The 70,487-nt window shown below is 54.4% G+C and overlaps 1 protein-coding gene and 1 long non-coding RNA gene across 2 annotated transcripts; one reads left to right on the top strand and one right to left on the bottom strand.

Moving 5' to 3' along the window:
- Positions 1-36,029: 36,029 nt before the first annotated feature.
- LOC111154180 (transmembrane protein 18) lies at positions 36,030-42,234 on the bottom strand. The gene is made up of 5 exons (XM_022513622.1): positions 42,112-42,234; positions 40,844-40,964; positions 39,221-39,275; positions 36,359-36,452; positions 36,030-36,280 (listed from the first exon to the last, which is right to left on the bottom strand). The coding sequence occupies exons 1-5, from the start codon at positions 42,166-42,168 to the stop codon at positions 36,191-36,193; spliced, it is 417 nt and encodes a 138-aa protein (XP_022369330.1). The 5' UTR covers positions 42,169-42,234; the 3' UTR covers positions 36,030-36,190.
- Positions 42,235-42,436: 202 nt separating this feature from the next.
- On the top strand, positions 42,437-44,499 carry LOC111154105. Its single transcript, XR_002641064.1, has 2 exons — positions 42,437-42,832; positions 43,722-44,499. It is a non-coding gene; the product is annotated as an uncharacterized LOC111154105 (long non-coding RNA).
- The last annotated feature ends 25,988 nt before the right edge of the window (positions 44,500-70,487 follow it).

The raw sequence follows: 70,487 nt of genomic DNA, 5'->3' as shown, positions 1-70,487 counted from the left end.
GTTTCTAGAAGCATTACAAGCTTCCTGGGCCCTCACTGGAGACAGCAGCGAACAGTGGTCAATAACGTTTGTAGGGCCAGGTGAGACGGGCCTTCCCGTCATCCGAGGGCCGTGGCCTTGGGGGAGCGCGCCGGGACTGGGTGGGAGGGCGGTGAGGACGGCCGCTTTGGGGGGCCAACCTCCTCCCGCGTGGCAGGCCTCATTCCGTGCGCCGGGCCATGGGAGGCCCTGGAGCCCACAGCGGGAAGGCTGGGGCCCCGGAGCACACAGTCCATTTCCCGGTGTTCCCACCGCTAGTGCTCGTGCTTCCGGGAGAACAGTCGCTGCGTTTTACTGCGGAACATCAGGGACTCACGTGAACACACACAGCTCCGCGGGCTCCTGGGAGTGTGGTCCCAGCTCTCATTTCACTTCATCTGTGAGGCAAGCCCGTCCTCCAGGCTTCCCGGAGGATGAGCCCCGACGCGGGGCTCGACCCCAGAACCTCGGGATCCCACCTGAGCGGAAGGCAGACGCTCATCTGAGACGGCCGTTGGGGCCCCCGTGGGTTGCTGGGTCTTCCCGAGCCGAGGGCCGTGTGTTGGCTTCACATGATGAAGCAGGACCACGTTTGCGATGCGGTGGCTTGTGGCAGCCACGCGAGCAGCAGCCACGCCGGACTCGTGAGCTGCCCTTTGGTGCCCTCGACGTGGCCGCACACTGAGCTGGGAGGGGCCCGGGGCCTGCGTGCCTTGAGACGGACACAAAAGCAAGACCTCTGTTCTCTCACACCAGCGTTTATCCGAGCCACGAGCGGCAATGACAAGGTCCCTTCCCGGCCTGACCCCGGGGCAGCTCCATCTCCAGGCTCCAGACAGACACGAATGGGGAGAAGTTGGAGGAGAAGCACACGAGGGTCCTCTAACCAAGTTACAGATTCAGTTACAGGAATGAGTCAACGGCTAAATGACAAAGAAGCACCATAGGGACGCTTGGGGACACATGGGGACACACAGGCATAGCTCTGATAACATGACACTTTGGCAAATCCCGGCTGAGCCTGAGTCAGCATTAGAGGTCACACTGTGTCCGGTTCCAGCAGCAAATGTTCAGACGTGGGAAGTACGTGCTTAGACGTGACACACGTATGTGCGATGTGCCCTTGTCACGTGCCGGCATCAGCATCTGTGCGGCACGGGCGTCACAGCCCCTTTACACAGGAGGACCGAGCTAGAGATCTCGTAGAACTGCTTAGATCCATGCCACCCTGAATCCTTTTTTTTTTTTTTTTTTTTTTTTAAGATTTTATTTATTTATTTGTCAGAGAGAGAGAGGGAGAGAGCGAGCACAGGCAGACAGAATGGCAGGCAGAGGCAGAGGGAGAAGCAGGTTCCCTGATGAGCAAGGAGCCCGATGTGGGACTCGATCCCAGGACGCTGGGATCTTGACCTGAGCCGAAGGCAGCTGCTTAACCAACTGAGCCACCCAGGCGTCCCCCATGCCACCCTGAATCCTACACGTGTTCCCACTGGGCCACTTCCAAGATGCGCCGGCCCCGGGGAAGGCACCTCCTTCCACAGAGGGAGGGATGACCAGCTGCTGGAGGGCGACACGCCTCCCGCCAGCCACTCCCGTGGCCTCTCGCTGGAGGCCTTGCTGGCCGGGGTTCCGGCAACGCGTTTCTCTTCCCGGTAAAAACCCTCCGTGTCCTGGGACACGAATGGGGGACTCCTTCTCACTCTTCATGGCCCCGGCACGGGGAGTGGGCCATTGCCGAGGAGGGCCACACTGCGGACTGGCAGGGGCCGTGCCCTCACCAGGATGCACTGGGCGTGTGGTGCTGGGAGGACGGTTGTGTCGGTGCCTCTGAGCACTGGCAGAGAAGAGAACTGCTGTGGGTGCACGAACAGCTTCCAGCAGTATATTTATTTTTTTATTTTTAAGCTTTTATTTATTTATTCATGAGAGACAGAGAGACGGAGGGAGAGGGAGGAGCAGGGACTGCGACGCGGGGCTTGATCCCAGGACCCCGGGGTCTCCACCTGAGCCGCAGGCAGACGCTCATCCAACCAAGCCCGCCAAGTGCCCTCCAGGAGCTCTGGAGAGGAACCTGTGGACAGCAGGGATCCTCGGTGACCAGCACAAGGCAAAGGTCCCCAACAACACGCTTATGGGATGGACCTGACGCTATTGTCCCCACAGTGTTGGTGGGGAGCGGCCCACGTTCCCAAACGAAGAGGGCACAGCCCGGGGCATGTGGTCCGTGCTGTCTACGATGCGCCAAGGCCCGGTCACACCCCCATTGCTTGGGAGGGTGAGTCCGTGCTGAGGGAGGGGGTCCCAGGTCTGACCTCTCAGACAGACACGGGTGCATCTAGTGTTGTCTCCAGCACAGCGGCCGCGGCAGGAGAGTCGCGACTGCGATGGGCTGTGGCCGGTCCCCGGTCCGATGGTCTTCCTCTTGGACGAGGACAACAGATTCACCACACGCCCAAAATAATTGGTTTTCTTTGTTTACTTTTTCTCATTTCATTTGGTGTCTTTACATATTATCATCACAAATCCTAAAGAACACAGGAAATAGAATTGTATTTGTACAAAAGCACAGAGAACGCTGGAAATTAAGTTTTCCCAGCACACTGGAGTAGTAGTTAAATTTCCTCACTTGCCAGCTAAACGCTGCAGGTCTCTTGGCAATTTGCAAGAGTAATGGGGCTGTCAGAGGACCGGCCTCGGGGCCGCGGTCATGGGATCACAGCGGGAAGTCCCGCAGCGAGCCCATGTGCGCCCCGGGGACCAGGAGGCCCTCGGTCACGTCCACATTCCACTCTCGCCTCCCACCTTCCCGGACTCTCCTTCCAGAAACCTCCTCCTTCCATGCGATGCTGCCTGCAGCTGACCCTCAGACGGATAGTGCGGGATACTGTGCGCTCCCCGCCCTCTTCCTTCCCTCACCGGCTGGTGGCACCGCGTGGCAGTGGACTTGAGTCCTCCACTGTACCCTGTGTCTGCGCTGCAGTTGGGCCGTGGGAAGCGCTGCTGACGCCCTTTGTACCCAGGCTCCCGTCAACAAAAGCGAAATTTCGCTCCCGCGGCTCTCGGTGCAGACGGCTCCGTCTGTTCTCCACAGGGTCATGGGGGGAAGCCGGGGGTTTCCTCTTCCCCCGACCCCACAGAGACGAGAGTGTGTGGCCGCACGCGTTTCCTCACGGGCTCCTGCAAGCGCGGGGCGGGTCCGAGGGCGGCGGCTCTCGGGATGATTCTGTCGCTGCCAGTCCGCCCCTGGCACAGCGTGCGGGGACGGCTCCGTCGCCTTCTGAGCGGCAGGCACGGGTGAAGGGAAGTAGGCGCTCGTCTCCGGCGCGACAAGCACCGACTTCTTGCTGCCCCTGACCAATTTCTGTTGGTGTCGCTGGAGCAAGGGGCTTGGGAGGAGGTCGGTGGAACCTCACAGAAGGACCAGAAGGTCTGCACGGCCCAACCCAAACCCGGCTTCTGTCGGGGAGGAAACAGTCCAACGGAACGTCTCCCATTTTAAGCAATTTCCTTCCAGGAAAGCACGTCACCCCTGCGAGCTCCAGAAATCAGACGTGGTGGCGTTTCATGACCTGCGAGTGGTCCCCGCTGGCCGGGGGCGGGCTCCGTCCTTCCCACTCCGCCCAGAGCCGCGGGCGTTGTCCCACTCAGAAGCCGTTCTTTTCCCGATCTTGCTGTGAGAAAGAATATGATTTTTTTTGGCTTTCAGCCTGAAATAAGGGAGAGAGAACGGTCCTGGCAGGCAGTCGTCCTGTCCCTGCTGCCTGTCGACACGTTGTCAGATCAGGAACCTTCTGACCCCCGCCGGAAGCTCGGGCGGCTGGCGGCGGCTGGGGAAGCAAAGAGGGGCCGTGGGATCAGGCACACCTTCCCAGCGGGGTTGCTGTCGGGGAGGCCTCACGGTTCAAAACTCTCCCATTTGGGCTAATTCTGCTCTCCTGACTCCCTGGAAAGGGCCGGTACCGCGCTCATAGACCCAGCACTAAGGACTGGGAAATGAGGCGGACGTTTTTGTTTTTTCTAGACAAGCTCGGAGTGTGCAAACGCTGGGCCACGACTGGACAGTGAGCCGAGGTACCAGGGGTCTTACTCTCCAGTCGCGAGTTCCCGTCTTGTGACAGCGGGCGCTTCCCGTGGAGGCACACGTGGACGGTGACCTGCGGCAGCTCCAGGCAACAGGAGTTGTGCCGGGACCGCGCGGCTCCCCACGTGAGGCCCACCTTGAGCTCTGAATCTGAAAGACCGATGTGGCGGGCGTCTGTCTGTTGGTCAGTCTGTCTCCCTTATTTCCCACGGTCTGGGTGGGTCTGCTGCCGTGAGGCCGGCGTCGCTCTGGTGACATGGTCAGGGCCACCCACACACTTTTCCCCGAGGAGCCGTCTAGCGGGAAGGGCCAGCAGCGTCGCGGATCCGACCCGGAGCAGGCATGGCAGCGCGGGAGGCAAGAGAGGAGTGCGTCAGAGGGACTGACGACTCTCGAGCGTCCGGCATCTGCTCTGTTAGTACCAGCGCCTTCCTCACGGGACATTAGCAGGTAAACACAGGGTGCCTGGGGCGGTGGGGGGAGGGGTTCCGTCATCAAGCCTCTGCCTTCGGCTCAGGTCATGATCTCAGGGTCCTGGGATCGAGCCCTACATCGGGCTCCCTGCTCAGTGGGAAGCCTGCGTCTCCCTCTCCCACTCCCCGCCCCGTGTTCCCTCTCTCGCTGTGTCTCTCTCTGTCAAATAAATAATTTTTTAAAAAAATAAAAAATGAATAAAAAGTCGGTACAGGAAAAGCTTCTTACAGCCCTTCGTCCGTGAGCCCAGTGCAGTGACGTCCGCGAGCCCGGACCGCTCTGGTGGGCACACTGGCAAGATGCTCCGTGTCCACCGGAAACCCTCAAGGGAGCCCTGTGCCATCACCGCCGCAAAGCCCAGAGCAATGAGTTCTAGTAACTCCGAAATCACACTGGGTGACTGACCCCCACACTGTGTTGGATATGAGCTGAGAGGATTTCACGATTGATCATGTTACTATTAACCTTACGTTGCTTTTGGCAATCCTGACCAATACAAGGGTTTACCCAAAAAATCATGAACAAACGGAAAATTAATGACTTTATTATATAAAGATGTTCTGCAAGTTAATAAGAAAAAGACACAAGAAAAATGCAGAGTATGATCCGGTCATTCTTAGGGGAAGAGCCGGGTTACCGGGATCACGGTCAGCATGCGGCAGCGGCTAAGCCCGGGTCTGCAGCCGACGGCCAGAGGAAGAACGTTCTGGCACAGCACGGGGGCGGTGCTGTCTGTGAGTCTGAGGCCGCGACTCTGGGACTCGCGTTTAGGATGACCTCGGCCTGTGACCCTGATGCATGGACAGGACGGGGACTGGCTGACGGACACTTGTCATAGCTGAACACTATAACTTGGGAAATATCAAGAAAATGGTTAACTTTATTTAAAAAATCCAATTAGCCAAAATTCATTTAAATTTCAAAAAATCTGGCTATGTAAATAGTAGAGAAAATTTTTAAAACAATGAGCCTTCTCCGTCGCAGATCTGAACTTGGAACGTCATGTCCGTGAGTCCTTTTGAGAGCCTGAGAACTCGCGTCGAGTCAGTCCCAGTCTGTTCTGCGGTGGGCGACTACCAGCTTCATCGTGATAACGGACAAGAGCTTGTCGAAGAGTCTTCACGGGGGACTCCATGGCTGGTCCCGCCCTCCCACGTGCACACGGGAATCCCAACCCATGAGGCATTGTCTAAGATGCGTTTCTCCAATAAGGAGCCTTCATGTTAGGAAACGGACTGTCCTTCAGTCAAGTGAGGGGATGTGTTTGAGTCCAAATAAAATAAAAATAATTCCTGATGAAAGGCTGTCTTAAACCACCTGTAAAAATAGTATTAATGGGGGGGGGGGCGCCTGGGTGGCTCAGTGGGTTAAAGCCTCTGCCTTCGGCTCAGGTCATGATCCCAGGGTTCTGGGATGGAGCCCCACATCAGGCTCTCTGCTCAGCGAGGAGCCTGCTTCTCCCTCCTCTCTCTGCCTGCCTCTCTGCCTGCTTGTGATCTCTGTCTGTCAGATAAATAAATAAAATCTTTTAAAAAAATCGTATTGATGGGTAGTAACCCCACTGATAAATACGAACAAGACAGTGATTCCAACAAGCACGCTTACCTTTAAAGGATGATTCTGGAAGTTCTGATCAGTCGAGTCAACATGAAATAGGTCTTTTCTTATATAACTTCTTTCAGATGATTTCTATGCGGTAGATGGTAGATAACTGCGGCAAGTAACTGAACGATTGAGGAGATGAAAGTGTGTCTTTTTAACTCCAACTGCTCAGGGTCCAACCAGTGACACAGGGACAATTTGTGCATCGAGTGTGACAACGGGGAGGAGGGAGCACGGCTGGGGCTCTGATCTGTCTGGAGAAGAAGTCTGAGTCCCTGAAGTCGGAGAACCTGGGGCTGTACGTTGAGGTCCCACCAGGCTGCCCCCGCTCAGGAGGTCATAGACGCCTGAACCACCACGGCTCACCTCCCGGGCTATGAGGGCCGACCCGAGGCTGCATGGGGGGTGGGGACCAGGGAACCGGGAAGGGGCCTCACCACGGCCGGGGCAGGTCAGGGCCACTGTCCGACAGTGGGACGCCTTCTCGCCCGGGGCTGTTCCCAAGAGTCGTGCCGCTGGACCAAGTCAGCAGGAATCTGGCAATAGATGAGGCAGAGGGTTTGGAAATCGCAGTGCGGTGATGGGCTATGTCGTACCTTTGAAATGCTAAGATACAAATATATTCTTAAAATGTAATTTATGTGCAAATTAAAAAAATTCTAATCCCCCAAAGTTAAAAAACCATTTAATTTCAAAGCTGCTGGAATTTGCATATTGTGAATATTTTTACTTGTCAGAAAAATCTATATCCTATCGTCCCCTTTTTTAATTACTGCGAAACAGAGTGTGGTAAGAGTGAGGGCCACCTGCAGCAGGACCTTCCCGACGAGACTCGCAGGAAATAGTGAACGACAAAGTGGCAAATGAGGGGTGTCTTTCAGTGAAACATTTACCAAGTATGTTGTGCCTTAAATAAAGGTGAAGATTTTAAAAATTTAGCAATGATCAATGCCTTACTTTGTAGCGAGCCTGACATCCCGTGAGCTTGGCCGTGTGGCGCGTCCCCTCTCCTCTCGCTGCGAGTTCCGCTTGTGTGTGCTTAGTGATCACGGCTCGACGCACGGTTCCCCTTCGCAATGAACGTCCCTAAAAAATGCTCACCTCCCACTCGTGCTTTTAAATCACGTCCACGAACGGTCTATGCTCGCGGCGTTGCTGCACACTGACAGCACAGCCCCTCACGCCGGCGGTACTGGGCTCACCTCACGAGAAGCGGGTGGTTTTCAACATTCTCCTCCTCCAGTAAAGAAAAAAAAAGCCTTAATAGTCAGGAAAGTAATAATAGTAACAATGACCAGAAAAGAAATGCAACCACTGAAAACGTCCTTTCACTGAAGTTTGTATGTCTGACGAGGACACTAAATTCATTTTTAATTAAGAAATAATATGGGGGTAAGAGGAACAACGTGACGGAAGACCTGACTCCCATGGACAACGCGGTCACGTCTACACCGTGACGCAGCACCTGACCGTGTGTAGACGAGGGCTGCTGGCTTCCCACGGGATGGAAACGTGCGCTGCAGTCATTTCCGTCTGGACTTTTTTTTTTATGAAGCGGCAGATGCGTGTGTCTGTAGGGAGCATCTCGAGCACGACGGCGATTCTGGCCGAGTCTCGCAAGCACCCAGTTCACGCGTCCCAGAGACGGCAGTGCCGACCGCGTCAGCCCTTCTCGGGGACCCACTCAGGATGCTCTCGGGCGTCTCCCGCGTCAGGTGCTTCTGCTGGTTCTCCCGCAGCAGAAGACGCGCCCACCTTTCCCGATGCAGCTGCACAACTGCCTCAGTCGTCGTCTCCTCATCAGCCAGAGACGGCGGCCGGGTGCGCTGCCTGGACCGGGCTGGGGGGACAGCCCGTCCTCTGGAGGGTCTGCCGGACGCACGGACACAGCGTGGGCTTCCCCGGGACCCCCGTGCACTCACTCAGAACCGAACTCGGGCGTTTCCTCTGTCGGCCGTCATTGCCGTGTCAGATCCACCGTGAAAATGCGGTCACCTCGCAGCGCAGGGCTGGGGACAGAAACCGGCCGCAGAAGGACGGGGCCCCGAGCAGCGACCTGGTCTGGCCGGCGCTCCGCACCGGCCTCGCCGGGGGCAAGGACTCCACGCGCTCCTGGACGTTCTCTGACGCACCTTCCTCCTGTGTTCGAGGGCGATGAAGGCAGAAGTCCTACAAATGTGGGATTTGCAGCTACCCCGTAGGGTCATTAAACCAAAGCAGTCGTGTGGAACTGAGGCCAATGAAGTTGTTTTACTGGGCACAGCGCATTCTCACTTAAATTACCGAGAACGGCTTTAGGAAAGCAGTCGCTTAGAGTGACTTTATTACCGTTTGTGTGTTTTTTTTTTTAAGATTTTCTTTTTAACGGGTGCCTGAGGGGCTCAGTCTTTTGGCGTCAGGTCATGATCTTGGGGTCCTAGAATGGAGCCCCGCATCAGGCTCCCTGCTCAGCAGGAAGCCTGCTTCTCCCTCTCCAGCTCCCCCTGTCTGTGTTCCTTCTCTCACAGTCCCTCTCTGTCATAAGTAAATAAAACCCTTTACAAAAAAAAAAAAATTGGGGGGCGCCTGGGTGGCTCCGTGGGTTGAGCCGCTGCCTTCGGCTCAGGTCATGATCTCAGGGTCCTGGGATCGAGCCCCGCATCGGGCTCTCTGCTCAGTGGGGAGCCTGGTTCCTCTCTCTGTGCCTGCCTCTCTGCCTGCTTGTGATCTCTCTGTCAAATAAATAAATAAAATCTTAAAAAAAAAAATTTCTTTTTCAATCATCTCTACTCCCAACGTGCGGCTGTGATCGAGAGCCACATGCTCCACCGACAGAGCCGGCCAAATTCCCGACAGAATGCCCCGTGGCCCTCCGTCCTCCCCAGCTCACTGCCCACCACACGAGATGCAAGGGCGCACCCCAGACGACCGTGAACCCCACCGCCAGCCCACCAGCGGCGACCACGGCTGCAGGCGGACGCTTGCCTTTCTCCTGCCTGCGACTGTCCGTGTGGCACCAAATGCACAAAGTCGCCCTGGGACTGATGGCACGGTCCGCGGAGCCGCTGGCGGTCGGGCGTTTTGGTTCAGGGATGCCTGCGAGATGGTCCCAAGTGAACGCAGGGTCGTCAGGGCTCATTCTGTTGCAAACACGTCATCCCGCAAAAACGTATCTCCCTGCAGCACTCCTGAACCTACACTGTGCGCGAAGAGAAACCAGCAGTCGCGGCGCACACCACGCCCGGTTACAACTCCGCACCGTGTTTCCACTGATAATCAAACTGCGTTTATATCAACCCATGTGCGATGCTTTCGCTAAAAATAAGTAACTAGCTCTGATTCTTAGCAATGTAATTCTTTATGGTATCATAATTTTCAAATAAAATGCACTGAAGTTGCTTCACATAGGCAATAGTAACTGTCAGACTCAGAAGCGGGAAGCAAAAGTCTGAGAGAGATGCCATGTATCGGAATAGCACTCCACTGAAATTAAGGCCTAGAGAAACACTAGTTAGAGAAGAAACACAAATAAAGCAGTTCAGATTGGTGAAACTCGGAAACAGAGGAAGGGACGTAATTGCTTAGACGAGAACCGCAGGCAAGAAACGGCTTGAATACGAGAGCGGGAGAGCTGGTCCAGGTCTATGGTGCACACCGCTTGCGGGAAGGGTTTCCACATCTTTTGTTTGCTCAGTGGAAGAGCAGAGAACACCTGTGTTGTGGGAGAAGACCAGAAGGGAGGGCCACACGTTGGAATGCAGAGTCGGAGACACTCGGATATCCAGTCTCCCTCCATGAAGAATTTGTACGAGCAAGTCTGCTGAGCCGGGGGGTCCAGACTCACTAAAACTGATTTAGAAAAACTCCTGGTATTTTCTCCAGTTATGCAGCCTGTATTTTAAGGAGCTAGACTTTCTCACTCTTCATTTTGTAACTTGGAATGTGTGTGTGAGAGAGTGGGGTGGCAGAGAGAGAGGGGGACAAAGAACAAGAAACTTGCTTTATTTAGGAGGAAAATGCTTGAAACCAACAGTTTTATTAGGAACAGAATTTGAAATTACAATAATTTGATATCTTGACATCTTGAAGAATTCAGTTCAGATAACTTAGTCTCTCTGAGAAACATTATTCCCTGGAAATAACGTATTATGACTCTCTGCAAAGGCTGTAACGTGATGTGGTTTTTCCGTTCTCCTGACGTGTCCAGTGCTTGTCTTTTACAAATACTGTCGGCGTCGGTCTCCTGGGGGTGTGAGACGGACTCCTCCGGGCGCAGGTGCGGGAGGAGAAGGGAAGAAGGGCGAGCACGTGTCTCGCACTGAGCTGACGGCTTCCAGACGGCCGCTGCAGGTAACTGAACCACTGACCTTCCGCACCCGGGCTCGAGACCTCCTGTGACTTGGACGTGTACGGTGGGGCTTCTGAGTTTTTCGTCAGCTGATGAGTGTAAAATGGCGTCTCACCGGACTTTTGTCTGCACCACCCTGGTTACTGCCGTGGTTTCCTGTATTTGTCAAAATACTTGTTGGTCATGGGGTATTTCTCTTCTGTGAACAGACGTTTTGTACGTTTCGCCCATTATATGGGTTTTCAGCGTTTTTGTATTCTTTTATCAACTTTCTCCATTCTAGAGAAGCTAATTCTTTATAGAGCATTTGAATTACCTACAACTTTCTCATGTATACACATGGTAGAAAAAGTTTCCCTGCAATTTCCTCCCCAAATTGTCTGTTTGCATAAATTTTTAAATAACATTTTCAAGGTCCATCTAAAAACCTGTTGGGATTTTTACCAGAACTATAGAGAACTTAGATTCATCAGGGCGCAGATGACATCTTATTGTCATGATCATGATGATGATGATGATGGTGTTCAGTCAGCCAACGGGCGGTACATCATTAGTTTCTGACGTAGTGTTCAGTGACTCATTAGTGTGCAACACCCAGCGCTCGTCAGCACACGAGATGATGTCTTTCTGATAATGAATGTTCCCATCCATGAACATGGTATGTGGGTTAGCTGATTGCTCCTTAATTTTGTTCGATAAAAAGTGATAATTTTCCTCATTATATTCTCTTGGTTTTGCTGACTAAACAATCATCTTCAAATAGTGGTAGAATTTATTTTTTTAGTCTTTATAGCTTTTTTTATCTTTTTGGTTTGCAGAATATATTACCACTTAATGTATGATGTGGAGTAGAAGTGCTGTTAGTGGCTGTCTAGGGCTGTCTTTTGAGTATGATGCTTACTCTATTTTCTGGCAAATAATCTTCATTAGTTTTATAAGATGTTTAGTTCTTTTGGTTTCCCAAGAGGTTTTTTTTTTTTAATCATAAATGGGTGTTTAATTACTCCAGTGATGTTTCTTTTTTCTGTATCTAGTAGGAAGATCATATGGTTGTTCTGTTTAGCTTGATGGCAATTTTCACTACACTAATATATTTGTAATACTAAAATCATCTACTCCTTCCTGGGATCACCCTAAATGTGTCCTGATATGTTGTTTTGTTTTGTTGTGTGTGTGTGTGTGTGTGTGTGTGTGTTGTGTCTATGTTTTGGTACAGATGATTTGAGTAACAATATTAACAATCTTAATCTTACAAATATAAAAATTCACACCTAAGACTTGGGTGTATTTTCCTTAAGCTCATACAGATCATTCAAGAACTGAACTTGCATCAGGACATAAAACAAGATAAGATCACGACAAAAAGTCAGTGTAAGACATAGAACTTTCCTGACCAGGGCGCCTGGGTGGCTCACTCAGTGAAGCGTCTGCTTTCTGCTCAGGTCACAATCTCAGAGTCCTGGGATCGAGTCCTGAGTCAGGCTCCCTGTTCAGAAGGGAGTCTGCTTCTCCATCATCCTCTGTCCCTGTCCTCCCCCTTCTTGTGCTCTCTCTCTCTCTCAAATAAATAAATAAAATCTTTTTTAAAAAAGACATTAAAAAAAGAACTTTCTTGACCATAGCAACATTGTTAGAAATAAAAGTAACATGTGATTTTAACACATAATGCCTTATGTTTATAAAGTCAATAAAATCCACATATCACTCACAAATGAAAGAAATACCAAAGAAAATTAGGAAATATGTACAGATGAATAACAAAAATACTATATATTAAACTTTGTGAGGCAGGTAAAGTAGTACATAGAAGACAATTTATGACCATAGGTGCTCATAGTAGAGATAATTTTTTAAAGGCTGAAAAATAATAATTTAAGAATATAACTAAATGCTTATGCCACTAGACTAATTAAAGGAACGGTTTAATCTGCTTGCAAAAATACTAACAGGCTCACAGGTTTTGTATGAATTCCATCAATACATCAATGTAGGGATAATCCCAGACCTACACAAACCACTTAGGGAGTAAATACGAAGAAAAGCTTTTTAAAATTGTTTGATGAGCCCCCTACAAGAGAATTTGAGTATCTATGTCCTTCTCGTATTCAGCTGAACAAGCATGTGGGTCTGACCTCACGTGCTTCCTCTGTGTGCACATGCCCCGATGAGAGACACGCCTGCTGGTGCAACCGTGTTCTCTCACGGTTCATGTGACCCCAGTCGTGCTATCTTATCTCCTCCTTTCCTGCCTGCCTTTGAATTGATTGACTCATTCCATATCTTTTCCATTTTTGTAATTACAAAGTTACTTATCAACTTCCTTTTTTTTTCTCTTCTAGTAACAATTCCTGAAATGTTGACGTGTGTCCTAACGCACTGAAGGCGGTCAGTCCTGAAGTTTTGATGGGAAACTGGTGAGCCCGTTTTAGTAAGTTATATTTTTCTAAGAACTTATTAACTCATTGCAACAATTTGTGCAAAATGATATTATTTTATCATATGATTATATTAATTTATTTTATTTTATAATTGTGTTTATTAAGTAACAATTTGTTAATGATATTAAATTAATTATTTATTGTTATAATTTAATGGTTATAACAATTATTTTATTGTTCATTCTGCAGTTTATATAGTTAAACATCCTTTTTATTCTTGATATTGGCAATCCTGAATTGGCTTTTGTAGACCAGGCTCTGTAGGGATTTGTCAATACTAATAGAGTTGTTACAGATCTGTTCTTTGTCTTAGGCTCTCTGTTGCGTGTGGTTCCTCTTTCACTAATGACCCCTCTTATCTTGTTCTAACTTCTTGAGTCGATGACTTGATGTTCAGCCTCCCTTCTTTTCCAATGCACCCGTGTAGCCCAGCAGCTGACCCCCATATGCCGCTGGTGGCCCCACGTTTGACAGGTGACGCTATCAGCACTGTCCACTGCAGCTCCGGGGCCCGCGCTGACCCACCATCCCTTCCGGATGCAGCGCTCCTTTGAAAGGCAGGTTGCCATGTGCCGTCGCTGCCTCCCCCCAACCCTCCTCCACACCACTTGGATGCACTGCACTTCCTGGGGGCCTGGGGCTACCCTCCGCCCTCCTCTCCAGCTTCCCCTAAAGCCACACAGCCTGTGGCTACAGCTCAGCCCTTGGATGCCCCGCTGGGAGCATCTCCTGCGTGGTCCTTCGCACTCTCGCTTCCCTGCTGTCACTGCCCCTGCCCCGTCTCAAGGAACCTTCTCTCTTCTCAGCCTCTGCCTCAAGGCTGGTCTGGTTCCCACGGGGTTGTCACCATCAGAAGGTTCCTGTTCCGCGATATGTGTCTTTGTCTAATTCCTTCGTTGAGCAGGTCTGCTCAGGGAGGAGGAAACCTTCTTTCACTCATTTCTATTTCCAGCACACACCACTTGACCGGTGTCCAACCCGTGTTTGTTGACTGACCAAATGCACGATTGCGAAGGCGAGAAAGTACAGGTGCAGAGAACATCCCAGAGCCGACTTCCCGGGATGGGGGACTGAGGGTCCTTGACCACGCCCTGATGCAGCCATGGAGCCCTTCCGAGCCCTCTTTTCCTGCCCTGTGACCAGGGAATAGCCGAATGTGACCTTGAGAGGGCGTTTGCCAACCACAGTGCACATGTAGAAGATCACCAGGATAGTCTCACCGGAACCAGAAGTGTGCTCACGCGGCCCCTGGGGTCTTCGGAGCCCCGTGCAGGGCATTTCGGGGGCCTGTCTCTGAGCTGCAGGGACTTCCAGACTCGTGTGCCCTGAGACAGCAGTGGAGGCGTGGACCCAGGAGCTGTGGGTTTGGGCCTGGGAGCCCTGGGGCACCGTGGGGGGGAGGCCACCCGCCCGTCTGGAGGGACTGGGAGGGGACCGTTTGGCTTGGTACGCGGGGCGCCTCTGTGCTCTGACTTGGGTGTGTATTTTTCTATTTCTCCATTTTCTGCGGCAAAGGCCAAAGAGTTCCCACGAGAGTCTTTCTCAGCCGAGATGCCCCGAGGCCTCCCTCGCTGCCTGACTCCAGCCCTGGGTCCTCGCTTGGCTAACCGTGGTCACTTACTTTCGACCCTCAGTGAACTGGAATTCCCCTGGGAGAGGGTGGGCGGCGAGAGGCAGGGGAGCTGGGTGGGAGGGGAGGGGGGAGGGATCCTGAGGGGAACCCAGGAGTCAAGCCCTGTGACCCCCACAGACCCTCTATCGGAGCTTCATCGCCACAGATAATGTTATGATCTCAGTATTTTCCTGCTAACATGATCTCCCTCACTAATATTTCACACTGAAAACCTCAAAATACCTGAATTCTTTTCACTTATTTCAATTCTTCTCTGTTGTGTGTGATTACTCAGGAGCACATGTTCCAGGGTTTGCGGCTTTCGGGTCGTTTCCACGAGCGTTGTTACAGCTGCTGAGTTATACGGAGCCACTGGCCTCCGTCTGGGTCGGAGTCACGGGAATGAGACTGTTTTCTGGCAAACAAGGCTGTGAGGTTTGCATCAGCGTAATTAAGGGGTAATGACAGCCTCTAGCCCAAGGGCCCGTGTTCACATCTGGGGCGGCCCCCAGCTCGCCCCTCCACGCTCCTCCGCGCTCCTCCGCACTGTCCCTTCTGGAATATACGAGGGGGAGCGATAATGCAGTTGGCCCTTCAGCGAACAAGGACCAAACGCCCATCGTGCACCTCATTCTTCATAACAACGGCCAAGTGCTGGGCTTCCCCTCTTGCCTGTAAAGTCCCATAACACACGACAGCTTCAGGCTGAGTGTGTCTGTGTTACTAAGGCTTTGGCCCTGCCGGATCTTAAACATCTGTCACGGACACGGCAAGTGCGAATTGTCAGTACACTGAGATTTAAAAAATCACTTTACAGACATATATTATTTTACAATGACTAAAATTCCTTTTCTACCATGAATTCGTCGTCATTATTTAATGAGCAGAAGGAGCTCTACCATCCAACTCTTCAAGGCATGACCAGCTCACTATCTGAAGTGAGGGTTTCAGCTCAGGTGAGTATGTTAAGACACTCGGAAACCAGCCTCACACCCGCCGACCGCGGCCTCCACACGCTGCGTCACTTCTCTGACATGTTTAACAACAGAACCGAAGAGAAATCACACTTTCTCAACAGCCAGCACAGGTTCTCGAAACTTCCAAATGTGTGGGCCGTTTTCTAGTCACCGTCACAGCCGAGGTTGAAGGCACTCCCTGGTTTACAGACGAGGAGTCTGAGAAACCCAGAAATGCCGTCCAAATAAAGGTCACTAACTTGGCAACCGCTGGCATGTCCGGTCCTGGAGCATGTTGAGATCCTGCTGCCCCAGGACCGCGGGGACGTCTGGGCGCCCCCCTTTCTGCTAGCTCCTGATCTAGAAGCTGAGGAGCCGGGGGATGGCCCTTCCTGTTGAGTGAGGACGAGGAGATACTGGGGGACTTCGGGGGAAGGAGGAGGGCGGTGACACAGGCAGACCATCTTAAGCCCCACAAGACTGCGTGTCCCCTGGCATGTGTGACCCTGGAGGCCCTGGTGGGTCTGGAACCTGGGCTTTTCCGGGCCCCAGGTGAGGCAGGTGCAGCCTCAAGACCCAGGACCCATTATCCTCTCCGGAGACTCGGCCGTTCTGTGGCGTCTCCTCTCTGAGGAGCTGGCACTGGGTCCGTCCTGTGGTGCCTGTGACTTTGGCCTTGTGTGTGTGGGGGAGGGGGCGCTCTGTAAGACCAGAAGTAAACCCAGCAGCTCTGACTGACCACTAGGTATTTTGTTCCTGTGTGGGAACGTGGGCCCAAAGCCTGGGAGGTCTCCCGTCCCCGAGGGAAGGTATGTCCTCTGGGAAGTTGCACAGCAGGGAGCGAAGGGGGCCTGCACTTGGCCGTCAATGGGCAGGTCCAACCCACACCCAGTCTCTTTCCATGAGAGACCCTGTTGGCCACCTCACCCAGAGGCTTCTGACAGCAGGTGGGGAAGAGCTGCGCCTTGAGACACGTCCACTCTAAGCGCAGGTAAGAGCAGGCTGTTTCACACGGAGGAAGCTCTAGGACCAAAATTTAAAGATGAGAAAGACTGTGCAAGCGTTGTTTGGGATTGTGGCACCAACCAGAGTGGGAAGGTTGGGAAGTGGAGAATTTGGGGAAGGAAGGAAGAAATGGGCAGAGGAAGTGCATGGTCAGACATGGAGGCAGCAGCCCCACGGAGTGACAGGGAAGGGCATAGCCAGGGCACTGAGGACGGGGGTGGGGAGAAGCTTTCCCAGCACAAGTGTAACTTCGGGTCAGGCAGAACATCCAGAAAGAAAATGGAGGGAATCAGGAAAGGGTCAAGCACGGATCATGAAGAAACAGGGACATGCGGTTTGCACCATGGGCACAGACAAGGCAGGGACAGCCTGCGGTCACGGTCCCCTCTGGGGAGAAGTCACAATGCCAGCCTTGCCAGTTTTACCTGCAGAGAAACTACTTCCCAAGTGACATGGCCCGGGACCTAGAGCCCTGGTTCCCAGGTCCCCTCCCACCTGGGGTTCCCACCGGTGTCCTCCACACCCCTTCTTCCCGTCCGGGACTTCCCCAGCTCATCAGGACCAGCGGCAACTGGGGTCCCTACACCAGCAGCAGACACAAGCCGAGGAGGACTCTGAAGTCACCCGATGGGGGAGACACGCTGAACGGACCCCACCACCAATTTCAAATACAGGAATCTGAGGGCAACCTTTGACACTTACAGAAAAAGTCGTTTAAGGTAAATAGAAAGACGTCCGTGAGTCTACAATGCACTGGACAGGGGCCATTTGAAAAGTGACTGTTCACTTCAAGGGCCAGCTTTTAGGGACTTTCCAGATCTTTCAGCTGAAGTAGTGACCGTGTCCACATGTTTCCAGAGCGTGACCCCTGTGCTCCTGTCAGGGTCAACATGCCCGGAGCACTTGCGGGACTCTTGCTCTTGCTGTAGACAATGGCGGGAGATGCCGCTGGGCCGCGGCGCGGGTCTGAGCCCGCTGCCCACAGACCGGCTTGAGGGCTTTGGTTAAAAGGAAAACCTCTGGTGCCACCTGCTGCGTTCACGGGGCAGCTCGTTGCGGCTCTTGCTTCAGAGACAGACGAAGGCTCAGAAACTGTCATTGACCGTGAAATGGAGCGCAGCTCACGTGTGTGCCTGTAGCTCCCAGTCCGTGCACATACGCGGCTGTTTCTCCCCCTCCCCTGGAGGGCAAACAGGAAACTCAGTATTGCAGAGCCCAGGGGGCGATCAGGCCTTCGTAAGCAGGGAGACTTCATCCAGAAGTGTTCTCGGGGCGGGAGAAGGGCCCAGCTGAGGGACAGGGACCCGGACATGAGGGGAGGGGACCCAGCCATGGGGCAGAAGAGCTGACTAAGAGCATTTCCGTCCGGGGCGCAGGAGGGCTCTTCCTTCCTGCGGAGGAGTCAGCAGGTGTAAACAGGCAAGAAAGAGCCGGTGGTGGTTGAGCCTCGCGGCTGCAGGTCCCCCTGCCCTCGCACCCAGCCTGGCAGAGGCCATCCCCGATTTGGGCATCGTTTCTAGTCGCACTGCAGAAGTGAGGCTGTGGGCCATGAGTGTGTCCAGGGCCTGCGAGGGCTGCACACAGCGGGGCCCCGAGGCCCCAGCACCGTCAGCTCTCCAAGGAGGGGCCGCCTCCACCAGCCGCAGCGACCGCAGAGGGACCGCACTGCCAGGCCACTAACAGCACGAGCCCTTCCATACCAGACAGCTCGGTCGCGACCGAGGACGTGCGAAGTCCACCCCGAGGAGAGAGCTCTGTGCACACGGAGACAATTTGGGTCCAAACACAGAAACCGCAGGCCCCTGCTGCCGTGACTCTGGTTTACAAATTCTCCACATGGAGTGTCCACACGGGCCGGGATTGCCCTGTTCCGTCGGCCTGCGGGGGACGGTCCGCTCCGCCCCGGCCTTCCCTCTGTGCCCCTCACTCACTACGGACATTCCCCTCGGAGAGCACGAAGCCCCCGGTCCGTGACTCGGTCCCCAGGCAGACCAGGTGTTACTGGCCCCGCCCATGCGCTAGCAGGTGTCCCCGCGAGCCGGGGGGGACCCAGGCTCCGGAAACTGCTGCGCTCCATCACAAAGCGCCCCTTCTCCTGCCGTGTGGACAGAAGAGCTCTGCACACCCCCAGCCCCCGTGCAGAACAGGCAATTTCACGTTCGTGTCACCAGAACTGACTCCAAACCTGCCCATTTGCCTTCATCTGGATTAAATTTATTCCAGCCCTGCCCAGCCAGGTCTCACATGGACTCTGACTCTGTGGTTGATGCTGGGAAACAGACTGTGTTAAGGGGCTTAAGGTCCTGGGGGCCCCGGGAGGCAGCCTGGGAGCTTGGGGGTCCCAGCCACAGGCCCTGCGGAGCGGCCTCGGAGCCGCCCCCGGCGGGGAGCAGCTTGGACGGAGGCACAGCTGGGGCACCCTACAGTTCTGCCTGCCGCCTTCCCGGGTCCCGCAAGGCTGGAGTTTACTTTTACATGAGTTTGTACAAAAGTGCGTGTAAATATGTCATTTCCAAACCCGATCCTGCGAAAGAGGCAGAGATGCGCGTCCGTACCCGCCGTGACTGGATCCGGTGGACCGGTCAGGTTTCATTTCCAGAGGCTCAGGTTTCCAAGTCCTGGTTCCCTTGTCACCGGCAATCAAAACCTACTTGGCATGCCTGTTATTTTAGGCAAGTTACCAAAAATGTGTGGATAGGAATCCATGTTGCTTCAAAGGGGAAATGGGCAAACAGCTCAGTGTGCTCCCCTCCCCACCAACATCTTTTCTTGGAACTTCGCACGAATTGGCTGTCTCTTCTCCCCCAAGAACACAGTCCCGGGTCTCTTCCTCGTTTGACCCTCCAGTGACCGCATGGTCCCGGTCCCCTGGCCAGCTTGCGGAAGACAGGGACGGCACCCACGTGCTCCCTTCCTGGGCCAGCATCTAATCCCAAAACCGTGGAGGGAACCACTAAATAAATGTTAAATATGTGAATAGACATTTAAAATAAGATGAATTTAACTTGTATTTCTGACAGCAAATTCCCGGGGGCCGGTGGGTGGGGCCTCCCCCAGACCACGCGCAGTGTCGGCACCAGCTGGGGAGCACACTGGAGCCCGGCTCTGCACAGCCTCCCCGAGAGCCTCAGGCCCCAGCGGCTCCGGCAGCGACAGGGGCCAGCCCAGCGTCTAGGTTGCCACATGAGCTCCCCACCCACCAGCCCTGACCCTGGGGCCTGTGGATCCCCCGACTCCCAGCTCGGTGGGGATATGGCCCACACACCCACGGAAGTCAGCGAGACACTTTGCTTACTTCAGTAACGGAGTGAGAAAACCACAGCCCCAGGTGGCATCCGTCCCTCGGGTAAAGGCTCCGAGTCGGTGAACAGGGCTTTCATACCCGACCTGACTCACTTCCACCTCCCCCGAAAATGTGAGTCCGACCTGGTCGGAGAGCCACTTTCTGACCAGCACCAGGGAGGCCTCTGTCCCCTGGGTCTTCTCCAGACCCCGAAGGAAGACGGAGCCCCGTGCCCTTCCCCCAGGGGAAGGTGACCTTGCCAGAAACAATCCTTTCTTCACTTTTGCCATAACGCCTTGTCCCACCCTCCTTCCCATTGAAACCTTCCATTTGGTACAAGTCCTCCGAGCTCTCCTCTACCTTCTAGACGGGGTGCTGCCCGATTCACGAAGTCCCGCTTACCCCAGCAGGCATGGAAGAGACGTCCCGCGGGCAGGTAGGGGAAAGGCAGGGAGCTCCCAGCCCTCGGGTGCCCTGTGCTCACCAGCCCAGACGCTCTCCACACCGGTCCCTGGTTGCGGTTTCACACAGGCTCTCTTCGTCGGCGAGATTGATGAAATTATTGGGTCTCGATTTAACCTCCAACCCCTTCCCCTGCCCTGAGGTCAGGAGGGTGGGACTGAATAGGTTCTAACCCTCAAATCTCAAGACTGGTCTCCCGGGCACCCATCCCCACCCCCAGATGAGTTTCCAGTCACGTCACTAACAAAGACACATTTAACTCTCTTATCACTTAGGAAATTGCAATAGTTTTAGGAATTTTGTGTCAGAAACTAGATAAAGACCAAATATGTATTTTTTATGATGTAAATCATAATATCACAATATTAAACCAAGTTCTTTGCAGTTATAAACCTAATTATAATTGAAAATTTTGGACCACTACATATATATATTTTTCAATACATGATGTTTTTAAAATATATTTACATATTTATAATATATTAACATATGCATAAATGTTACAAATAGGATTTTGCCGAGAGAAAAAGAACACAAGTATTTATACATATTGTGCACCTTTCACTGTAAGTATTTGAGACAAGCGTGCACACTCACGCAGTGCGTTCCAGAGCCGAGCTGGTGGGGAGCGCCAGCGCCCGGGCTCTCTCCCTGAGGGCACACGCCCCTGCACCGGGTGGGCTCTGTGCTGATTCTGGCCAACGGACGAACGGTCAGCAGAAATGACCACGTTCAGGCCCGTCTCTCCCTTTTGCCCAGCGGCAGCTCGGGCTCTCTCCCCACCTGCTGGCTGAATGTGGAAGCCCTAGAAGACAGGGAGCCACTAGGAGCCAGGAGCCCAAGGACAGGTTCTCCTGTCACTGGTGCTCCCACTGGGGTCAGGCCCCCGAAGGAGGGGTGTTTGTAAGAGCAGCTACTGGGACCCACTGGGCTGATCCCGTCAGACACCCACTGCGATGGAGGGAGTGGGATGAATCTGCAGTTAACCCCGTAATTAAGAACAGCTGGGGAGGGTCGAGAGCCGCTCTCTGCCCTGGGGAAGTTCCCTGGCCATGGCAGGAGGCTTCTCACCGTGAATGTGGACGAGGTCATTGATCCCGACTGGGTCAGATCCCGATAAAATTGCACATTCTACTCAGAAATTCAAAACACGAGGATGCTTCTACTCCTGCAACAGATCCGAGCACCCTCCTGCCTGTGAGGTGTGGGCGATGACTCTGTCCGAAGTGTCCGGCAAGTGTGGCGTTCTGACTGCTCCTTTGTCAGCCACCTTCCCGGGCCGCCAGCCACATAAAGAGTTAAGTTTGAAAGAAGTGAAACTCTCCAGTTCGCCCAACAATTTACCAAATCCAAACACCAGATAGAAACACCAGAACACAGCTCAGATGTAAGTTTTTGGGAGTGTTTTTCTCTATATGAAAAATGCAGCGGGGCACCTGGGTGGTTCAGTGGGTTAAGCCTCTGCCTTCAGCTCAGGTCATGATCTCAGGGTCCTGGGATCGAGTACCGCATCGGGCTCTCTGCTCAGCAGAGATCCTGCTTCCTCTTCTCTCTCTCTCTGCCTGCCTCTCTGCCTACTTGTGATCTCTGTCAAATAAATAGATAAAAATCTTTTTTAAAAAATGCAGTTAAGTAGACTAAGAAACCCTACGTTTCTTCCTACAGATTTGCTAACTAGAACTGTGGTTTTCTTTTCAAATACAGATTTGGCAAAAAGAATTTTTTCAAAAGGCCCTCTGAGCTGACCAGGGGGCCAGGGTGCTCAGCAGATAGGGGGTCAGCGATGAGCTAATAGATGTTCTTACTCAAAGCGCCAGTCCACCCGAGTCCCAGGGGAAGACTCCAGAAACCACAGGTGATGCTCGTTTTGCTGATCAGGTGGGTCCAGGCCTGGGTAATTCACATTTCCTGGCAACAGTCGCCTACATCAATGAGGTAATATTTTCAAAATGACTCTGAAATGCATCTTTAATGGATTAAGTACAACACACCTGCAGATGATCAGAGTAACACGTCCCTTCAGGTACAATCTCGGGCTTTCAGAAACCACGGGGTTGTTACGGCAAATCACCGCCAAGGTCGCTCTTTTTTCCCCAAATACAGGCTTTGTGCCAAGCACATCTGTCTTGGCAGAAAGAAAATCTTTCTTTCCCAACCTCTGTGCCGCTCGGCTACAATACCCTTTAGAGTTTATAGTTCAGGGCAAACCTCTTCACCGTTTTCCCGGAGGCTTCACGCTTCCACAGATGCATCCAGAGAACAGACTGGAAGAGCCACGCGGATTCTCCAGTAAATATTTACGGGACATCACTCCAGGTGCTGCGGGGAGGACACAGAAATAACGGCAAGCCATTAAAACGACGGTATTTTTTGTAGAATTTTATTTTTTGTGTGATCTGATTCCTCCCTTCATGGAATTTATTGTCTGATTAGATGGATGATAAAACAGCATTTAAAGAGACACTTAAAACCACAATAAGACATATCAATGCTCGTTAAGTCAGGTCAATATGCCAGACTCAGGGTAAGACAGATGCTGTCTTCCCTTTTCTCTGATTTTTCCAGCAACGCTGTGGAGGGATCAGCCTCCCATTTTTCCATGAAAACTCAGGGCCAGAGAGGTTGAGTATTTTACCAAAGTTCAAAAAAGCCGACAGAGCCAAGATATAGAGTTAGATTAAGAATGAATGAAATTTCATTCCAATTCAAGAACAGGAATTAAAAAAAGAAAAAAAACCAAAAGCACAGAGCAGCTGGACAGCAGGGGTCCTGAAAGCCAGGTTGGCCTGAAGGAGGACGGGCGATGCGAGAGATCAGGGTTAGGGGGTCAGGGAGGGCCCAGGCCTCCGAGAGCCCACGGGGATCTCCCGGGACAGCCAGTGGACTTGGGGGCAGGCGGGGGGATTTGGGCTGGCTTGGCCCGGCCTCCGGATAGGCCCCAGGACCCGTTCCCAAGGGAATGGCGGGTGCACCCAGTCTCCCTGCCTCTGGGCGTTCCCGAGTCTGCATCTTTACCGAAGCCGAGGAGACCACAGAGCCCTGTCCCCAGAGCAGCTGGACAGCGCGGCCCCTCACAGAGACCCCAGCGCCGCTGTGCTGATCACATGGACAGCGCCAGTGACCACTGCAGGAATGCCGCCCGAGGGCCCGAGGGCTGACTGAGGTCCCAGCCCTGTGTTGAGCTGGTCGGGCGTTTCCTCCTTAATCTGCCGCACCCGCAGACGGCAAGGTCACGTTCATCACTGTGTGCCTGAGGGTAGGAGGAAACACGGGGCTCCTCTGTCACCACCGAGGAGATTGTCCATGGAGAACAATGACCCGGATGCCAGGGCTGTAGGCAGGCTTGGCTGGACCTCTGACCCACGGCCGTGTGAAGGAGCATCTGGGCTTGGGACTGGTGACACAGCCCTGGGCGTGGACTCCGAGGACATACAGACTTCCGGGGACCGGTCTCAGGACACAGTTCCCTGCACCGAGTCCCTTTCCTGTTACGGGGTCCCTTCTGCCCCGAGCCTCCACTCAGGTTTATGTGGCACCAAATCCTGGGAGACTTAAGTATTCAAAATATTCCGTTTATTGGGGAGAAGCAATGCAATCCATACCAGCTGTACTCAGAAATCTGGGAAGGGATTTTCTGGAATGGATTCTAAAATGTTTGCAACCTGGCGGGGGGTGGGGTGGGCGTTGTCAGACATGCCAACGAAGCAGGGGTCGCTTACAGAGCTGTGACTATCCAGATTCACACCACGCGCCGGAACCCTCAGGCTGCTTCACGTGCAGCCGCTCGTACAGGGACTTGACACATCGAACTTCAGGCTCTGTTTTCTCTTCCAGGAGTCACGGAACAGAAACGGCTCTTCCGAGGCCGGGATGGAGCCCCCACCCTTGGCTGCCTTGGGAACGGGCGAGAGAGGAAACGGCGATGCTGGCCAGTACAGGCCCTCCCCAGTGGATGGAAGGCTTCCCTCTGTGACGGGGGCGGGAGTTAGCCTCTGGGACCATGGCTCCCTCGGCTACGATCCGGTCGGCGGGGCCAGCTCTCCTGCAGCCGCGCGAGACCCCCTCTCCCCCTGCTCTCTTCAGTCCCGCTCCCCGTGAAGAACCAGGAGTTCGGGGTTCACAGGAATAGCAAACAGTCTGCCCACCCCACCCTGTCCCAGGAGGCACCACACCACTGTCGGGAGGCGCCCAAGGTCTCCGTGCCGCTGGGTTCGCACGCAAGCAGACTGAGAAGCGCAGGACACGCCATGGGCGTCGAGGGGACCCCCGGACCTCCTCCAGGCCTGATGTCCTGGGTTTCTCCAGGTGGCTGTTTGGTGGGATTTCCTTCCGACATGCGGTTTGTTAAAGGGATTTCTCTCAGAATGACACAGAACAGGTGAAGGGAGGAGATGCTGGCCAAAGATGCACCGGAGTGTCCTCAGGACAAAGGAGGCATCCACACACACCAGGGGACCGTGGAGGCGGCAGGCCTCTGCGTTAGGGCTGTGACGCTCATGCTCAGAGCAGTCCCAAAGGGGATTGAGGTGCTTCCCCGGGGGGACCCATGCGGCCTCCGTGCCAAGTGTCCCAGGGCCGCTCCTGCTCGGGATCCACAGCAGCGGCGCCCTGCGGGCCAGGCAGGGAGGGGGCTGACGCCCCTGGTGAGAGCCTCTGGGAGAGCGAGCTGACCCCTGCCGCTGCCCCCAGGGAGCCTTCCAGTACGCCCCACAGTCCCCTTAACATCGGTCTGGCCACACCCTCTACTTAGGGCAATCAGAGACTCTCAAAGATACTATTTTTTGTGATTTCCTTGAGTTCCGCCGGTTTCTACATGAGAAGAAAGTCTGTAACAGGGAGCTCACCAGCACCGGACAACGCTTTGTGTGTCCAAGCCCAATATCCAAGCAAAGCTGCTGGGCAGCTAGGGGGGTGGGCTGGGAGCACTCAGACCCTCGTGAGCCTAGCGGAGCTGCCCGCAGCCTGGCTCCTGGCCTCAGGGACCCCGCAATGGCTCACACGTTCTCTTCCATCTCGTGGCTAGAGGTTCTCCTGCTCTCAAGTGAAGTCCTGCCCCAGAGCCTCACCTCCTCCCCAGCCAGCATCTACCTTGTCATGGGCGGGGCTGGGGGGCAATGTCGTCCGGGGAGTAAGTGCTCAGTCAGGAGACACATGACCGTGAGCAAGGACGTGGACGTGTCTGAGCTTCCTGGGGGCGGGCAGGTGGCACGCACACCAGTTCCGGCATCCCTGTGGAGCTGCCTGAAGCGGGTTCAAGCCCCTGGCCGTGTTGACCTCCTTCTCCAACTTCACTGCACACCTACTGGGACTTCCTGCTCCCAGGTCCAAGACCATACCATTGTTTTCCTTTATCACTCGATTTGAGGTAAGAGGAATGTGGACACATCACACATAGGATGTTTTCCTTATTTAGGAATTATGGGAAAGGAAACAGTCACTCTCCAAAGGGCTCAGGGTTTGCCTGGAATTGTGCAAACCATGGCTTGCATGACTTGCTGTAAGTCTTTAAAGTTTCCTTATTTTCCTTCAAAGTTGGCTTTTGTAGAAATACACAGAAATGCTAGATGGCAGTACACGTAAAACATTGACGCCAAAATGGTTTTGAGGTAATTGCTGTTTAACTGTGTGCACAGCAAGTCAAATGCAGAATTCCTGTGGGTCCACTGGTGGCCGGATCCCAGCAGGACCGCAAGACTCACACGCGTCCACGTCTCAGTGGCCCCTTCCTGGGTGCCACCATCCCACACAGGGGTAGGTTACCTTAGATGCACAGGATCTCACAGATTTCCTGAAGGCTAAGAGAAGGTCACCAGGCCAGCCCTACTTCAGTATGACCATGTCTTTACAAGAAGGGGGCACGCGGACACTGAATCTCCGTGGGAATTCTCCAAGACCCACTGCCCTGCCCCAGGCAGGACATGGGTCCCCTCTCCCAGGCTGGGTGGTGGCTCGAAGGTTTTGTTAAAATCTACGTGCCTGAACACCTTCCTGGCCAGCATGGTAAATACTTAATATGTATTTGTCCTTAATTCAGTCCCCTGGGCTTGTATCAAAATATCCTTAGCACAGGAACGATACAGTAACAATACAGTAGTAATGCTGAAAACAGTAGCTCTGTGTTCTCTATATATGCATTTAGTCTTCTGTGCGTGCCCTCCCCAGCCTGTATTTGCCTAAACCATCCCAAAGGCCCCGAGGGGAGGTGGCGGTAGGGGACGAGTGTTTGGTGAGTGCGACAAGCCCATGCCACCAGGAGAAGCGTCTGGAACTTACAGACGGTCTTTTGAGGACTGGGAACAGGCTAGCCACCTACGTAATGAATAAAGACCACAAGTTATTCCTAAAAACAGAGATGTTCTCGACAAAGAGTCTTAAACAAGGGGGGAAAAAGAAGCTAAGCCTTATGTGCTACGATGGAAAAGGATTATTTTCTCTTGAAACTGCCTTTTGGGTCGTTACCTACACTGCAGTTCGTGTGGAAACCCCACATTTCTGCCTGTCATCGTTTCTCAGTGTAGTTCTTGTGACAACAACAACCAAATCAAATTCTCTTTTTTAAAGTTGAGTCTTGGGACAATTCCAATATATATAACATCTCCGGTCATTCATCGCCTCGCCTGTCACTGCTGTGACACGGTGGGCGTCTGGCGTCTGGAAGACACCAAGGCTTGGACCGGCTGCCCCAGAGCACCTGATTCACACACAACCGCCCGTCTCTCTCATCCGGTGGGACCGAAGATAAGCCCTTGTGTCCTGGGGTCTTTCCTGTCTGACCCCACGTGGTCACGACTCAGCCATTTGTCACGGAGGACACCCCGAACTCACACTCTGTCCTCCGTTGTCTCCTCTGCACTCCCTGTGCCGCTTCAGACCCACCAGATCAAATTCGATTTCTTACCCTCCTTCTGGTTTATTTCACGTGAGAAGATCTTCTGAGGGTCTAGAGAAAAACACTGGCATCCCCAGAAAGCAAACCGTTCTTCGAAATGCAAACGTAACACGACCTTAGGAAGAAGAGCGCCCATTTGCTATAACACGTGGAGAAGAAACGCGTGGGACCCAGTAGTGAAGACAGGGCCACCCTGAGACCGGCCGCGCACGGCCCCGTCCCCTCCTGCCCTCCCTCTCTTGTTTGTTTGACGCCAACACCCGGCAGCCAAGTCGGGCTCTCCTGAAGGGAAGTCTGGTGTCCAGAGTCTCCTTCCTCACCCCGGTCCGCACGGACCCCGTCATCAGTGGGCAAGGAGGCAGGCGGCTGAGCGGCCGACGTCTTCAACGCGACCCCACACGGTCTGTGGGAGCGACATCTGGTGAGTCGGACTCACTACCGTGAGAAACATCTTCAAGCAATGAGAAGACAAGCCAGTGGCTTCTCCTACAGACGTTTTTAATAACAAGGGGCTTTATCCAAAGTACACAAGAGGCTTAAAACAAGTCTAAGAAAACAAACAACCCAATTTAAAAATGGGCAAAAGCTCTGAACACAAGCCTCGCCAGAGAAGCTACAAGGCTGGCAAAGAAGCCATGAAGAGATGCATGCATCCCATGCCCTCGGGGACACGCGGATTAAAACCACAGGCGATGCCACGCTTGGCCATGAGGAGGGCCGAGGTCTGGGACCCTGACGCCAGGCGCCGGCGAGGACATGGGCCACAGGGACGCTTTCTCCTCGCCCGTGCGGAGGCGGAAGCCCGCGGGGCGGTTTCCGACAGAACCAAACGTCCTCTCACTGGTGACCCAGCCGTCACACCCCTTGACGTCCAGCGAAGGGGCCGAGATCTCACGTCCCCACTCAAGCCTGCACACGGGTGTTTTGGCAACTTTGTTCACGGCTGCCCAAAGCTGGGCGCAGGCACGACGTCCCTGGCAGGGGACGGATACACACACCGTGGTCCTTCCAGACCGCGACCGTCGTCCCGCACTAAGGCAAATGAGCTCCAGGCCAGGAGAAGGCCCGGAGGAAGCTTCCGGGCACATCGCTGCGTGGGAGAAGGTCACAGCCGTGACGATTCCTGCGGAAGCAGCAGACCTTCCTACAGACAGTGGAGGAGCCGTGGCTGCTGCGAGCCGGGCGCTGCGTGTTGGCGCACAGGCGACAGGTGCCGAGCACACACAGACAGTAAGTCAAGGGCGGGAGGCAGACGTTCCAGAGCAGAGCCCGTGTCTGACGCCCATGGGTCTGGGGCCCAGCTGGGGCCCTTGTCTCCGTGCTGAGCCGCGGTGTGCGGCTCCCGACGCCGTGCCCAACGGAGCGGGAGATTTGGGGTGGTGGGAGGGTCCCGCGAGCAGGCGGGCTCTCCCCCACACAGGCTTCTCCTCCGTGTCTCGGGAGCTGCTCCGGCCCTCAGCCCAGACGTGGAGCCAGCACCAAGCGGCTCCCCACAGCCCCCCCTTCGATTACCATCACAACAGCCTCCCGAAACTGAACTCGGAGGGCCGGGCCGGCCTCTGACCCACACGTGTCAGCACCTCACACGCTGGTGGCAGGTAATGAGCTCCCCGTGCCCCTCAGCCCCAGGCCGGCCTGTTCTTCCCACAGCAGCCTCACTGTCGCCTCTGTTTTCCATCACCTTTATTTAAGTCTAATCTTCAAAAAGCGTCCCAGAAACGAGCAAATACGTTATAATGAAGTATGTTTATGAACTCACGGGGTCCAGGGCCTGGGCACGCATGCACACGGCAGGGGCCGGGGGTTCCGAGTGCGATGGAAGGGGACCCGCTGCCGGTTTTCCTGTGTGTGCGCGCGCCGTTAGTCAGCTCCTGGAGAAGGAAAAATTAACTTTACGACATCATTTGGACATGGCTGGCTCAGCTCGGATGGAGACAGGAAATGGGGCTCTCCCTGGCAGATCAGGGAGTGCGTCAGCTGGGAGCAGAGAGTGCGCCTTCTGCAGTGACCACACTTCCCCTTGGTCAGGCCACGTCTCTGGGGCACTTGACACGCGCCCTTGCGTCCTCTGCAGGTGTCAGAGAAAAGACACGCTCCCTCCCCTGAGAAGAACAGTTTTGCAGCACTGAGGAGAGGTGGGGGCTCCACATTCCGGCATTTCTGTCTCCCAGCTTGGGGAACGGGGGCTGCCAAGTAAACGGCCGCTCCGGTGAGCTCTTCCCTCGTGCGTCCTTCTCTCCGCTGGGCCCCTGGCTGAGCTGACACCTGCGGGTGTCCCGGCTGTGCGTGTGACTCTCGTGACCTGATCCACACCATGTCCCCCATCACCAGCCTGCCAGGACCGCTTAATGTACGCACGCTTTGGGGAAACCCACTGCGTCTCGTATCTCCAGGCCCTTACTGCGGCCTAAGTGAGCATGGCGGGAGTTCATACACTTTTTTCTCAAGGGGAAACAAATTCAGAAAAACCCAACGATTTGGCTGACACTGTCTCTCCAACAAGTCCTGAGAGCGAGACGTCAAAACCAACCCGCCCTCCCCCAGAGACACCCTCCGTCCAGGTCTCGCTTCCCGTAAGACCCTACTCCAGAGCTGTGGGAATTCTCCGAGCGTCTCCGGGAAGCAGCCTTTCAAACCTGCTCTTGTGCAGGACACTGTGGTGCTCACGCCAGAGACAAGCGCAGCACGGCCAGTGCAGGTCGGAGCCGGGAGCCCGGCAGGACTCAGCGCGTGCATCTTCACCCAGGGTCCACGGTTAGACGTGCAAATCAGTCTCAAAAAATACCTCGTTTTCACGAGCACATTTTTACAGTTGCTGCGTGCTCGTGTGTGGAATTCCGCAGCAACGGTGCCCAGCAGTTTTCCCAGACCGAAGTGTGTATTTTAAGTTGCTGTCAAGGAGATGTCGCCTCTCGGGCAGGGAGGGGCGTGGGAGACCCGGGAGCTCCGGAAGGCTCTCCCGGACCGCGGACACAGAATCCGGACGGTCCGTATCTGTGTGCCCGCCCTCTGTGGTCCTCAGGGTCTCCATGATTCTGCCCGGTCGAGATCTCAGGGGGCACGAACCCCCACAGCCTGCCACACACACCCCGACGGCCGCAGGAAGACGTGCTCCTTTCCTCACACGGTCCGAGAGCAGACGACCAGCGACAAGAAGCAAGGAAGTGGGGATCCGGGCTGAGGCTCATGCTGAGAAAAGACAAATCCCACGTGTCCACTAAATATATTTCAAAACCGTGAGTCTTTATAATATTATACACAGTTACGTTTTCAGAGATCCTTGGATAAACGTTTATGTGGCAAATGTAAATCGTCTGAATTTACTAATTTTCTAACATGGCCGTTTTTACAATCAAACGCATTTAACTTCACTCAGCATTGACTGAACCTAAGTTGGACCGACAGCTCCGCTCCAACCTTTCTGATCTCACGAACTCCTCGCAGGGCGGACGTAAAGAGCCGGTCTTAGTCACTGTCACGGGTAACACGAGTTCGTTAAGCAAACGAAGCAAACCACAAAATCTATGTAAAATAAATAAGTAAAACTGAAAATGAGTAACTGCTTTGAACTGATTTATTGTTACTGGTTGTCACCCTTCCGCCAGGACGCACGCGACAGCAGCAACCGCGCCCGTTGGCCTGCAACCCGGGCGAGGTCTCGGCCTTCCGCGGCCTGGGCGGGCACCACAGCAACACAGGAATTTCTCAAAGTTCTAAACTCTTTTAACAAAGGCCAAAACCCCAAACTGGAAAGACATTTTTGCCTTACACGTGTCATTAATTTCAACACGTAACATTAGAAATGGACTTCTAAGAGGCACTACGGCACTAAAGAAGAATGAAGTACACGCGTAGTCACAAAAAACACAAAATGTCAATAATCATTTGAAAAATGTTAGCATTGCTGAAAGTTAGACAGAAGTTAAAACAATGGAAGTTAAATGATGAGATAAAATCTGTGCTCGCTCATCAGGAAAGTGTCTTTAATGTTGTCTCCTAAAGTAGATGAGGTCAAAGAAACACGTGCAGACACTTCCTGAAGCCTGACCTAACGGTATTTATCAACTATGATAAAACGATTACATGTTTTGACTTAATTTCACTTGTAAGATTTATTCCACGTCAGTATTTTTTTAATTCAATTAGCCAACATATGGTACATCGTTAGTGTTTGGTGTAGGGTTCAATGATTCTTTAGTTGCATATAACACCCAGTGCTCATCACGGCACAGGCCCCTTAGTACCCACCACCAGGCTCACCCAGTCCCCACCCCTCCCCTCCATAACCCTCAGCTTGTCTCCCTCATGGTTTGTCTCTGATTTCTTCCCATCGTTTTCCCTCCCTCCCCCTGTGGTCCTCTGCGATTCCTTACGCTCCACACACGAGTGAGACTGTAGGGAAATTGTCTTTGGCTGACTGACTTCACGCGGCGTCATCCCCTCCAGTTCCATCCACGTCCGGGCAGGTGGCGGGCGTTCTCCTTTCTGACGGGTCCGTGATGCTCCGTTGTGCAGGTGGACCACGTCTTATCCGTGCGTCTGTGGAAGGGCAGCTCGGCTCCTTCCACAGTTTGCTATTGCCCAGGTCAATAATTAACACATAAAGGTACGCCTCTGAAGTCAGAGATTTTTGTGTTGCTAACCTTAGGAAAACAAGTAGAAAAACTCTGAATCCCCAGTGCCAGTAACCGCTTAAACCAACTGAACGTATGTGGCTTGGCTACTGTGTAGTCATTGAAAATGATGCCATATGTTGAAATAGGACTGATAAAAGGAATTGAAAAAACACTTTATACTGTTTTTTTTTTTAAGATTTTATTTATTTATTTGACAGAAATCACAAGTAGGCAGAGAGGCAGGCAGAGAGAGAGGAGGAAGCAGGCTCCCTGCTGAGCAGAAAGCCCGATGTGGGGCTTGAACCCAGGACCTGGGATCATGACCTGAGCCGAAGGCAGCGGCTTAACCCACTGAGCCACCCAGGCGCCCCTATACTGTTTTTTAATAGGAAATTGACTTTCAGGAAAAACGTAGGGGCATCAAATAGACACGTGATAATTTCCTTCTGTTTGGAACACGCCGGAGACTCTGTGAGAGGAGCAAGGCGGACCTGGGCAGGCTGGAGTTCCCCCATCCAAGGTTCATGACTGTGAGCAAACCTTGCAAGTGGCCGGCAGGGCTCAGGCCCAGGGGGACCGGCTCAGTCTCTCAGGGACGGATGAAGTCCACAGGAGACCCCAGCCAGAGCTGGCTGGGAGAGAAAACAGCAAAACAGACTTAAGAGGGTCTGCCTGCTACCTGGGCTTCCTGGGCTGCGGTCAAGCACGGGCACAGGTGGGGACCATCAAGTCACTTTCTGTGTCCGGGGATGACCCGTAACTCAGGCTCACAGTGGAACGGGAGCCCAAATGCCATCACCAGACCATCTCTGAACCAGGGCTGGAGGCCGAAGGGTCAGTGCCGGGCGCGAGGCTGAGGAGGCAGAAAGGAAATTACAAACAAAGGGAAGCCAAGACCACGGACAAAAACGCACCATCGTGGGCAGGGTCAACGGATGGAGACTGAAGGTTCTCGGGTCCTATGCACTGGGACTGGGGCTCCGCCGAGCTGCAAGGAGGCACCAGGAAGGGGGACAGGAATCACAGAGGAAACATGAGCTAAACGAGACGGACAGTGGAGACAGAGGCATCGTCAGGCATTCCAGAAGCACGGACAGGCCAGAACCAGTGCAGGGGCACCAGGCGGGCAGAAGTCCAGGGACTCTGCATCTCCCCTTGGCCAGCGAGGCTCTCTGGGAGCCACTGCCCTGGCTCAGTGTCCACGGAGTGTGCATGGAGACAGGGGTCCCTCCTGGGCTACCAGCCTGGAGCCTGGCCGGTGGGAAGTGCCAGAGCTTTCCAACAACACTCTCGAGAGAACAGCTGCCACTTCCCCAGAGTGAAGGTGGCGCGTCCATCCGAGAACCAACGCAGACGGGCCGCGATGGACTCCCAAGCATCACGCACACTCGGGGACGGGAGCTGGCAGGCCAGGCTGGCCAGAGGCCACAGCAGGGCTGAGGACAGAAGGTGCTCCTGCTTCTCCCACCAAGGCCGCTGGAGCGTCATGCAGCCCACGAGCAGCCCAGCACTGGGCACCACGTGTAAGTGTTTGCTGAGATCATTACTCCCGGGCGTGCCCGGCGGGCTCAGTCAGTTCCGCATCCGACTCGGTTCCAGCTCAGGTCATGATCTCAGGGTCAGGAGATCGAGCCCTGTGTCAGGCATGGAACCTCCTGGGAGTGTCTCTTTAATAAATAATGGTTCTTATTATATTTTATATGTGTTTTATTAATAAATATTAACTTATTCTTTACTATATTTTGTATTATTATTTATTATAATAAACACAGCTTTTTAAGAAAAGACCGTTTGTCCTTAAGGATTAGTAAGGCTTCTCACTCCTCCTCATCTTTCTGATAATGATGCAGGACGGCCTGAAAACGTGTTCTCTAAAACGCGGTGAAAGGAGGATGTTCGGAACAGGAAGTACTTTCCCAAGATAGAGCAGCTGTCAGGGGCCCAGCGGGTGACCTGGACCCCCAAAGCTCATTGTCTGTGTTCGGTGTCATTTCCACTGAAATTCCGTATTCTAAATCCCTACTCAATAAATACTCCAAATTAATTTTTTCTTGCCTTTGAATGTTTTGTAAAGGGTGAGAACATGTTAGCATGTCCTTGCAACTTTGTCAAGGAACTAACGCAGGTTTCTGTGCTGCTTTCTTACTCAACACGCGTGTCCGTGCCTGTGCTGATTTTCTGACAAAACCGAATTTCTGGGTTTGGGGAGCTCAACACCAGGAGCAGGAAGCAGTGGCCCTGCCAGCAGAGCCAACGTTCTGGAGCTCCTGCTCCGTGTGCACAAAAGTCAAGCGAATGGGCAATTTGGGGGGAAATGCTATACGTTATTAAATATGTCTTTTGTTTCACACCAATCAAGAAATTGAAGGTGCCACAGATTTGGAATATAGTGTATTTTTATCATAAATCTCCTTTTTCTTGTCTTTGTTTATAAATACTTAAACATCTGCTTCCCTCGATAGCGGGGGACACAACCTCCGGACCCTTCCCCGCACTCAGCCCCGGCCTCCTCGCCGCGGTCCGCAGTCTGCACACTTCCTGCCGCCCTGCCCTCTGCCGACCAGTCTGGCTCGCAGGATCTTCCTGAGCTTGACAGACGACGGTTCCCACTGAATTCTGGCCACCAGAATTCAGTGAACTTACGTGAACTTACATGAACTTACAGGGAAAAAAGGTGTTTGTGTGTGTGTGTGTGAAGACGAAGTACCACTTCCCCCTCAACATTGCATACGCGCAAGTGGAAGACAAAGGGCCCCAGTCTTGTGTCCACAGCGCACAGGCCCCGTTACCAACGTGGTCACACTGTGGAGTTCAGACGGGCCTGCGCTCTGACCATCCAAATCATGACGGGGAGTGGACTCTGCTGTGGCCCCTCCCGCCACAGCCAGGGTGACGAGCCGTCCTGCGCCTGCCTCGCGCGTGCTCACGTGGTTCCTCCCCGGGCCGGGCCGTGGGGACTCTCCGGGGACCACGGCACGAGTCCGCACCCGAGGGGAGCGTCCACGCACGGGCTGCGGGCACAAGAGGCTGACGACCGGACTGAACACAGACGCTCCTTTGAGTCGTCTCTCGTGCTCAATACCTAAAATAACCCACTGAGACGGAACTGGAAAACACGTTGGGGTAGCAACACTGGATCTAGCTAGAACATTCTGTCAACTCACTTGTAAAACTGTCGGAATTCATGTTTCTCTACACAATTTCGTGACGGTCCATGAAACGTCGTACGTCGGGATTTCAAGACCTTTCAGCGTCACCTCTGCAGCTGCTAAACGTTAAGTACTTTCATGAGGACATTTTTTTCTTTTTGAAATTTGAAGAATATGTTTCACTTGGAAAGAAAAATCTCGTTAAAATTTATTAAACTATTTGCAAACTATTGTTTTTCAAGCCCACGGGAGCAGCCAGCGGCATTCCCTCTACCGAACACTGTGCACTTACACACCCGGACCTCTCCTCCCTGGTGGCCCTCTGGCCCACACCGGACAGAACCCGGAGCATGGACGGCAGACTGGGAAGGGGACTCTGTAACGGCAGATCTGTTCCAGTAAAACCCACAGCATGTTCCTGAGCACATGAATTTACTTCTTTAAAAACGAAATTTAGGAAGGAATGTAATTTTGCTACTTGTTATAAAAAATCTATCCGTGCCGACACCTGTACTCATAATCGTACATCCCGAAAATCTTCCTCCACAGGCTCATTCAGACGTTCCACGGAATCAAGGCCTTCGAACCACAGCACCCATAGCGACTGTGAGAACCCAAGGGGCCACAAGTTCCCTCTGTCCAAGGACGACTGTGCGGGGCTCGCGGAAGCCTTGACCCCTGGCTCCCCGCGCTCTGAGGCACGCGTCTTCTCAGGACCTTGCTGCTGGGCCGCACGTAAGGAGGCTCTGGCCACAGCTTCCCAACCTCGGCCCCGCTACGGTTCTGAACGGCATCCTCCCCAGTGCAGACACTGTCCCTGGGCTCCAGCCCTCCAGGGACAACCCAGAATGCCACGGACTTGGCCACATGCCACATGGAGGGCCACCGGTGGCCACGGCCCAGGAAGTAGAGCGTGATGGTGCCTCACAGGGACAGCACTGTTTATCACTTGGTTCCAAGTTTTCATGCTGCCGCAGGTGCTGTAACTACGACTAATCACACGAGCGACACCAACAGCTCAGAGAACTACGGGGAGCTCGGTGCAGACACCACCGGCGGACACACTGTAGCCAGGAAGAGAGCAAACCCTACACAGATCCAGGCTGACACACACCCACACAGACGGCAGTGTTGGCCACGTTTATTTAAAGGGCAAAGCAAGGTGTGCTCTGGGGCGCGGACCCTCCGTGCAGACGTGCGGGGCGCTGACAGGGAGGCCCACGACGACGACGCGGAGGAAACCCGGTGCCCCCAAGAAAACCAACGCGACCTCCCGCGTCACTCTCCTTTCCTTTTCCTTCCTCTTCGCTTCTCCTGCAGAGTTTTCAGGTCAGTCATCACATCCAAGGTCTTCCGGACCCACATCACCTGGAAGCGATCGTCGTGAGACGGGTTAGAGTGGGAAGCACACAGAGAACCGGGACCCGGAGGCCGGCCCGCACGTACCACGATGATCACGGCGTTGAGCAGAAGCGGCACCGAGAACACTATGGAAATGAACATCCCCCGTGAGTCGAAATACTGGTACTTCGAAAATAACCTGTTTTAGGAAAAAAGAGAAATTACTTGGCATAACAAAGCAACGTCGTCAGTGCTATTCTCTAGCGGAGGCCCCTGGAGAGCTCTCGGGTCCACTAAGGCACCACTGCCTGCCCCACACCGCAGCCCACCCACAGCCCACCCGCAGCCCCGCTCTGCCGCCCATGACCCCCGTCGGGAGCACAAAGTCGGCCCCACGGCAAAGGTGGCCAGGACCCGGGACGCCAGGGAGACGGCAGCGGGGACACCAAGCACCGAGGCTGTCCGGGCGAAGGAAGCACCCAGGACGCCAGGGAGACGGCAGCGGGGGCACCGAGCACCGAGGCTGTCCGGGCGAAGGAAGCACCCGGGACGCCAGGGAGACGGCAGCGGGGGCACCGAGCACCGAGGCTGTCCGGGCGAAGGAAGCACCCGCGCACTCGGTCCGACGGCAGACCTGACGCCCACAGAACGTGTGCTGCGGCAACAGCTCCCGGGCTCCCACGGGCCATCAGGTCACACGGGCTGCGTCGTCCCCGAGCTAGTCCGAGACAGGGACAGAGCCGGCTCTCCGCCTGGGGAACTTTTGCCCACATGCCGCTTTCACACAAGGGAGGCTCAGGGACACAAGGTTGTCCAAGCTGCCTGAAGGCAGGGCCAGTGAATGGCAGAGGCCGGCCGCAGCCGGGCGTCCCTCCACGGCCAGCACGGGCACATCCAGAAGCACTGTGTGCGAAGTCTCAGCAATCCAGGAGCGCAGGGACCGGGGCAGAGGAGCCAGGCGTTGGCCCTGGGGTCGTGGCCATGAACCGGCGAGACAAGCCACGCGCAGCTTATGGTACAGGGAAGGTTCGGGTCATGAAGACAGTCAGACACACACGCCGTGGCCGACGTTCTGGAGAGAATGGAAGCAGGGAGGGTGCGGATCTGAGCATGGACTGCAGAAGGTGCCCGGTGCTCCCCTTCCACGTGGATGAAGCCTGGAGCAGCCAGCACGTGGCCAAGACCCCGCCGAGGCAAGGCTGAGGCCGCCTGCCGTCCGGTCAGGGATGCAGAAGGGCTGGGACCTGGGGAAGCACGGCCCCGCTCGGGAGGTGGCAGCTGTCATCTGTGCAAGGGCAGGGCCTGGTGGTGACGGGAGAAAGCCACACTCTCGGGGTGTCCCAGAGGACAAGGGCCTGAGGAAAGCTCTGCACAGCGATGAGGTCTCCAGCCTCAGTTGCCAGAGGGGAGGCTGCCAGAGCCGAGTGCCCTGCGGACAGCTCCGGGGCAGGGGGTGTCTGGGGAAGTGCTACTTTCCTGATGTTCATCAGACATCCAAGCGCTGGTCCGGCAACAAGGCGGAGGGAAGGCTGGTGCCCTCAGCCCATGGAGGACACCAAAAGGAGCTGGACAAAGAGTGGCCCTGAGAAGGGAGGAAACCGGCAGCAGGGTGTCCTGGAAACCAGGGAGCCGGTGGTTTCATGGGGGAGAGATCAAGGTCAGGTAACCCACAGACGCGGTAACTGCGGGCTGGGCTACACACAGACCACACTGTCACAGACAAGAGCATTTCTGCGATGAGGGGAGGTGCAGGCCCAAGGGGACAGTGACCCCCGTTCAAGTCTCCTCGTGAAGGACCCTGATGGGGGAGACCAGGGAGCCCTTTCGACAAAGAGAAGTGGGAACCCAGTCAGGGTGTCTGTCTGAGGAGACGCCTGCAGAAGGGGAGAGCCAGGATGGGATGCAGGAGAGGAGCTGCTAGGGCCACAGCCACACCCCGAAAGCACGGAGCACGTGGACAGGCAGAGGGAGGACGAGGTCGTCTAGTCCCACGTCTTCCGTGTCCTCATTCCTTGGCTGAGTAAGGAGGCGCGGGGGCCGGAGGGCGAGCGGGTGTTAGCAGTCAGCGGAGGCACAGCCGTCTAGCCCAGCGCCCGGCAACCTCCCGGACACCCAGGTGTCAGGCTCCACGGGAAGGTCTTCAAGTCCTTCCTGCTCAGAGTCTACAACTTTTTCTCTTTTCTTTACGTTTAAGAGCATAAGCACCTCTGCACTTAAAAATGTCAAAAGCACTTCAAGGTCACTGGTCGTATAAACACAGTGGGCCAAACGCGGCCTGTGGAACGCTCCAGACGTCCATGCGAGGGTCCCAGCTGGTGCGTGAGGCCGAGGGTCCCAGACATCGCCCTCCCTGTCAGCACAGCACGTCCAGCACACACGTGTGGCTGTGGGCGCAGGGCTGTAACCGGGGACAGGGCCTGACACTCGAGCAGGACGAAACGAGAGCCGGGAAGAGGAGGACCGGAGAGCAGTGATGCTGGACGCGGTGGTGACGGTCAGGCTGCCCTGGCCGACCAAGGCCACAGGCACGTGGGGGTGCAGTGGCCATCTAAAGAAGGCAGCCCCGGGTTTCTGCCAGGATGACGTTCTGTGGCCTCGAGAAGACCCGGCCGGCCCAGAGAGGGCAGGGGTCTCGCAGCACACCACCCGCCGCTCTGACCACACGTGGCCCAAGCCCTCCTAAAACACCACCGCTTCATCTGGCCGCAGCTAGAGCGACTACGAAACCCGACCTCTCTCACGCTGCCATGCACTGTGCTAACCGATCTTCAGACCCTAAAATAGCCAACAAGCCATTCCTCAACCCTAACCCATCAGTGCAGACGCCCCTGGTCTGCCCGGGGCCCCGATGACCCGCCTGCTCTCGTCTCTCTGGCTCCCGCGGTCTGCGTGCGGTGCCCCTGTTGGATGAACCTCTCTGGAGTGGGGTTCCCGACTACGGTCTGGACGAGCGGGGCGCTGGCCTACCTCCAGTTCATGGCCGCGACTTCGTTGATATACTCAGCACAATACACCAGAATCACTGGAAAAGAGAGAAATCACGTGTCGGGACTTGGGTGACTGATTATTCAACGTAACAGAATCATACGCTCTTTCTGCAATGATATGTTTAACGTAAATATCACAGAAAAGCAAGAATTTGATGGGAAACATAACTTCCGTTTCAAATTCAGAGAATTTTTAAGTTGTAGAACACATCCCTTTTACAGAAAAAAGAGGAGGATGCTCAAGACACAGGACGGCCCCGATGTCTCCACGGAACAGCACGAAGCCGCAAGCGCCCAGGGCTGGTGCCCGACAGCCATCGCCCACGCGCGACCCTCCGCCTGCACTCCCACCCGGCCCGGTCTCGGGTCCCTCCTCCAGATGCCGCACAGAAGGCCCCGGGCTGTGAGACCCAGTGCGGGAAGTGACCTGCTCTCCTCCCTCATGCTCCCTCCTGCCAGGGACGCATGAGAAGGGACTGCGGACACCTGCCCACTGGTCCCGGAGGCCACGGCCCTCCAGGAGCCCCACGGCCCCCCTGAACACTGCAGTCAGAAGCAGACGGTTGCTGCGGTCCCAACCCAGAGCCTACGAGCACACGGGGCTCAGAAACCGGCCTCCAGACGACGACACGGTGCACCAGGCCAACAGCAGCTGTGGACACCCAGTGCTTTCATTTCTCACAGAAATTAACTAACGTGCAAAACTTCCTGTTCTTGACCCAAATCACAGAGATCGCACCAGGCTTTGCGATCTCCCGACTCTTTCCTCCATAAATGGACCCAAAGCGGCACCAACAGAGCCCAAGAAGAGACCGAGAAGAGGGGAGGAGATGGGCTGAGACCCGGAAGGCGTGCAGCGGAGCGTGGCTCCCACACCCGACAGTGTCAGGGTCTCCGCTGAGCCACCCGGCGCTGAGTGCGCAGGTAGGGAACCTCTCTGTGTTGCATCCACACAAATGCGGCGAACGGTGCTGCACGGGAGGAAATCAGCCTCGGGCTGGTGGGACGGCTCCGGGTCACAGAACACGCGTGCATGTGCAGAGCATCCCCTATCCCTTGTCCCCAGGGGGCAGAGTCAGCCCTCTCCTCCCCCACAGAGCTGTTAGGGTCACAGGCTGTCTCTAACCTGCCAGCGCACCTGGTCAGGCCCTCACCCTCCTCTGAGCCCAGGCCACTCTCGCCACAGGGAGTGCTCGTCCGGGGCCCCACGCCACACACAGGCTGCGTGGCTCCCGCCGCAGGCCCTGCACACGCCAGGGTCAGCCTCCTGCGCAGCCTGCCCAGGCCCTTCACGGTGCTGCTGGCGGCCCCTCCATCAGCCGCCCGTACTCACCACAGCCGAGAGCACGGCAACCAGGTGGGAGGACTTCGTGAACGCTGGCACTGCCCGCCAAGCTCTCCCGGGCCAGGGGCCGCACCTGACGGCAGCCCTCGGGGCAGGAAGGCAGCGCGGACTCTACCCATCACTCTCCACACACGGCTGCTGGAGCAACACACACACACTGCCTCACTCTCCTGCGAAGTCAAGCTTCTGCTGAGAGGCCGCCTGGCGCTGGCCACATCCCGGTGACCAGCGTCACAGAAGTGTTGCTTCTCTACTCACCCAAGCACAGGAAATGTCCGACCTGCAGTCCCTGCCTCTGGGAGGACAGACACGTGAGCAGCAGGCACAGCACGTGGAAGACGGCCAGTCCCAAGAGCCACGGCTCGGTCCAGTCTGTCTGCTGGAAGACACAGCACCAGACCCATCACCTCGTCGTCGTCAGCTCAAGACGGGGCCAGGCTTCACACCTCCTGGGTCAGGGAGGGCAGCGGCCCCTCTGCCGGAGCAGCCAGAGCCGTCCCCGCAGGCCTCAAGGAAGCCGGAGTTGGAGAAGGGGGGGGGGGGGGGAAACGAGGCTGCAACCTCCGCCCCGAGCCTACAGAGAAGCATCACCTCCACTGCGCGGGCACCTCCCACCGGAGGCTCCTGGGCTTGCCCCCTGTGTACTGAACAGAGTCGTGTCTGTGGGTTTCTGAGGACTTGAGCAGGCGAGTGTCTCATTCAGGGGGGCCCCTGGTACCCCAAGACTCGAAACAAGAACGACTCTGAACTCCCTCAGACTCACACTTCGGGGCTTGGGAGATCGGAGGCGTCCCAATTCCCCGATTGTATTTTCTCCAAGCTTTCTGGCAACCTTCCAAGTGCCAAGATGGGGGTTTCCTCAACGTCCCCACAGGCCGGTCCACACCTGGAGACGGTCCACAGCCCTACAGGGTCCGATCCCCCCACCCAGATGCCCGGATCTCCTTCCAGAGGCTCGGTCCCCCCACAACGTCAGACCTCCCGATGCAAGCGCACATCCATGCCCTGCCCTTCCCTTCTGTCCAGCAGACCAGGCCGGACCTGCCTCCGGTCCCGCAGAGCCCTCGGGACTCTGTCCCCGGCCGCCCCGCACGGAAAACTGGCCACGACCGCCTGTTCCCCACCATCGTGCAGAGGGGCCCGAAGAGAAAGGCGGAGCAGAGGGCGGGGACCAGGCGAGGGCAGCATCTGCAGTTCACACCGCCCCACAGCCCGCCAACTCCACCCGCGGTCGGTCCACACCGCCAGGACCCGCACCGGAGCCCGGACAAGCCCCGCCCCAGCACGTCCCGCCCACCAGCGCCCCGCCCACCGCCGGGCCCCGCCCCTGGAAGTCCCGCCCACCGCCGAGCCCCGCCCCGGAAGGTCCCGCTCACCACGAAGCCCCGCCCACGAGCCTCCCGCCCACCAAGAAGCGCCGCCCCGCCCCTTTCCGCGGTAGTCGGTGTGGATAGCGGATGCGGGCAAATCCCGAGTGGCCCCAAGTACCATCGCCCGAACGGATGGTCAAGAAGGCAGCAAGTTACCGTGATCACGGCAGGAATACTGACGGGGAAAGAGCTGACTGAGAAGGCGGAGGGCATCGTCCCCGGAAAAGCCCACCGTCACTACCGCCGTCTCGCGGTCCCCGCCCCAGTCGGATCACACCGGGAACGCCTCCGGCGTCTCCTCTCGCGGGATTTCCACTTGTCGCGAAACCCGCCTGCTCCCAGACATCTCGCGATATCTCCCTGTGGCCCTGGTACCGCTTCCACATCTCGCGGTATTCTGCGGCTTTAAGATGCTGTAATCAGGGTCCCGAGGGTAGGCTTCCGGGTGTCCAACGGCCCGGGCCGGGAAGGGAGCCGGTGAGCGTGTCTCCTGGCCCAACCGGCGGCGCGCTGCAGAGCCAGAGGCAGCTGGGCATCCCTGCCAGCTTCCGACCCCGACCAGGGGGACAGAGGGGGACAGCGACCGCGCTCCCTGGGGACCGAGGGGGACCATCTGGCAAATGCCCCGTGGGCGCAGGCACCTCACCGGGGCACTGGGTGGACGCGGTCTGGGCACGCGGGGCGGGGCCGGCGGTTCCGTCCAGCAAGCGCAGGTCAAGGTCCTGCCCGTGGGGGGCCGCCGTCGGGAATAGGCTCCCGGTCTCCCTGCCCTCGGCTCGCAGGTACCCTCAGGGCACCCGGCGTGTCCAGCGTCCTGGGCCTCCGGAAGTGACTGCGGACCCCGGGCTGACCACCTCCGCCGCGCGCTCAGGGGCAGGTGAGACGCGCGCGGCCCCTGCGGGCTCTCACGGGAGACACACGTGTTCCCGTGGGCGGCACAGCCCGCGTCCGGGGGCAGCGGAGGCAGGACGCGCGCGGAGGGGAGCCCGGCCTGCGGGGCAGGCGGGCGGAAGGACGGACGGCTCGGCTGCGGCGTCCGGCAGAAACTCAGCTGCAGGGCCGCCCCGGGGCCCGACACGGCGTCGGGGACCGAGCAGACGCCTGGGGTCTGCGCCCTCCGGGACCCCCGCGCGCCCCTGCCGCTCCCCGTCCCTCGGGGACCCCGGAAGGCCCCGGTGTGGACACCTGACCCTGCTGCTCGGCGCGTCCTCCCTGCTCCCCACGCCCGCGTCCCCGCGATCCTTTAGGCACGTTTCCGGCACGAGGGACCTTTGCCAGGGTCGGGCGCCCGCGGCCTTGCTTCCCCCCGCGGGGAAGACCCCACGCGCAGCCTGACCCTGAGCTGCTGATCCCGCTCCGGGGCCCCGTCTCCCTGGGGGGTGCCCCCCGCCGCCCGGGAAAGCCGCGGGGCGGGGCCGCGGTCTGGACGCGGCCCCAACCGCGGCTCAGTTGGGCGCCAGCAGGTGGCAGCACCGCCCCCCGTCCCCGGCCCGGCCTGGGGACCCTTCCTGCCTGGTTCCGCGTCTGCGACAGAGTGGGTGTCTGGGCAGAGGTTCTAACTGCACCGTTCCTCGGGGTTGGGGGAATGTTTCTTCCGAGCGCCACGGGGAGTCAGATCTGTTACTTTTGACTATTTTCGCTGTTGCAGAATCGCAGCGGTTTAAACGTGGGCTTGTGGGAAACTCCGTCATTACGGGTGATGCAAGTTTCACAGATTAAACCCAGTAAATTTAGTATCTCATCTTCACTTTATGTTTTCTATTTAGAAAAAGAAAAGATGCGTTTATTTACTCATGAGAGACGGAGAGAGCCTGTGAACAGGGGAGGGAGAGGGAGAGGACCTGAAGCCGTGGCCGGCTGAGCGCCAGCCCAGGGATGCTGAGGCCTCTCAGGACCCTGAGGTCGCGCGACCTGAGCGGAAACCAGCCATCCAGCGCTCCCGGGACTGCCCTGCCCAAGTGCCGCTCCACTCTGTCTCCTGCAACCCAGGAATGGATCCCAACTTTGGTGATCTCTGCGCGGTGACCACAGGGCCACGCCACACGTGGCATTGTGCCACTTGGGGTGATCCGTTTCTCTTTCTCGATGACTGAGCCTACCCAGGGCACTGACCCGTAGTCCTGTGCTCATCCCGCACTCAGCGTGTGGAGGACACGAGATCCTCGTGGAGGGTAATACCCGAACGCAGCGACTCCACGAAGAGAAGGTCCTGGTCTCGGGACAGAAAGGCATCGAAGGCCTTGCCCAAAGAGCCTAAATATCCCGTACAACAGTAGGAGTCTCCTCCCTCTCGGCTGTGGGGCCAGAAGTCCAAAATCAGGGTGCCGCAGGGCCACACTCCCTCTCCAGGCTCTAGTGGGGTCCTTCCTGCCTCCTCCAGCATCTGGTGCATGACAGGGCCCATGGGGGTCCTCAGATCACAGCTCAGGCCAGGCTCTGGCCCTTCGGTCCTGCCCCTCCTGGGTTGGCCTTCTCTTCTGCTCAGGGCAGTCACTGGGCCAAGGCCAGCGTGACAGCCTGTGTAAAAAAAAAAAAAAAAAGGGGGACACAGATATGGCAATTCCAAAGACAGTCAACAGAAAGATATGCACGTCATTCTGGACAAGCAAGGGGGGTGGGGCTCTGGGATTTCAGAGGGAAGGGACGCCGTTCACAGGGGTATGAAACCGTTTTCGTGGCCCCTCACGAGCAACGGGGCACAGAAAGGACTGTGATCCCACAGGTCCGGCCAGGTTCCTGCCTGTCCAGCACACCCGGTTTGCACACCCGTGTGGTGACCGCTCCGTTCCTGGGCCAGGGCCTCCATCTGAACTCTTCAGGCAGGGGAGGGGGAGGGGAGGAGCTTTTCCTCAGTCTGCAGGGTCGAGATTGTTCTTCCGCTGCACCTGGCTTCATGCCAAGTGTCCCACCTAGGGGTGGCGGCCTGTGGCCCCCACTGTGGAGATCTTCAGGGGTCCTGGGTCTTGAAGAGGCCGTGTTTGTCCGGTCAGCGGGGCCGCAGCCGTGTGCCACGCTGGGCCTGCTTTTACGTCCCGCAGCGCTCTGTGACGGTGGGCGAGCACTTCCTCCCTCCGTCCCGGTCGTCTGTTTGCGAAGTGCGACGAACTGTGATTGACCGACCCACGTCATGCCACAGGTCATGCCGGCTTCCGTGGGTCAGACAGTAGGGGCACAGCGCGATTGCTCATTATTTATACCGTCCCCTTCAGTCTGTCCTTGCTCTCTGACGCCCGAGGTTTGCTGGCTGCGCCGGGCTTACGGTCTGCGTTGGTAACTGGAGTCTTTGCCACTCCAGGACCAGGTCTGGTGACGCCCACCGTCCTTGCAGAGTCGTCCGTCCCCAGGTCCGGCCACTAGATGGCAGGTGGCCCCTGGCCCAAGTTCTCTCTGTCCTCACCTCTGTCAGGACCCGTGGCTTTCCCCTCGGTTCCTTGGACACTGAGTGTCTACAACACTCCTCCACTGTCCCTGCAGTAATTCTTGAAACTTCTGTGCCTTCATGATCCCCCAGAACAGATCATTATTCAAGTGTCCCGTGTGCTGGAAACGCATCAGGTGTCCATCCCGTGGCCGCAGCTGAATGTGCCTGGTGGGGAAGGAGCCCCTGGGGTCCGCAGGGGGGCCGTGAGCTGCTCCCACGTGAACCCAGTCAAGGTCACCCTCAGGAGGGGTGCGGAAGGCCGGGTCTGTGTCCGGCTGTGTCTCCCAACCACGGGACATGCGGGTGTGACCTGGGCGTGCGCATCTGTGCCCGCTGCCGGCTGAACCCTTTCTGCAGAGGATCCGACACTGGGAGAGGGACGTGCAATGGTCAGTCCCAACCTCCCGCTTCTCGAGGCTGAGTCTGTCATTTGGTCAAGGTCACATTGCTTTTTTGAGGCAGCTCCAAGGCAGTTTCGGGCCAGAATCCATCAAGTACGGACGCATTCCACGGCAAGTACGCAGAGCAGGAGGGCACGCGCCCCCGCTCTGCATGGCGGGGAACAGAGGGGCTCGGCTGAACACAGTCTCACTTTGCTCCTCTCCGACGGCCCGCGGCCGCACACCAAGCCGGCCCACGAAGGCAAAGCCGGCCTGGGCTCTGCTGTCACCAGACGTACACTCGGAGGGCCTCCTCTCTTTCTCTTAATCTAACAAAGCGTATTAACAACATCCGTGTCTCTACTCACAGAGTCCAGGTGGAGATTTTCATGTGATTACGAAGGGGATGTAAGTTATGTTGTGACATCTTTGTAAGTTAGGAAGTGTCCTTACGTAAGTGTCACGTTGGGAGATAGTGACCACAACCCAAAAGCCACACATTCCCGTTCTCCACTGAGTCATGTGTTTGGAAACGTGTCTGCAGCCTGACATTACAGGTGCGGAGCTACGTGCCTATGGGGTTTTGGGACACATCCCTCTCTCCTGTCTTCCAAAGCATTGCTTTTTTAGAATGAGTTCTGAGAGTCTTCAAAATTAGGCCGAAGTGTTTTCTTGAGCCTCCAAATTCTTACCGAAGTTCCTCGGGGACCATCATTTCTCTTTTTCTAAAGTCAATTAAGAGACTTTTACTTTCAGAACTCGGTCTTTCCACAAAATGACAACGTAAGACCTTGTTTCTTTCTACTCACTCCCGTTATACACTTCAGAAATAAGGGACCTTTGAAATGAGAGACCTCTGAAGTACGTGCGAATTCTCTGTATAGAAGAAAACAAATGACTGTATATCCATTTAGTAATTTATTTTTTAGTAATGAATATCTGTTGATATTTGTCTAACTTGGACCTTACTGAAATGGCTGCCTTCTGCTCGCCTTCAGTAGTCGTCCACCGGACGAGTGTGTGCGGGAAGCACTAACGTAAATCACCTCCACAAGTTCTATTTATGTCTTCCACAGGCAGACGTATTTCTAGAGACTTCACTACTTTTTATTAGCTTAATATAATAATAATAATAAATCTTTGTTGTGTCTATTAAGATCAGGACAAACTTTTAATTTCATCAGTATGATGATATCCAACCCAATACATAGATTATTTTAATTCTTATAAATACTAACATGTGCAGGGGCTCCTGAGTGGCTCAGCTGTCAAGCATCTGCCTTCAGCTCAGGCCATGATCTCAGGGTCCTGGGATCGAGTCCCACATCGGGCTCCCTGCTCAGCAGGAAGCCTGCTTCTCCCTTGGCCCCTCCCCTCGCTCTTGGGCTCTCTTTCTCTCTCTCTCTCAAATAAATAAAACCTTTGAAAGAAACTGCTTGTGGGGCGCCTGGGTGGCTCAGTGGGTTAAGCCTCTGCCTTCGGCTCAGGTCATGATCTCAGGGTCCTGGGATCGAGCCCCACATCAGGCTGGCTGCTCAGCGGCGAGCCTGCTCCCCCTTCTCTCTCTGCCTGCCTCTCTGCCTACTTGTGATCTCTGTCTGTCAAATAAATAAATAAAATCTTTAAAAGAAAAAAAAAAAACTGCTTGGGGTGATTTGTTCACGTTATGGCTGCAGAACGAACCTCAGCTCTCCTTTTCGTGACTGACGTCGAAGAACACAGAAGGCCATCGTTTCGCACTTCAGAGAGGCCCAGAGGCAGGCGCGGCACTGTGCTTGCTGGAGGTTTGAAGACGGAGGGCCAGGGAGTTGGTGCTCAGGTGCGGGTCTGCCCGCCAGCCCCACGCAGGGGTCACGTCCAGAGAGCCCAGCCCCACTGCACCTGCCTCTAGGAGGCCGCCAGCTCCTCCGACAGTCTGTACCTCCTCATCCCTGTCTCATGTTCGTGCTGAACACGTGGCTTGGCCTTTACCACAGTTTCAAAAAGTGAAGGCCGCCATCTGGATTTGCCTGAGCACGCATCGTGTCGTACAGTCGGCAAGCCTGCTTCTCTCGAGGCTTTCCACCCATCTGAAGACTGAAGATAGACCGTGATCTCGCTAGTCGTATTTTTAAACAAACTTACAGGGCGGCTGGGTGGCTCAGTGGGTGAAGCCTCTGCCTTCGGCTCAGGTCATGATCCCAGGGTCCTGGGATCAAGCCCCACATCGGTCTCTCTGCTCGGCGGGGAGCCTGCTTCCCCCTCTCTCTCTGTCTGTCTCTCTGCCTACCTGTGATCTCTGCCTGTCGAATAAATAAATAAAATCTTTAAAAAAAAAAATCTACTTAAAAAAAAACTTTCCTCTGAACTGTCTCTGGGTCTCCCTCCTCCCCTCGCTCTCCCCTTCTCTGTCTCACACACACGCATGTGCACACACAAACACACACACAGGCTTCGGTTCCCACGTGGGCCGCACACTGGCTGTGAGATCTTTGGCCTCTCAGACTGTCTGAGCCTCAGTTCCCCCTGCCGGGGTGCACTGAGGTTGTGGTGGTGTTTGAAGAGCCTTTACTGGAGAAATGATTTTGTGAAGTAGAGCTCATCTCCTACAGCCCTGACGTATCGTGGCATTTTGCACAGTGTTGGACCGTCAGTCTGAATTCAGACATCAAATGAGATTGGACAGAAAGAAGGTGTGGGACTCGTCCTCAGCAGTCCCACTGGTCCTCTCCCTGTGGATGCTCTCTGCTGTGTGTGTGTGTGTGCGCGCACGCGCATGTGTCTGTGTCTGTGTGCGTGCAGTTTCCATCTGTAAAGCTTGCAGACCAACCCTGTGGGAAGCTGTGGAGGAAACGGGAGCAGGGCCTGGTCTCAAAAAGCAGGTGTTCGGAGCAGCTGAGCGGGGGGTGTGTGGCTCCTGGTCTCCCCACAAGGGCATCTGAGCCGATCAGTGGTAGGCAAGAGACAGAACTTCAAAGGGAGAAGCCGAGATGAATAACATAGACATTTCTTCTCTTGCACAGAAATGCAAGCATCTTCCCAATTCCATCCATTTTTTAAAAATTTGTATTTAAAAATTTCTAAGGATTCATGAATTGAATGAAAAATTACACAGAAAACTGAAGATTTTTAAAGTTTGGAGAAATTCTGACTTCTGTGCTGTGGTGTAAAGGAAGGGGCAGGTTTGTGGACATGGTGAAAGGCCCTGGGTCATCCTTGGGGGCCAAGGTCATCACGAGGCTCCTGGAGAATGGAAGGTGAGGCAGAAGAGCAGAGCCCGGGATCCACGTGGCCGGGCTGCTGGCTCTGAAGATGGGGAAGGACCACGAGCCCAGGAAGGAGAGGCGTGTGGAGCTGCTGCCTCATGTCACCCAGTAATGTGCTGTAATTTAGCACATAAGCTGTAGGAAGTCGACGGCCCAAACGCGGGAGGGGACTGGTAAGGATGGCAAACCAGCCGGCTGGCACCACAGCCCCCAGCAGCCGCTGCAGGTGAGCCAGGCAGAAACTCCAACAAGTCACCAAGAAAGCGAAGAAAGGTGACATGTTATCTTCATGTTAAGAATTTCATAGTGTTTCAGTAAAAGTTCTCCAAGGGACAATTGTTGTATCTAATTTCTAGAAACACAGTGTGTACGTCCCATATAGCCTTCACGCATACATCGCCCACGGCACCAGAGCTGACGGACACGTGTGTGCGTGTGTGGGTGTGTGCACACAGCTGTGCAGAGCTATGTGTGTGTGTGTGAGTGTGTAGGCACCTGTGCAGATGGATACACGTGTATGGGCACAGTTGTGTAGAGGGACGTGTGTGCGTGTGTGGGTGTTAGTGTGTGGGTGTGTGCACACACCTGTAGTGAGGTATGCTTGTGTGTGTGTGTGTGTAGGCACCCGAGTGGAGGGGTGCATGTGTGTGCCAGTGTGTGACACCGCTGTGCAGAGACATGCGCGTGGGTGAGTGTGGATGTGAGTATAATTAGAAAAGGGATGTAGCCCCCAGAAACAGTCTTTGGTATCTGGAATCGGACAAGTTTCAATTCTCTTTCTGAATTGCCAAAATGTTCTGGGAATTCTTACATCAAAAGGTGCCCAAAATTCTGTGAGACATTCCCTCTATTTGGTTCACAAACTGTGCTCACCGTGTCTTGAGCTGTAAGTGCTGAAGGAAGTTCAGAATAGGCCGAAATAGCAGCGGAGCCTATGAAGTCTCACGGGGCCCGGGAAATGCAGCGCGAGCCCCCGCAGGCTGGTTGATATGAAACCAGATCTTCTGGGTTTTGTTCGTTTGCTGGATTTTCCCACGAGGAGAGGAGGGAGCTGGTTGGCTCCGTGAAGTTTTGCGGCATTTCGTCAAGTTTCTGTCAGAGTCGGCAAGCCACTGACGAACCGGAGGAAAACGGTGGGTTGGAGGGACTGAAGTGATGGCGGCATGAAGAGGAGTGAAGGACGCTCCGCCCCCGTCCCTGGATGGAAACCAAGCGGGCCATGACCACCTGACGTCCAGCCTACCCCGCATTCCCGGCAGAGCTAACATCTCAGTCAAATGCCAAGGACCGTCTGGAGAGACACAGTATTCTAAACTGGCCAAGGGGGCCCCGGGGGAGCCGAGGGGCTGCGGCCTTCCGGGTGGGGACAGGGCGTGCTGTCATCTCAGGGGCTCACACTCGCTCTGTAGGTCAGGCCAGCCCCCCACAGGGCATGACCACCCAGGGAGTCTGGGTGAAGGACAGTCCGGCCGCTGGGGGCCCCTGCTCAGCCTACATGCGCAGAGCTGTGGCGGCGTTGCCGACACTCTGGGCCAGCGAGCCCGATGTCCTCCCGACGAGGGACAGGAGCAGCCAGACAAGCCTTGCTTGCAAATGCCGACACGGCACACAGACCGGCCGGGGAGCGGGGTGTGCGGCCGGGAGGGGGGTGGGTGGGTGCCTGCGCTGGGGGGAGGGGTGCTGTGCTCCGGGGGTGGGGCGGAGGGAGGGTGCTACGTGGGTTCCGCAGGGAGAGCACGTGTGCTCCTTAGCCCAGAGGCACGGTGGCCGCTTCAAGACGCTGCGCGGGGAGGAGGGTTTTTGGGAGGAGGACATTTGTGATGAGACCTGCAGGACTGTGGGGGGCCGGGAAACGAGAGAGACATTGGGGCCTGTGCACACAGGTGTGCTGCCCACCAGGGCGGGGAGGCCAGGGGAGGACCCAGGGGCACTTTCCCCAGAGGGTGCAGGGAGCCTCCCAGCGCCGGAGTGATGTCGTCAGGGAGCCTGTTTCTTGCTACCTCATTACATGAACATCGAACACTTTTATGTATTCACCTGTTTGCCCTAATAACCGTCCACTAGTAACAACCAGGCTGCAACAGGGTCTTGATGTATGCGGTTGTATTCAGGTGACTTTATTTCTGTGGGACAAAATCCCAAAAGAGACAACTACTTAATGGTGGGCAAGTCTTTCCTATCCGTTACCCCCGAGTGAGCCAAGGGAGCCTGACGTGTATCTGAAACTCAGATTTCTCTAGTGGCCTCCAGGGGAGTCAAGTGTCATAGTTGCATTGATCCCTTACATTTCACTCTTTTGTCTGTCCACAATCTCTGCCATTTTCCCATTACCCCGTTCCGGTTGTATGACTGTCAAAGCGTTTAACACCATGTGGGAAACGTCTCAGCGGCTCTGGGAACTAGCTGTGTTTTGGGATTTGACAGTGTTCACAGACGTTTGTCTAGAGACCCTCCTTCATCGTGCTTAAATAGCCTCATTATTCTGCCCATGGGCTTGTGTTTTATGGGGATAGAAACTTTAGGATTTTTTTAAATTAAGGTTTTCTTCTCTTTAATATTGAACAAATTATTTGTTTTTTATGTAGGATATTGTAACATGAGCTGGGGAACGCGTCCACGTTTCCTGTGGCCCGAGATACTTTCCAGGACATGCAGGTAGCTTGTGAGTACAGGGGTCAGCTCCGTGGTGGGCACAGCCTCTGGCCCCAGTTAACACTCACTGCCACGCGTCTGACCCCACCTGGCCTTTCTGCTCCTCACCCCACAAACCACACACAAGAAAGTTACGTGGGTGTTTCAAATGGTCATTCCTTAGTGCAGATGGCTGCAGGTGATAGAGGTGGAGAAAAGGACGCACGTCGTAAGGGATGGCTGGGAGCAGCCTTGCAGGGGCGCTGGAGGAAGCTCAGGAGTGGGCAGAGTGCGGCATGCTCCCCAGAGTGCTGGGAGGGTGTGCAAAGGCCCTGGGGCTGACCAGGGTCGGGACACCAGTACCTGAGGCTTGGGGTTCTGAGAGGTGGACGCTGTGGACACATTTCAACAGGACCTTCCCTATCTTTCTCTAGAACGAGCTATATATTTTATCCTGAGATTTTGTTGTAAAAATATGCTTTATTAAAATTATGATGACTGTAGGTAATAGATGTCTTTAATTACTATTGGATGAATGAATAAACTTCCCAAATGGTTAGCGCCCTTACACTAATTCATGGAAAGCATAGCCCGTATCCTCATATTGTGGAATTCGGCTAAGCCTTGAACTGTAGCACCCTGAAAACCGCTGTGGAGAGAGGCTCCCCTCTGTCGGCAAACTGACTGGAAACCAGGTGTGTGACAGCAACCCGGGGCAGTCTGGGGTCTCTGGTTATGCTCCCCTAACCATAGAGCAATCCAGCCAAGGGCCCTCGGCTGCTGGAGAAGCCCCAAGTGTTTCCATCCTGCAGTGAGAGCAGCACCCGCCAGTCTGTCCCCAGGAGCAGCGGACGTCCGTAGGGCCTGCCAGCACGGGCTCCCATCTGACATCTCTGGGCACCCACGGTCCCGCCGTGAGGACAGAGATGGCAGCGGAGTGGGCCCTGAGCCACTGGTCTGCACCACACCTGTGTCCTTCTTGTGGACGTTCTCGTGACCACAGACAGCTCTGGAAAGCAGCGGACCCCAAGGGTGACATGGACCTGTTTTCGTCAATGAGAGTAGCCGTTCCACATGGACCTGTTTTCGTCAATGAGAGTAGCCTTTCCACATGGACCTGTCACCTCTACATGCTTACAGGCCGGGCGCAGGCCATGCTTCACGTTCTGGGAGCTTGAGTGAACCTGGGCCACATGGGGCAACATGGGCGTGGTAGGGGACGTGGGAGGCCTTCCTGACACCCTTCTGAGTTCCCCTCCCCCTCCCTTTCACGCTGTGGAAGGACACAGTGCTTATTCTCCAACCTGTCCCTCAGCTCTCTCCTACCAGACGGGCCTGGCCCGGTCAGGGCGGTGCTGTCCCGCCAAGCAGCCACATGTCCCATGTGAGACTTGGGCAGGGAAGGTCGTATTCCACGCATCTAAGTCTGCCAGTCGCTGGACAGTGTTTACCTCTGTTCCCCCAGCTGCGGACCGTGGGACATCGCCCCCAGGACCGCTTGGGTGAGTGCAGGGCCGCGTCAGCACAGGAAACTGTTGGCGCTGGACAGGAGCTGGTGCCATGAACAGCACAGGAATGGGCAGCGGAAAGGAAGGGAGCACAGCGGATGGGGGGATTGCTGGACAGTGAGGTGGGAAGCCTCAGAACCAACTGAGAAGCTGCCTTGATGTGCGTCCAGCAGCCCACGCGGGCTGGCTGCTCTGCGCCCGGCGGGAGGCTCGTCGGGTGAGCCCCGAGCCGTCCTGTCCAGACACCCCCGGCCCCACCTCTCCTCAGCCTTGGGGGCGCCGCGCAGAGTGAAGTGTGTGAGTGCTGGGTGCTTCCGTCTTCTGTCCCCTCTCAGTGTCCGTCCCGGGTGTCCCTTCAGACTCCGTAGCCACGGAGCTTCTCCCCAGGTCCTTGCCCCCTACTTTCCAAGGAAAGCAAAACGGGGTCATTTTACACATGGTCCTGCTCAAATGCATATTTCCTGGATGCCTTTTAGTAGGAGACCTTGTCAGAGCCCAGTTTCCGGTCACTGGTGGACGTGAGCCCTGAGCTAGGAGTCGCCGTGTTCCCACACACGCGGGCACACTCAGCACACTCAGCTCCCTGCAGTATCTCACCTGAAGGAGTTTTTATCCGAACTCCACAACACGTCCGCAGTGGATGGAGCGGCTCCGCTCAGTCCAAGGGCCCTCTGTCCCCCCGGGCGCCCGGGTTTCGGACCAGAGGGTCTTCTCTGAAAACACACGGGAAACACGCTTCCCACTGTCCGAGCAATCACACCTGGTGACTGTCCGCTCCGTGAAGTCGGTAATGACCAGTCCTGAGGACGCTGGCAGGAGGTGTTTGTCCTGGGGAGTTTCTGGGCATCAGCTTCCAAGCCTGATTTCGTCAGTGCAGAGTGCAGCTTCACTCTCAGAGACGCCAAGCTTAGGAGAAATGGGCACATCAGTTCAATGTTCAACAAGCCTTCCCACAAAGGACACTGGACACTGAGACACACACCGTTCCCTGTGTGGCAAACCGGCTCATCTCAGTCACTTGGAGAAGCCGAGTCAGCAGCATGTCCTCCATCCAGTGGATGGATGATAGAAGCTTCCAGTCTTGTTCTGACTCTTGTTTTCTCTTAACCTCATATCCAATCCATCACTGCCTCCTCCGGACTCGAACCTGAGCACCTGTCTTCAACAGGGATCGGCAAACTTTCTCTGTAGAGGACAGACGGGAAATAGTCTGGGTGCCACTGGGTGTGCGATGTCTGGGAGGCCGCTCCCGCCTGCTGCTCCGTGGTAAAGCAGCCACGGACCGGGAGCAGGGAGAGGATCCTGCCTGTCCAACCCACCGCAGCCGCCGCACAGGCCTGCCGGGAGGAGAGCACCCAGACCGCACTACTGGGCATGTCCCTCAGATTTCTGCCAGCCCACAACCAACCCAGGTTTTCTTTCTCTTTAATGGAAGTCATCTTCCTTCTTCCATATTTCTCTCATTGTTTCTCATTATTTAAGTTATTATCAACTGTGATCTCACACTGACGCGATTCGATCTAAGTGAGGAAAGGGAGCCAGCACATAGGCAATCAGGAGGGCATTGAACCAGGGAACTGGAGTTTAGGTCATGTTTTTCTGAACAGAGAAGAATGTGTTTTCAAGATTTGGGTCATCCCTCCCCACCACCCCTCCACCCGCAAGACAACTGAAAGACGATATTTCGGTTAGCTGTGCTTTTTGCTTTTTTAGGTATTAAGAAACAGAACAAGAGGGCTCGTGTCCGTTAGCCTCCCTCTAGCAGGCAGAGCCGCGGGCGCTCTCTGCAGCCAGCTTCCTTGGCGCATGTCTGGTACCTGAGGGGCATCCGGGCGGGTGTCCTAGACGAGGCCGCTGCAGCTGGCTGGACGCCCGCCCCACTGGGAGCCTCCTGGGACATTGCCTGCGTCGCCCACCAGCCGTAGCAGCCGACGTCTTCTCAGGGACGCCCGAGGAAGGCCGACATGGTGTCCGCGGCTCCAGCCACTGCTTTGTTGGGGGGCTGGATTAAGTGAACTAAAGGGAAACCAGTTTTCTAACACGTTTTATTTTAAAAATGAAGATGTTCACCCAGCAGATGATTCTTGGTGAATCAGTAGGAGCTGCTTGAGTTGCGGCACCAGCGTCCAGCTCTACGGCTCGACTCCGTCCTCGGCCCTGGCCACACGCCATGCTCCAGGGGACAGTCGTGCAAACAGGACAACCGGAGTCTGGAACTACGTCTGGGACTACAGTTCTCGTGGGGTCGCCTGCAAGTCGAGTGAAGTCATACGGCTGGGGGGGGACAGCATTTGGGGAGACATCGGGGTTCTGAGTGTCTCTGGCGTTTGGAGGCCCATAGGTCGTGGGGGTGAGTGCGGGCTTCCCGGGGCTCCCGACAGTCCTGCTTCCCAGCGCGTCGCTCTGGTGTGGCCCACGGCCCTGTGTGTGGCTCTAGTGACTGAAGTGCTAACGAGCAGGGTATGGGAAAAACAGATGGTGTCACATCTGGGACCAAATTAAGGAAATGCAGGATTTCTTCCTTCAAACACCGTCTCACCCCACCTCTGCTTGCTTTGATAAATCAAGGTGCCATGTCGAAAGGCCACGTGGCAAGGAGCTGGTACAGGCTCTGGCCGACGGCCCACGGGGTATGGAGCGTTCTGAGGACATGGAGCTGGCCTGGGAGCACACTGCCCAGGGACCTTGACATGATGGCAGTTCCAGCCATCCCTGGACCAGGCTGGGACCCTGGCAGGAGGAGGCAGTGGGGTGGCACCAGGACCCGAGCTCCCAGAAACCATGAGAGTGATAATGAGGGTCCAGGAGCGATGGGTAACGAGCACGTCCTCAGAGTCCAGTCCTGCACGGGAACTGCTCCGGTCCTGTCTAGAAAGGTTTCAGCTGTCCTGCTGTGGGGACTCCTCGTGACCACCAGCGTCCCACTCTTGCCGCCACCACTCTCCTGGACTAGAAACTCTGAAATCACTTCTCATTCCTCTGGTACTGTCTCTCCTTGTGCTTTAGAAATTTCTCATTTTCCTTCCCCTCTATTTCCATCGTGTAAATATGGCCATATTCCTCTCTACCTAAATGACAGTCCGCCCCCGTCGACGCGCCCCTAGAACGCTTTCTGAGTACTCTGCAGAGGCCCCTGGTTACCCGGTTGCCGTTCCTCCTGTGCTGAGCTCCATGCTGAGTCCTGGGTTATCGTCCCTCCCCCCGCCCCGGGTTCTGATGACACAGCTTCACTGGAGACTTGGGAGTGGACATCTGAAGCTGCCTGCCCTGTCCCTTTTGGAGTTTTATTAATAAATCTAATTCGTCCTTTATGCCCCAGACAACACAATTTGGGTTTTGTCATTTAAACCCCAAAGCACAGCTCACGCTTAGGCAGAGAGAACAGCCCCAAATATTTCACCTGCCAGAGGCTTACTTCCCAAATCACTGTTCCCTCTTTCAGACCAGCCTGTTCCCCGGGATTGGGCCGATTGCACGATTTCCTCGTAGCTTATCCAGCAGACTCTGCCCCGTGTGTCGGGCACCTGCTAAGTCCCATGCACTCAGCGTGTGGCTGTTGGCACCATGTGCCTTGACTTGTGGACACACGGAAATGTGGGCTCTGGACACAGGTCGCATGTGAGCAGTGAGCCCAGAAAGGAGACACAAGCCACGTGGGACGAGTATCTTCCTCGTGTTTGTGCAGCATGTGCTGAAAGTACGTGGGTGGATTCAACAAAGCACTCAGGGGCCGGCATCAAGCACACCTTTATTTTTATATTTAGGTTGAAACACCTCAGTGATCCCATCACAAGCCACCCCCGACCCGAGTTTCTTTGCACCAATTACTGCTGATTCCTGTAAGTTAACTTTCATTTCTTCATGTGTGAGAATCTTGAATTAAATCTGTTCGCTACTCATCTCAGTTATTTTGTTTCACTGGTATCTGGTTTTCTAACATTGTAGCATTTCTGCTTTCACATGTTCCCTTTGCATAACTTTAGGAGAATACAATGTATTCTTGCTATTGTTTCATGACATACTTACTTTCCCTGCTGGCTCTTCTCAGAATTTGGAGCAAAATAATCCAGGCAGGAAATGATAAAACCCCAGACTACTGTGCATTTAGGATAGATTAAGGACATGCGGACTGGATAGGACAGAAGCCTGAGACAGTTCACGGTGATGAATGACATGGCTTCGTCCTGGCTCCGATGTGGGGCACGAGGGAGAGGGAGGAGACGCGGAGGCTGGAACACAGCCACGCCAGGGGAAACAGCAACAGGAAAATGACAGTAAGTTGCAGTTTGACTGAGTGTTTGTACCACAGACCGGGCCCTTTGAGCAGGTTCCTCCCACCAAGCACATGGCCTCCTGCTCTCGAAACCAGCAGCCACACGCGCTTGCGTCACAGTCGATGGCTGAGCAGGAGGGACGATTGCTGTAAAGCAGTTAGTAATATGTGGGGAGCCGAGCCGGGTCATTGGAGCTGCACCCGAGAGCTGATCATACATCCTGCCCGCGGGCTTCTCTCTCCGTCCCTCACCCCCATCCATCACTCCGTTTCTGTCTCTCTGTCTCTCTCCCCCATCTCTCTACCTCCTGGTCCTTCTGTCTCTCTGTCTCCCTTCTCTGTCCGTTTCTCTGTCCCCATCTTTTTCCCTCTGTCTCTCTCTCTGTCCCGCCCATCCGTCCCACACCATCGTTGCCTCTGTTCCTCACTCCATTGTCTGTGTGCTCTCTCCGTGGTCCCGCTGTATTGTGTGGCCCTGAGGCTGCTGGTGACAGGTCCCATCATGGTCAAGAATAAGGAGTTTTCCTTTATATTTTTCTCTTCTCGTCATTCTGTCTAAATCTGTGCACGAAAGAGGCCTGGTGTCTTCTGACACTTCCAGCCTGCAGAGGAATGCTCTTGTGCTGACCCCCACCTGCTCTCTCCCCAAAGCCCTCTGTGTCCTTCAGGACAGGAGTTCAACACGAAACTCTTTATCCTGCTCTGAGGGAACCCCCTCTGATCTCTGTAAGCGTGTGTGACTCTGTGATAATTCTCCCCTTACAGGGGTGGGAGGTCCATTCTGCATGATCGAGCACGTCAGTGAATGTGGCATGAACTCAGGAGAGCAGGGAAGCTAGGACCCAGGGCACGGTTCTGCCGGCCACAGGCCATCCCCCACATGGGTCCTTCGGCTGCCATGGAAACCCTGTCCCCGAAGGCTTGAGACTGTCCAGCCTGGCCCCTCCCATGCCCTAGACCACAGAATCAGCCAGTGTAAGTAAGGACAAAAAGCAGACCTGCAAGGCAGCTTCTCTGTTGGGATCAGTACGCGTACCAAACTCAGCCCGGGACGGAGAAGATCATTCTCCGTCGTCTGAGCAGGCAGAACCAAACCCACACTCACGCAAGTGCAGATTCTGTGTCTCGCACAAAACTCACCATCCTTGGCACGTCCTCCCTCCTTGTTGAAGAGGGAACTAACTGAGTTCCTCTGGTCATGCTGGGTGCTGATTTGGTCGACGGTGGATGGAAAGGCGGATGGACAACCTCGCACTTGGCCTCCCGCAGTGTGGCCCCCACGTGGGTGCAGAGAGAGGTGCCGACGCGTTCCAGGGTCACTGAGGCTGTTTCTTGTGCGTGTGCACGAGGACAGCCGAAGGCGCTCCCTTCTGGCCTCGCTCTGTGGGGAGCAGGGGCAGGAGGCCCAGGCGCGCACCTGAGACCTGCTCCTGTAGGCAGGGAGGTCGGCGCCCGGTTCCATGGTGTGGAAGCTGCGCTGACGTCGCTGATCCGAATGACCTGGTGATGGTGCAGTCATTGCGGTGGGACCTGACTGTGCGGCCTGTTCTGTGTCTCCAGGGCCGCTCTGTGTTACAGTGGAAGTAGGACATAGCATTGCTTCTTTTTATGAGAAAATTGTGTATTTCGTATGTCAGAGAAAATCACAGAGAAAAACAGATGGACGGGAAATAGATAACCCAACGGTTCCCAGCACGAACTGGGGCTCACACGTATCCGGTGACGATTGCCAAGCGGCTCTGGTCTGGGGAGCGCAAGGTGGGGCTGACATGAGGGCCAGACGGCTGTGGACCCTGCTAAGGGCAGCATGTGGGGTCAACATTGAGTGTGGTGCGGCACGGAGAGCATGGGCCCAGCCACGGCACTTCCCACGGACAGGCAGAGAATCGACAGCGGGCAGGACAGAGCCCCTGGAGGCAGAGTGCAGGGGTGCTGCCCCACTCACCGAGAAAGACCCACCTCCTCATTCCCCTCTACGCTCCTCCACAGTCCTCAGAGCCACGTCCTGGGAACATCGTCTCAGATGCAGCCACATGCACCCTCGTCAGCCCCCGGCATGGGGAGGCCCTTGACACATGGAGGACAGGGTGACATGACCAGTGAGGCAGAGGCCACCAGCACAGGGTGCCAGCCCATCATCGGAAGCTGGGGACACAGGAGAGCCCTCCCCTAGAGCCCCTGACGGAACACAGTCCTGTCGGCCCCTCGTGGGCCTACAGATGGGTAGAGACAATGTTCTAGGGTCTCTAACACCGAGGCTGTGACATGTGCTGTAACCAGCTCGGGACATGGATCCCTCTGCCAGCAGCTGTGTCCTCTTTCAGGACAGAGCTGCACGGGGATGGAGAGAACAGCCGTGTATGTGTGTGGGGGGGTTCTGTCTGTGTGTTTCTGTATGTGTCTGTGCACGCCCATGTGCCTGTGTGTGCGTGTGTGTGTGTGTGTGTGTGTGTGTGGTCTGCACGTGCGTATATTTACTCCAGGGGAGTTTCTGCTTTATTAGCTCAAGGGAAGGGCAGTCAGAGACCACCCCCAGGACAGGGAGAGGAAGGAGCGGCTGGAAGAGGTCCCTGCTCTAGTAAAGGAGACATGTCCTTTGTCATGGACACGGCGTCTAACTCAGAACCCTCTGCAGGGTGCACATGGTTTTCAGAGTGGACCAGCAGGCAGACCCCGCCACATCCTGCCTGGTTGTCCGTGGCACTGGCCTCGCTGGGGTCTGGGCACAGGGCTCCGGTCGACATGCGGTGTCCTCACCGCTGCTCGCTGCCCTGCGGGGACAGCCTCAGTGCCGTCCCCACACACACCTTCACCATGGGTCAGGGACACCGAGGGCGTGGGCGACCCAGGTGCACCCCGTGGTAAAATCGCTAAAAGGAGATCCTTACTCCTAGTACTTTCATGACATGACTGCGGGATCCTTCTTGGGAGGCTTTACTACAACGCAAGATTGAGCACATAGATAAAAATGAGACGATATTGTCCAGTCACTTGATTCATTTGTGTCAAATTCTTTCTTATCATCTGCAATTTGAGACATTTTTTAGGCCCCGACATTTTCACTGCCCGGACACGGACCCCACCACACCTGCCTGTGCTGATTTCTCTCCCACATCATGTGTTCTTGCCTGGCCATCTGTTCTGTTTATTGTTTTTTAAACTAAGTTTTAGAATTGTTTTAACACCTGGAACTCGGAATATGGGACTTTAAACTGCAAATGGAGAATTACGCATTTCTTCCCCCATCCCATAAGATCACATTCATTCATCTCTTTGAAAATATTTTACTTAATGATCCCTTAGCTGTATTTTAAGCAGCTGTTTTAAACAGCATATTCAAAAAGGACATTTATAAGTATTTATTAAGGAACTTAATTTGGTAGGCTGGTTCCTCCTTCCTGAATGAAAGCTAGGTTTTGAAATGTGTCCTGGAAAACATTTACCTTTCATTCAGCTTTCAGTGTGGATTTCCCCAGCGGTTCCCCGTTCAAGTGTCAGGTGCAGGGAGGTCCCATATGTGAAAATAGCCAGATTCGTGATTGGCACATTTTTGCTAATGCTCCCCTTTGATCATGCTTCTTGCATTTTCCCCACAAAGGATAGAAAACCTCTGTGATGCCCGCAGTGCCAGCATGTCTTTTGATGTCCTTGAACATAGCTGCATAGGAGCCTGTGGACATAGACTGATGCGAGACCCTCGCCTCTGGGGACTGGCAGCAGGTTGCAGAGCTGAAGGGATTGGATGAGCAAAGCAGCCACACAAGACCCTGGGTCCTTAGACCTTTCATGACGAAATCCACAGAAGGCCAGTTAAAAAGCAACAATAACCCAAAAAACAGATAATTGGATCAAAAAATGGGCAGAAGATATGAACAGACACTTCTCCAATGAAGACATACAAATGGCTATCAGACACATGAAAAATGTTCATCATCACTAGCCATCAGGGAGATTCAAATTAAAACCACATTGAGGTACCACCTTACACCAGTTAGAATGGCCAAAATTAGCAAGACAGGAAACAACGTGTGTTGGAGAGGATGCGGAGAAAGGGGAACCCTCTCACACTGTTGGTGGGAATGCAAGTTGGTGCAGCCTCTTTGGAGAACAGTGTGGAGATTCCTCAAGAAATTAAAAATAGAGCTTCCCTATGACCCTGCCATTGCACTGCTGGGTATTGACCCCAAAGATACAGATGTAGTGAAAAGAAGGGCCATCTGTACCCCAATGTTTATAGCAGCAATGGCCACAGTCGCCAAACTGTGGAAAGAACCAAGATGCCCTTCAACAGACGAATGGATAAGGAAGATGTGGTCCATATACACTATGGAGTATGATGCCTCCGTCAGAAAGGATGAAGACCCAACTTTTGTAGCAACATGGACGGGACTGGAAGAGATTATGCTGAGTGAAATAAGTCAAGCAGAGAGAGTCAATTATCATATGGTTTCATTTATCTGTGGAGCATAACAAATAGCATGGAGGACAAGGGGAGTGGAGAGGAGAAGGGAGTTGGGGGAAATTGGAAGGGGAGGTGAACCATGAGAGACTGCAGACTCTGAAAAACAATCTGAGGGTTTTGGGAGGGGAGAGGGGTGGGGGCTTGGGTGAGCCTGGTGGTGGGTGTTGTGGAGGGCACGGATTGCATGGAGCCCTGGGTGTGGTGCATAAACAATGAATCTTGGAACACTGAGAAAATAAAATAAAATTAAGATATAAAAAACAAAAACAAATGTAAAAGCACTCTAAAAAAAGACCATTTTGCAGTTCAAAAAAAATGAGATTTTCATTGGCAAAAAATAACAAAATAAATTTAAAAAAATCAAAAAATGAAAAGCAACAATAAGCCAGTTCATCTACGACGGAACCTCTAGTTACCGTACAATATGACTGTGTCCCTCCCTGAGGCGGCCAAACGCAGGGTACAAATGTGAGGGGGGCCTGTGCTGCTGGGTTGGGGGCCTCTCCGGGGGTCTCGTGCCACAGCAGAGTCTCCAGTGCCAGAGCCACGCACATTCAGGGGTGCAGGGTGTGGTTTCCAAGGCTCTGGGACAATCAAACATTTCAGTTGAATCTTGATGCTGTTTTGCACCCACGGAAAGCAGAGTCCTTCGGAGAATGGTGCCTGAGTCACTCCTGCTCAGGTGAGGACAGTCCTGGGAGACCTGGGCAGACCCTACTCCACCACAGGCCTACTCTGCCCCTTTGCTCACCTCAAGTCTGTGGCGGCTTCCTCTGAGTCCCACCTGCTTACTGACCTCACCCACGGTGCTCCCCTCACCCAGGGGCTCAGATAAACACATCTGCAAGTGCCTGGTGAAATGTCGAGCTCCGTAGAAAGGGTCCTTGACATCACACGGACTTTCCCCAAGCCCAATAGCCTTGAAAGAGGGGGGAAAAAAAACACATATAAATGAACAAAACTAAGTTGCAGCCAATCATAAAGCCCCTGGAGATGAATGTAGAAAACAAGTAGCTTAAAACCACTCGGTCTCACTCCATTGGCTACAATTTCCAAGACTGTGGCCGTGACTTCAGTGGGGACGTCACCTGACGACGCATCCTGGGAGCCAGGGACACCGGCACCGGTCTGCATGACGATCTTCTGCCCGTCCTGTTGTCCGGGTCATCGAGGTGATAATTCAATTAGGCTGTATTAAAATTGATACGGAGCTGGTAATAGGACTGGAATTGTTCCATTACTTATTTTCCCCGTCAGCAGAAAAGAAACATGTCATAAAATAAAACAAACCTCCCATGTGGTGTGCAGACGCGTCTTGGTTGTTAGAAAATGTCCTCACACATCAAACCCTAGAAACACCTGTGCATTTCCTATCTAGAGTCATAGTGGTGCATTCTCTTTTCCAAAACCACACTCCGGAAAATACCTGCATTCACTTTTCCCCCAAAATATCATGAAGTGATACATACTTATGAGAGACTTACTTTATTTTTTTTTTCAGTCTTCTTTTGGGGAGCTTCACTCACGCCAAAATGAGCTTTGGTTTCCAGGGAAACCCACATCCGTGTGGATGGAGCATTCTGGCTCATGGCAGCATGTGGCTGGCTTTCAAGTTATAGACAGTTTCCCGTAATGAAAAACAGACTGAATTACGGAAAAGCCAAGTCCATTAGTTGCAAACTGGAATACAATGGCCAGCGAGAAAAGCTAATACAAGCACAAAGGTAATGTTATCCTCAAAAGTAATGTTACCTTTTATCCTCAAAGGTAATGTCACCACTATTTCTGGCTCTTCCTGTCAGGATAGGTCACATCTCAAATGTTTCTCAAGGAAAGTGATTTTTTCCAGGGCACGAGGGTGGGACTCCTTCGGGGCCCAAAGCTAATAGGACTGGCCTATGCATCTGCTGTCCCTCTTTAAATTCAAAGGTGGTCCCTGGTGATAAGCCCTTTGGGTAATTTAATGCTTATTCCTTTTAATTCCTTTTAATAAAATGCAAAACTTTCAAAACCATTTCCTTACATATTTTTCTCTTTCATTATAAATATTTCTTTAATCAAATTGGATAAAAACCCACTCTTAGGTCACAGGGTCCTTCCCCTCGGCCCAGAGCCTCATGTGTCTCCTGTGACTGGAGATAACTTTTGTGTCTGGGTCGTGGGCGGCAGCTCTGGCCCCATGGGCCTTGCTGGGCAATGAGCTGGAAGGGGCTGTGGAGGAAGCATGGCCCAGGGCCCGTCCCACACCAAGGAGCACCAGGGTCTGGCCAGAGTGGTCCTGGGGGCCTGCTGGACACAGCGTGGACAGGGTTCCTACGTGGCTTCCCACGCCTTCCTCTGGGTTTGGGGAGAGCCCAGGGGACCTGGGAGGAAGTCTGTGTTTTAATCATCATTGACCCTTCACTGACACTTAGTACTTTCTCCCAACAGGAATGCCAGCTGCAAACCACAGCACCCCGAGGTGGGATGGGAACCCATCCCTTGGAATCAGAGGGGTTTTGCCACATGCAAACTTTCCCTCCAAACTAATTATGCTGAGATTAGACCTTTTCCTCCTCATCTCCCTCCCTTTTAATTGTCCCCCCCAAATGTGTCGCTGTTGCGTCCCAACTCCTGCAGCACTGAGGCCTGAAGGGAAAGAAAATACGTCAAATGTAACATTGTCCATGTGCATCTCCGGCATTTTCAGTTAGTGGGTGTTATTCTCATAAAATGCCTTGTTCTTCATAAACTTTATTGTAAAATTTATTTTTAATCAGTAGGTATAGGTTTTAACTCTGTTTTGATTTTTACTCTGATTGATTTTCAAAGGGCCAAATTTGACATCTTGCTGAGGGTCTAATCTTTTTTCTAAGCTTCAGTGTCTTGTAATGAATTTGAACAAACCAAAAAAAACCTGTAAATGAAAGTTGGGGTGTTTGTATCTTTCCAGGTGATTCTGCAAATAGACTCACAGCCCCACAGTCAAACACACCAGAATATCGAATGTGGGACCAAGCAAACATCACTTTCTTTATAGAATTAGAAACTTGAGGAGTGAAAACTGTACATTCCCAGAACCAGATTTCAGGAACTTGTGCTCAAAGACGCAGCCCCTCTCCGGATACCACAGTCCTCTCCAGTTAGACCTCAGGAACCAGCTGGGCGGGCAGACCCCCAGGGCCCCCACACATGCCGCTGCTTCTGCATCGACCCAGGAGCTCTTTCCCGGACACCCTGACTCAGAATCCACGGCAGTTCCAGGAAATTTGTAGTGACAGCTCTTCTTGTGCTCGGTGTGGTTCTGTGAACGTCCGCCGCACGGCCTGGATAACACAATGGCACAGCGTCCACACTGAATTAACACCTGTCGAGCTGTCTCAGCAGTGTCGCACCTTCTCACAGCAGACGCCCCGGTCCCCGGTGCTGAATGGCAACCGTGATTATACTTAGTGTGATGTCATCTGTCGACGCAGTCGTGTGAAGACACACTTTACACATTAGTCAGTCAGGAATTAACAAGCTTAACTTCCTGCATGGACTCGTTTGTCAAAAAAGCATCTTTAAGAACACAGAGTTGGCTTTCACCCCGTAGAGCAGTTGACTTTTTCCGGTGATGTGGGCAGAGCTGGTCCTTAACAACGTCTTCAGCTGAAGGTTTGAGGGACTTTCTCAGGGGGGCAGGGGACAGAGACCACCGCCATCCCTGCCCAGTTCAGCATTAACACCTCAGTGACATCCGGCAACCTGAGAGGGTCCTCAGCTGCCAAGACTCAAGGTGGGAAAGGTGAGATTCGGAAAGGTGTCGAAACACCACCTTTCTTCAGAACATGCTCCGCCACAAATGGGCTCAGAGGCTGAATTACAGGGCTTGGCACAGCCATGCTCTGACTTCATGCCAATGTTTCCTGTAGGCTAGAAGGGTTCTGGGGCTGGTTGGCATGGAATGGGTGGGGGTCTCTAAGGACACGGCCCCGAAGCAACCTCACCTACGTGTCCTCAGTGCCTCTTCCCAGCACATCCCAGCCCAACTCTGCACTAGTGGGGCTTACACACGTGGGTTGGGATCCCTGAGTGTCAAGCTTCCCGCTGCACCTCAGCTGGTGCCCACCGTCGTCCTTCGCCTCCCTCTTTCTTGCCTGAGAACAGGTTCCTATCTCCCGTAGGCTTGCTAGAAGGGGCCATGGCCCTCAGAGTTTTCAGAAGAGGTAACCCAGAGTAAGGGCACCTGTCGCAGACAGGCCCTGCCCCTCCTCCTCTGCTGTGTGTTTTCCAACCCCCGCCTTTCCCGGAGCTGAAGCCCTGTCTGTCCACAGCCCTGATGCTGGTCCTGTGCTCTGGCTGGTCTGAGGTGGGCAGAGTCAGGGCCTGGAGACTCCCCCACCTGCCTTCAGGACACAGGAGCTCAGGCAGGGTCTCAGCTCCAGCTAACGGCCCGTGGCCTCCCTAGGAACCCCTGCTGATCCTCCCTCCCTCCCTCTGATCCAGAGCCTCCGTAGAACCGTCGTCTGCTCCATTGCTGGGTGACCCCTCTCACCCTCTTTCCCATCCTGCATCCTGCTGGGATTGAACCAGATTTCAGATGGGCTCGACAACTATGTCAAAATTAACCTAAAGGAAGAGAAAAACAAGATGGGTTCATGTGTTTGGTTTACAGTTAGGTGGCTTTCTTTTTATTTTTATTTCTATACTTAATATTAGTGAATTAACTTTCAGATTAGCAAATTGATGTCTCTAATTTTCAGTAACTCTTGGGAAAATCTCCAACATTATATAACGCTTAAGCCCTATTAGCAGATCTGTGATTTTCTGTGTCTGGAAATACTTGTTTTCAATATTTCAATTATAATAGAAGTTAATTATTAAACACTGGATTGGTACCTCAAAACGCTAGTATTTTGTGTGAACTGGCTATAAACAGTTGCCATTTTTCTACTAATGTTAGCACATTTGAGATGTCTCGGATTAGTATAACACCAGCTGGGGCCTCCTCAAGGTTATCAACGGCAAAGAGATCCTTTTTGAAAGTCAGGCTCTTCCCAGAGAGACACAGCCATAGAAGCTTCGGAGGGATTCTTTTTTTTTTTTTTTTTTTTTAAGATTTTATTTATTTATTTCACAGAGAGAGATCACAAGTAGACAGAGAGGCAGGCAGAGAGAGAGAGAGAGAGAGAGAGGGAAGCAGGCTCCCTGCTGAGCAGAGAGCCCGATGCGGGACTCGATCCCAGGACCCTGAGACCATGACCTGAGCCGAAGGCAGCAGCTTAACCCACTGAGCCACCCAGGCGACCCCTTCGGAGGGATTCTGATCACTAAGCCTTGAAAAAGAGTTCATTCTTCTCTGGTTCTCAGCTGTGTCTGACGAGGGCGACCACACCGGGGTTTCACATTGGGAGGTCCTCCATGCAGCAGGTCTTTCCAGGAAGGGAAGAAAATGTAGTTTGGCTAAAACCAAAGAAAAACATGGGATAATTTCAACCCTGAAGTAACGAGGGAGCGATTGTGGGGTTTTTGTTGTGGTTGTTACTTAGGTGGTTATCACTGCGTTTAAAAACAGGATTTAAGGGGCAAGCACCAAAATAGCCAGGAAGGAAGCACACCATGGTTAACCTGACCAATATTGCCATGTAGCCCAGGAATGAATTCATGCACAGCTAGAGAATGACTCCGCTTTGTTTCATTTGGTTGAAGCAGTTCTATGAAGTTGTCCTAGCCTAGGCTGCTGGAGGATGTTTTCTAAATGCTTACCCGCCTCTGCTCCCACGTGATTGTGTCGCGTGTGCTGGTCACGCACGGAGGCTTCTGTGAGCACCTGCAATGCTCAGTGCTTGTCCTGTTTGCTCATGAGCGTTTACTCAGAGCTTAGACACGTTACCATGTGGATGTTATTTTAGGAACTCACATGGCTTATAAGCCTGGGATAGCATAATTTATGACTCTGCTCTATTCTTAGGCTATATGATTATGAGGAGTGGAATGCCCATCTAATGATTGCATTAGACCAGTAGTGAACTAGATCTTAGACAAAAAGGCACAATATTTAAGTCAAATCTCTAGGTAATGTATGTACTGGTCACAAAGGATGTACATTCCATCCATACCAAATCTTTCCTTTGGTTCCCCCGATCCCTCTGTTTGAGTGAAGTCGCTGTCATGAGGGGTCTGTGGTGAGAGCAGGGGCGCTAGCCAGAAGGTGGATGGGAGGCCTGTGGCAGCATGGAGGGCACGGACGTCCGGCTGGCCGGCGCACACCGGGTTCCCAAGAAGCATCCAAGGAAATTGTGATGTGCAAGGAAGAGAGGCCCACAACCAACCACCCTTGTGGGTCAAAGAAGCCCGAGTCACTGAGGCCTTGGCAGGCACGATGTCTGGGGCTCAGGGAAGGAGGGAAGTGTGTCCACCTTGCAGAGGCAGGGGCTCAGGGCTGCTCCCCAAGGCTAAAAGGAGATCCCCCTAGCTTCAGAGCTGGCTTGGGAGGTCTGCTCACATCCATACTCCCCGGGAGAGGGGTCTCTTGTGCTCTCATATTTAGGCCAATAACTGCTCTAACACTCGACGGGGCCTTATCAGACCTTTGTAACAGTTTGTCGCCACCTTCTCCCGGAGGCAGTTCCTAAAATCTGATGGGAATTTAAAAATTCAAAATGCTTTAGTAACCAGAATTCATTGTACCCCATGATATTTATGTTTTATTGTGAAAATGGTTGGTGCTTTTACTTGTGATTTATATTCATGGTTCTTGCCCAGAAATGTCACCCCCCCGGGGGGGTGTCGTCTACCCTTTTGCAGGTACAATTTGGCTGTTTCCTGTCCTTATCTCTTCATCTCCTTACCCTACTCTCTGCCTCACCTGTGCGCCCCTCTGCCATTTTGTCGATCCCATGGTCTTAAATTCTGTGCAACCAAAATGAGCTTGTGGGATAGGGCAGTGGAGACAGAGACCAGGAACATAGGGTATGAAGGCCTTCCGTGTCCCAGGGCTTATCTTCGCCTCCACGGGGGGCACCTTGGTCACAGACGCTCTAACTTCCGGCTCGAGTGTGATTTAGCATCTGAAGCAAACAGTGGTCCTGGAGCACGGGAAGTGCGTGAGTGGCCGGGCGCGCTCTCTGAAGGCGGAGGCTGCACTCCGCCGACCCCCTTTCGCAGAGACAGAACCGAAGCGAAGTGCTCCGGGCTGGAGGCAAACAGCACCGGCTGCCCTGGAGGCCGGTCCTCGGGGGTCCTGGGTCATAGGACCCTCGGGCGTGGCTGATACGCATCTCCTAGGATGACAGCTCCCTGCTGAGCAGAGAGCCCGATGCGGGACTCGATCCCAGGACCCTGAGACCATGACCTGAGCCGAAGGCAGCAGCTTAACCCACTGAGCCACCCAGGCGACCCCTTCGGAGGGATTCTGATCACTAAGCCTTGAAAAAGAGTTCATTCTTCTCTGGTTCTCAGCTGTGTCTGACGAGGGCGACCACACCGGGGTTTCACATTGGGAGGTCCTCCATGCAGCAGGTCTTTCCAGGAAGGGAAGAAAATGTAGTTTGGCTAAAACCAAAGAAAAACATGGGATAATTTCAACCCTGAAGTAACGAGGGAGCGATTGTGGGGTTTTTGTTGTGGTTGTTACTTAGGTGGTTATCACTGCGTTTAAAAACAGGATTTAAGGGGCAAGCACCAAAATAGCCAGGAAGGAAGCACACCATGGTTAACCTGACCAATATTGCCATGTAGCCCAGGAATGAATTCATGCACAGCTAGAGAATGACTCCGCTTTGTTTCATTTGGTTGAAGCAGTTCTATGAAGTTGTCCTAGCCTAGGCTGCTGGAGGATGTTTTCTAAATGCTTACCCGCCTCTGCTCCCACGTGATTGTGTCGCGTGTGCTGGTCACGCACGGAGGCTTCTGTGAGCACCTGCAATGCTCAGTGCTTGTCCTGTTTGCTCATGAGCGTTTACTCAGAGCTTAGACACGTTACCATGTGGATGTTATTTTAGGAACTCACATGGCTTATAAGCCTGGGATAGCATAATTTATGACTCTGCTCTATTCTTAGGCTATATGATTATGAGGAGTGGAATGCCCATCTAATGATTGCATTAGACCAGTAGTGAACTAGATCTTAGACAAAAAGGCACAATATTTAAGTCAAATCTCTAGGTAATGTATGTACTGGTCACAAAGGATGTACATTCCATCCATACCAAATCTTTCCTTTGGTTCCCCCGATCCCTCTGTTTGAGTGAAGTCGCTGTCATGAGGGGTCTGTGGTGAGAGCAGGGGCGCTAGCCAGAAGGTGGATGGGAGGCCTGTGGCAGCATGGAGGGCACGGACGTCCGGCTGGCCGGCGCACACCGGGTTCCCAAGAAGCATCCAAGGAAATTGTGATGTGCAAGGAAGAGAGGCCCACAACCAACCACCCTTGTGGGTCAAAGAAGCCCGAGTCACTGAGGCCTTGGCAGGCACGATGTCTGGGGCTCAGGGAAGGAGGGAAGTGTGTCCACCTTGCAGAGGCAGGGGCTCAGGGCTGCTCCCCAAGGCTAAAAGGAGATCCCCCTAGCTTCAGAGCTGGCTTGGGAGGTCTGCTCACATCCATACTCCCCGGGAGAGGGGTCTCTTGTGCTCTCATATTTAGGCCAATAACT

Source organism: Enhydra lutris, unplaced genomic scaffold (assembly GCF_002288905.1).
Source record: "Enhydra lutris kenyoni isolate GAN:26980312 unplaced genomic scaffold, ASM228890v2 scaffoldscaffold35, whole genome shotgun sequence".
In the NCBI taxonomy this organism is placed as follows: Eukaryota; Metazoa; Chordata; class Mammalia; order Carnivora; family Mustelidae; genus Enhydra; species Enhydra lutris.
The sequence above is the reverse complement of the archived record's forward strand: the minus strand, read 5'-3'. Positions and strand labels throughout refer to the sequence as shown.

Excerpts from the sequence above, each read along its gene's own strand:
- LOC111154180 (XM_022513622.1), bottom strand. The coding sequence starts at position 42,168 with ATGCCCTCCGCCTTCTCAGTCAGCTCTTTCCCCGTCAGTATTCCTGCC. Across the intron at positions 39,276-40,843 it reads CGGACATTTCCTGTGCTTGG|TGATTCTGGTGTATTGTGCT; the intron begins GTGAGTAGAGAA and ends TCTCTTTTCCAG. Across the intron at positions 36,453-39,220 it reads GTCGCGGCCATGAACTGGAG|GTTATTTTCGAAGTACCAGT; the intron begins GTAGGCCAGCGC and ends TTCCTAAAACAG.